Below are 72,089 nucleotides of genomic sequence, written 5' to 3' on the forward strand. Positions count from 1 at the left end.
GAACTAACAAACATGCAATTGAGCAATTGAATTGTGAGCGCGAGCGAAAGGGAGAGAGAGCGGGAGAGGGAGCGGGAGAGAGAGCGGGAGAGCGCGCGTAAGCGAGAGGGAGACGGCAGACGCTCGAGCCAAAGGCAGCTGCGACATTTTGGTTGAGTTTCAATTTGAGTTTCCAGGATAATTACAGCAAGCGACAGTGACATTTCGTGTATGTGTGTGTGTGTGTGTGTGTGTGTACCTAATGCCGAATCCTTTGTGCGCTCGGATTTCAACTGCGCTGTTGCCAAAATTTGCACGGCGCAGCAGAAACTGCAGCAGCTGAATTTATGTTTATTTCACACACTCGCAGAAAACATCAAGCAATATTTTTTTACTTAAATCAAGCACAAATGTTGACTTAAACCAAGTTGCAAAATGTGAAAAAATATATTATTTAAAGCATATTTATTTTTAAGCCCGAAATTATGAAGTGTAACACACAAATACAAAACTTTTTGATAATGTTTTACGCTTCGTTCAAGCACGAAAATTCTTGTTATAAGATTTTATGGCTTTAAATAAGAATTTTCATTTTTTTTTTTTGTGTTGTGGCTTTCAATTCAATTACAAAATAATTTTGAAAAATTCTGAAAAGAAATTTTGTCTTAAAAATTGTAAAAATAACTTATTTCAAGCATTTATGTGCTTAAAACGAAATATTAAATGCACAATTCAAATAGAAAGAGTCTTGAGAATTCTTGTAGAAGACAAACTTTTTGCTTAAATTAAGAATAAACCCCCTTGTTTTTAAGCTAACGGATCAATTTTGAATTGGAATAAGAGTTAGAAATATTCAATAACGAAATGTGTTGGCAATTGGATTAGGAAAAACGTGAAAGTACGAGTTTTTCTTCGAGTGAAAGCAGCTGCACTAGAGGCACAAGAGTAAATGTTCTTCTTCTTGTTGCTGTTGCTGTTGCTGTTGTTGCCTTCTCTGTTGCAGGCAGTCTAAATTTCGTTAACGTGACAAAAATACATTGATTACATTTTTTATGTGGGCGTGGCAACGGGTGGAGAAACACGTGAAGGCGACGGCACGGGCCGCGGCTCGAGCGCAGCTCACGTCTGCACACTTGGCACATTTGTCTACCGCTCTTCCTCTTCCTCTTCCTCTTCCTCTTACTCTTTCTCAGTGTAAACATCTCGGGCAAAATATGCACGTAGATTCTAATGTTTGTGTGTGTGTGTGTGTGTGTGTGTGCATCCTGTGTTCCTCGGCCTCTTGCTATCCTTTTCTAACCATGTTGTTGTTGCGCTTACGTGCAAAGGTCTTTGAACTGACAAATTATATTGCTCGTCGAAACGAAATTCCTTTCACCGTGTGCACTCTGAACTTTCTTTATGTGCCCTGTGTCTTCCTCTGCACACACATATGAATGCATGCATGTGTGTGTGTGTGTGTGTGTGTGTGTGTGCTCTGCACGATTCTCTTCTTTGTAAATAGTTCGACATTCTTGTTGCAAAGTTTATTTTCCTTGCAACGACAACAATTGCCATACCCTGTAGGTAAGCTATGAGGGGTATAACCTTTAAGAACTTAATGTAAATATTATTAGATGAATAGGCCTGTTATACGCTGTAAATGTAAAATGCTTTAGAGGTTAGCATAACTTAAAATTAGATGGAACTAAGAATAAATATGAAAGTTAAGGGGAAGCTTTCATGAGAACTTAAGTTTAAGGCTCCATAACTGAAAGGTTAAAGTAAATATTAATAATAAAACTAGAAAGGAGCAAGGATAATTTGTAAAATTATGTATTTATGAAATATATAATAGAATATATGACAATATATATACCTTTTTAATTTAAGGATTCAAGTAAACAAATTATGACAATAAACATTTAAGCTAGAATAATTATTGGTATTAGTATTAGTATTTGTATGAAAAACTCAAACAATTTTAAAGAAAATATTAAGCAGGACAATATAAGAAAATATGTAATTAACCTTAAGCTTTTTACAGGGTGTGTGCAAGTCGTGTACTCTCTCTCTCTCTCTCCGCCTCTCTTTTACATTCTCGCTTGTTTTCAATTTTAATTTGCTTGCGTACACACACACACACACACACACACATATACACCTGCATATGTCTCGGTGATTACTTCGCCCACCCCCTCCCCCACCGACAGCTTTTTAACTACTTTCACGCACTCGCGCCCGCAGACGCACTCGAGAACGCGCTTTTCAGCTGGAAATTGTTATAAAATTGGCAAAATTGCTTTAAATTCGAGCGTGGGTGGCTTTAATTGTTTGCGGTTGTCAGGTGGGCGGCGGTCATAATAATATTTATTACGAGTGCTCAATTGTTTAATTGACGTCGATTCGCTTCGCCTGAGACCTAAAGTGGGCCACCTGAAGAGCTGCAAAAGTCGTTCGACAATAAACATACATATACATATGCATATACATGTGTGTATGTATGTATGTGTGTGCATGTCTGGCTGCTTGAGCAGCTACCTCAATGTGTACACAACTGGCCATAAACTATTGAGAATCTAATCAGCCATTCAGAGCTGAAAAAAAAAAAACTTGCGCCATACCCGTTAACTTATCAATAATAACAAATGTTTCGTAACGGAAATGCCAGCGTTTTGTAACAGAGTTACGCAAACTGTTCGAACAGCCCTCGCAGCACGCCCAATTAACGTGTGCAAATGACACAATGCAAAAATAAGCGCCAAAAATTTGTGTAATTATGCAAGCAAGAGCAGACGCAGACTAAGAAGAAGAAGAACAAGAACAAGAGACAAAATAATAATAGCAACAAGAACAAGAACAACTCAAGGGATCAAGAAAATCACGACAGCTGAGCATTCAAAATGTATGGAATGCCGCGCATGCCCAACATAAGAAAGGCAGAGAGAGAGAGAGAGAGAGACAGAGAGAGAGAGAGCAAAGATCGCACGCTCACACGCTCGCACTCGCCTTGTTGTTGTGCTCTGTGCACATTTGCTACCGGTTTAGGTGAGCGCGCACACAGCTGTGCCATACGTCACGGCAGAGCGTGTGATAAGAAACACAGCAAGAAAGCAGAAGCAGCGGCAGAACCAGAAACCACCACGAACAACTACAACAAGCAATGGGGCGAACAATGCGCTGCATTATGCGAACTTTGTGTACAATATGAATAAGCAAACAACAACAACAACAACAAGAGCTGAAAGAGCAGCAACAACAATAACGCAGAGACCGAGTCAGAGGCAGCCGCAGCCTGGGCGCAGCAGCAGCTGCGCTTAGGCTGATAGCGCGTGTTCTCTCTCGCTCACGCTCTCACTCTCTCTCTTCTTCTGGTTCTCTCTCAGTGGCTTACGCTCTTTCACACGGCAGCGCTGTCTGTTAGCAACGTTGACGCCTCGGCACAGTCATTCGGCCGCAAACGTTCGAACAACGCAGACGCAAACGCAGCGATCGTCGCGTTTCATTCACAACGACAATTCATTCACCCGGTTTTACGTATTTTCGTGTGTTCGCTGTTTACCGTTACTCCAGTGTAAAACTATTTACAATATACATAAATATATTTAAGCGGGTGTCCCAACCCCCTACACCCCCTCAACTGTTCATTGTGCTTTGTGTGTTTGTGTACCATATACGTATGACACGTGCTTGAAATACATATTTCCCACCGTATCAACGGCAATATAAACTTGGGATTACCTTGACTTTGTTTATCGATAACCGACAACAACATTAACGGTAAGTTTGCCATTAAACGAGTACAGTACGAGCTAATATAGCTAATAAGAGAAAAGAGTGTTGGAAAACGAAATCATAATTTGTAGATTGTATCTAGATTTAATGTTGGTTAATTTTTAAGTCCAAATCGTTTTTGAAGCGCGCAAAAATTACAACAAACTTTTCCCTTGTCCGTCAGCAGAGTGTTTACTGTACACATATTTATGACAATTTTACGCTTATGCCTGACCCCAATAGGCAAGTGCTTGGGCTTACGCGTAAAATTCATATTTGTGTAGCTTATCAATGAAAATAAAAACATTTAATGTACCTTCCATTTGGACGCCCCTCATTAAAACAGTTGCCCCCCGCTCCACTCTTACTCGGCTAATTACAAGCTATGCTGAGGAGCTGAGCACCCGCTGTGCCACGCCCACCACCCACCGCCCCGTTTATGAGTCAGGCATCGTCATGTTGGGGCGCGCTTTGTTTGCCTTTTCAATTTTGTATACTTTTTTTTTATTATAATTTTATGTTCTCTGTGAGGTTTATATCGAGCCGTAGATCCCATGAGTCATACGCAGCTCTGAGAAACAATGCGTCGGGGATAACCTGGCAGATATATATGTGATCCCCCCCACACTGCACTGCATTCTCGCCTCTCCGATCATGAGTAGCAGCCAGAAGCTGCCACAAAATGGGTTTACGAAAAAAGTTGACTAAGCCAAAAACCGAGCTGGAAATGGGCATTACTTATTATGGAGATGTTTTGCGAAATGAGGAAGCCCGAATGGATTTTAGCAGCATGTGCAAACTATATATATAAAACAGCCGCCGATGACAGAAGCTTGGATACTATGTAAAATTTAATCTTCCCCAAAACAGATGTCTGGCCATATCCCAGACTTTAAGCTGACAGAGCTTGAGCCAAACTAAACCTATTTTGTTGAGGAATAACGCTTGAATCTCCAGAATGATTCTACATTTAAGTTTGCAAGGGGAATACTTTGTCGAAATTACTGTGAAATATTTAAACCCATCCCTAGACAATCCCATATATAGTTAAACTATCATAACTCTGTCCAATGGAATAGCTAGTTGATTATGATTTTGCTTTTAGATGAATTTCGGTTCTAAGCAGATAAATTCTACAATTTAAATCTAGTCTACATTCATGTAAACTTCGTTATCCTAAAATGATCTAAGGACAAACCGTAGGATCTAGAAAGTTAGATTCCGTCTATAATAAGTTGAGAGAAAGAGTTAGAAAAAGAATATAAGAAAGAAATAGATATAGAGATAGAAACAGGGATGGGGGTAAGCATGGAAATAGAGGAAGAGAGAGGAAGAGAGAGGAAGAGAGAGAGAGAGACAGAGAGAGAGAGAGAGAGAGAGAGAAAGCTGAACACAATATTTTCGCTTAAAGTTTATGTATCCTAACTATTCAAAGAAGATTTCTGTCCAGATTTTGGAGTCTCCAAACTGATGCCAAATGGAATTTAACTCGGATTTTCTCTTTGTAAATTAATTTTTTTCTAAAATGAATACGAATTGAATTTTTATAGATTTATTGCTCGAATTTTTATTCTATAATTTCTCGAATATTTAGACTTAAATAAACGAATTTTTTATGAAGAGCCCTCGCAAAGCGCTTTAATGAGCATTTGGCAATTGATCAATTTGAAAGTCGTGAATAATTTTTAGTTATCGCAATTGATAAACAATTTGTGGTTATCTGTGCGAAATGAATTGCAATTGCTGATACTTTGATTAAGTTGGTTGTGCAGCAGCTGAGCTGGTGGCATGCGGCATGTGGCATGCCACACGCGATGCCCACTGATTGCTGCTAAAGAGCAGCCAGTTGGAGTAGATGCTGCTGCTGCTGCGGTAACTGACCATGTCAGGGCGTCATTTGACTTGATTACAAGGCGGCGACAGCGAGTGGCATGCCACACAGAACACACACAGAAGACGGCGTGGAAATGGAAAACCAGTCGCAAGTTCAGTCAACTGTGCGGAGCGACATTCACATTTGGCCAAGATCCGATCCGATCCGATCCGATTCGTTTAGATCCGATCGGATCCGATATCAATGACAATGGTGTCGAGAGAGCATTAGCTACCGTTAGTTCGGCGCTCCACAAAGCGAATTCCGATGCGAACTGTCGATTCTCGATTCTTGATTCTCGATTGTGGGTAATTATAGAGAATTAATGTTTGATTCGCGGCGAATTCATTAAATTTCCATTGAAAATGCCAACGCGATGCCCCTAAATGGAGCGAATGCTTGACCAGCCCAAGGGGACGGTTCGTCGGCGAAGAGGGGGGAGATGATGAGAGAGAGATGCGGGGGGCTGATTTCTACTTTTAACAATGCTTTGGCCTTAACATTTGGCCAAGTGTTCATAACTAACTTGAACAATGGCTGACAATTGTAATAGGAGCCTTCTGTTTGGCCGCTTGTCGCTCCAGTGTTGAGTAATGTGCATTGAGTGTGCGCCAGTGCCAGTGTTGGGCGCATGGCTTTGTGCTTTGTGTGTGTGTCATAAATTTGGTAAAATTCTATTTAACGGCCATTTGGCAATTGTTATTGTTGCATTACATTAGTTTATTGTTACAAATGTGTTTGCAATTACAGAAAGCGTAATTCAATTTCCCATTTTACTTATTACTTTTTCGTATACCCTACGTTTGGGTGGGGGCTATTAGGTTATGTGAGGGAATACGCCGTGATGTCATTGCTTTTCTTTCTTGGTGCAAATCAAACTAAATAATTGTTTAAAAATAGCTAATTTCTTTGAAATTTGAACTAGCGACTTTTCGTTTATTTTTCAAATACCCTACATATGCCCTACAAATAGGGTTTTCCTACAAATGTATGCACTATAATTGTCTTTTTTGAGTGAATAAAATCTAAATAGATTTAAATTTAACAATTCTGTAACATTTGAACCAGCGACTTTCCGCTTGCTGGTTCAACTTCCAGATAGAAGAGAGCTTAGTAAATTAGTGCAGAGTATTTAAACTTGCCCAAACATGCTCTTTCACATGAATCACAGCTTGAATTGAATTTCTAGAGCGCAAAAAAAAATATGTTGGGGTCGAGCGGTTCACAGAGTCAAGTGTTTAACTTGAGGGAGTTTTCCTATCGCCCACTCGCTGGAATTGTGACCGCGTGTCCATTTAACATAATTGCGCAATTATTTAAAAACTGATTTATTATTTAATTGTTTGTCACTTGAATGACAACAATTAATTATGCGATTCGCAAAAAGTAGAGGGAAAAAAACGACAGAAAAAATTAAAAAAAAGAGCAGAACAAAAAAAATGCATTTTCTGTGCAGCGCATTATATAAATAATTTGCATTATAATCAGTGCAACAGCTGCAAGGCGGAGCCCTGCCCCATCTCAATCATAATATTAATAATAATAATTATATAAATAATAATAACAATTATGAAAAGCGAAACAGTTTTGGCAGCAACAACAACACGGAACCGACAAATGGCAAATGCTTAACGCAGCGATTAAAATTTATTGCGCTTATTTCGCATTTATTCAATTCGATTTATTTCCTTTCCTCTTGCACTTTTTGCATTATTTTATTTATCATTTGCCACTTGATGTCACAACTATTAAAAGCTGCTGCGGCTTCATAAGCTGACCTGGCGATTAATTAAGTAAATCCGATCCGAGTTGCCGCAAAAATCCAGCCGGAACTGTCTCAATCTTCGGTCTGGCATGCAATCGATAATATATTATGTTTAAAAAATAACAACAACAATTATCAAGGCACTTGAAAGAAAAGCTCGACTAGCAGATACCCTGTTAGCAGCACAGCAAACGCAGCTGACATATTTGTTACTCTCAATCAAATATTTGGAATAGTAGTCAAAATCTGTCTGCTATAGTTCGATGTTTATGATATTTTGAGGTCTTCAAGTAGGCATACATTGTACTCAAAGTCGAATCAAAAAGTCAATCGATATTTATCGATTTCGGCACAGCTGTGCGACTTATCGATAATTCGATCACGTGATCAGCTCTCAAATATCATTATTTAGCGATTTCGATAAAGCTACGTGAGTTTTTGACAATTCGATTTTAAAAACTTGATCAGCTCTCACTGATCGATATGTATCGAATTTATTAAATGCTGCGCCACTTGTCGATATTTCGATTATAAACACTTGATCAGCTCTCACTTATCGATATGTTTCTAATTCAGTAAACCTGTGTGACTTATCGATAATTCGATTATTATACACTAACATTGACATTTATCGATTTCGGTAGAACTTTGCGACTTATCAATAATTCGAATATAAAGACTTAATTAGCTCTCTAATGGTATTTATCGATTAGGGTATATCGATATTTATCGATTTCGGTACAACTGTGCGACTTATTAATATTGGATTACGAAAACTTGAGCAGCAAGGCTTCTCCTACTTCTATTCGATACTTTTACAACACTGTCAAATAAATTGAAGACAAATCTGTTTGTATTGAGCAGAAGTTTTTCTCTCTCATGATTTTCATTAAATGCAATCTGCTTGTTCGTCCATCAGCTTATTTAAAAATAAAAGAAAAGAAACTGGGGAAAATGCTGTTGTCAGTTTTACAAAAATACCCTTTTCGCATTAATTTTTTTCTCGTAATGCCCGCATTCAAAGTTCCATAAATAATTATGGGGCCTTTCATTTGGGTGCGACGAACGCAACGCAACTTTAAATACGAATATTACGAGAATTTATTCAACACATTCGTAATTAATCGGGAATCGCTTTTGTTAGCAGCGTGTTATAAAAATTCAAGCAACATGTGCAGACGACTTTGGTCTGAGGCCTCGATTGTGTTTGGTATTGTGTTTGGCTTATAGGAAAAGTGCCGTTAACTGTCGCCGTTTCAGCTGCTTCTGTTGCGACGCATGTTGCATAAGTTATGAGCCGAATACCCTGTAAGAGTACACATAGTACACATAGAACGCGAGATCTTCAAGAATTCCACCAATTTTTCACGCCTTCGCGCGGAATTGTCACGTTTTTTACTTGTAGAAAAAACCCTAAAGTTCCGATTGCTAGTTAACATCAAACTAGAGGGTATTTGAAAGTCAATAAATCATAAATATGTTTGATTTGCATTTCCAAACATTTGGATAAAGCGCAATTGATTAGGCTCCCGCAGCACATAACGAGAATCTAGCCGGGTATGGAATCCGATACCCTAAAACGATGATAACTCAAAACCTGTTTAAAGTGGGCGAAGGATGGGATTGGACAGAGGGGGGCGGGTTTGGGTCATTTAATAATAGCAAAACAACTTTATTAAGATTTGTAATTTGCATATGAATTTGATTTGTCGACACATTTGCCTAGCGATTCGCTAATTAAACAAAGCGGAGCCAACAAAATAGATGAAATTTTCTTTAATCACACGGAAAAGTAAAATTCCCTCCTCACCCCAAACTTCCCCCTGCCAGTGCTCAATTGACAGCTCAGCGATTCGGAATGTGCATAAATTTGAACGCTTTTAAACACTGGTCACAGCCACCTTCAATTGTTAATACACAAAACGTGTAATGTCAAGGGAGTGCCAGAGGCGGGGGCGTGGCAATTGTTGTTCCCCAACTGAGCTGCTGGGCATTTGTAATGAGCCGTTTTTCTTTCGTGTTTTGTTGTATTTTTAATGAGCCTCTATTAAAATTACTCATCACTGGCCACAAATATCGATTGCTGGTTCCCCATTTGTTGTTCTTCTTCTTAATCAATTGAAAATTGCGGCCGCAGTCGCTGCTAATGAGGCGCATTAAATTGTTGCTGTAAATTAACACCACAAAATGCTGCGGCTTTCATTTGGCGTTGCTTGGCAGGCTTCAGGGCGCACTTTGTGGCAGGCCTAATCTAATTAGTTAATCCGCACTAAGCAAAATGCTTTTAGCTACCGTTTGTTACACTGACACACATACACGCACAAACATATCTAGATATAGGTGTATATATATTTTAATTAGATTTTCGGGCATTTTAAAAAAAATTAACGTGCGCCTCGACAGGGCTGCTGATCGTTATTTGACGCCGACAGCTAGATGGCGCCAGCAGTTGTTTATGTAGCGCAACACTGTTTGCTGGCACATTTTACAGCACTTGACGGCGTAGCCTAGCCTGTTGACTCTGTCGCACGCACAGCTAGCTGCACTGCTCTAACGCACAAGCTAACCACCGCTCGACGCAGCGCAACACTTCATTCTACGAAGTTGACTCACACTGCGCGTATGACTTGGCCAGCTGGGCTGCGGCGCTTCTACAGAAAATAGAAATACAAATAAAAATAAAAAAGAGAAACGGAAAATCGAAGAGATTTCACTTTGTTTTCAATATCAATCGAGTGCCTAGGAAATTGTTGTTGTTGTTGTTGTATATGTGCGTGCGCGAGTGAGTTTCATTTTTTTTAGGGGCTGCGCGAGACGTTCGGGGTCGTCATGCGGCTGCCGCAGTCGCTGCTACGCGAAACATAAAAGAAATTTGCTGTTTGCCGCTGCGCCGACGTCATCAGACACACACACACACACACACACACACACACAGAGAGAGAGACGCACACACTCACACAGACACTGCCAGACAGTCACTCATTGAAATTGTTGTTGGATTTTTGTAAATTATGAAAGCAATTTATCAACTGGAAATCTAACAGCAAACAGCGAAGCTGCAGCAAGAACAACGCCAACTAAAACAAAACGAAACGACGAAGAAGAAGAAGCAATAACAGAAACAGAAAACAGAACAGAACAGAAAACAAAAAGAACGCTCTCCTCACTGATCGTGCAGGCACAAGAGCTAAAAGCAGCGCAGCAGCAGAGCTGCATTTGTGTGCGTAAAATAAAAGAGAGAAGCAAATTCGAAGAATTCGCAGCGCTCAGCAGACGAGCTGGAGCGCTAGACGAGACCACTTCCAACACAAGCGCAGCAACAGCGACTTGTTGCTCACTCACACACACACACACACGCGCACACAGACACGCTTTATACGAAAACGTTGTGTTGTTGTGTGCGTGCGTTTGACCTTTGGCGGCGTTTCCCCCAGAGCATTTTTGTGTGTAAGTACGCTTATAAATTTATTTAAATGGCAAAGAAAAAAAAAACTAAAACATAAAACTAAAAGGCAACGCGTTTAATTGCAAGCTCATAAATTGTGTGTGTGTCTGTGTGTGTAAAACAAAGCAACAACAAATACAGCAAAACAATTGTAATGTAATATTTTCCATGACTGTTAAGCGCAACTGTAAAGCGTCAAAGTCTGTTAACTGTGCGCTCTGTTAACTATTACTTAACCTGTTTTGCAATAATTTACGATTTTATTTAATAGACTTTTTGTGACGTTCCCATTCGGCTTTTTCTGATAAGATAAATGACAGCCGCTGCTTAAGTTAACGCCCACAGTTTGGCATTCGCTAGGCCAATAAAACACAATATAAATATATGTATATATATATATATATATATATATGCATACATATATTCATTCAGCAAAAATGATATATATAATACGGAAAAACTTTCCGTTGTTTTTTTTTTTAATGCCAAATATACAAAATTGTCGAGCGTGTGTGACAAAAGTACAAAAATAAATAAACGTAAAAGTTTATTTTTGTGCATATTTGCTTTCCATTTCTAAATCAAAATATATATTTAAATGTTTTTTTAGCTGCAGACAATTGTTTAAATAGCTTTTTGCTATAATTTCAATTAAATTGTGTATTGCAAACATTTCCATGAAATTCCAATGGCAAATGTCAGTGCGAATTACAGTTTGAATTGCGCTGCGCGGTTAGCTGTAAACCGTAACAGAGCCACACTCGCGCACACAGTTTGACAAGCGCTGCACTCATCATATTTGCTGTGTGCGTGCGATAAAATTGTTTGCAATTGTTTTCGTTGTTGTTGTTGCTGTTGTTGTTGCTTTTGCACATTGTGTAAACAAAGATAAGGAACGTATTAGGTGTTGGGCGTGGCAGGATTTGCGTGGGGGAGGGCAGGGGGGCGAGCCAGCTGCTGCTGAGTAAGTCAAGTGGCTAAACAAAATCCCAAGAAATAAAAGAAGAAGCGAGCAAAACAGAGTAGAAAATCGAATGCAGCTTTGTGCGTTCAACTGCAGCGTATTTTATTTATTAATTTCAATGTAAGCACAGTGCACGCACGCTATGACGAATGCAGCTGCATAGCAAATAAATAAAAAAAAATCAAATTAAAATGCAAAGGGAAATTATCGAAATGAAAAAATGAAAAAATAAATAAATAAATTTTAAATATAATATTATTTTTCGATAAGATATATTTTGGCAAAAAAAAAAAAAATGTAATTTATATAAAAAATCAATTCTATAAATTAAATTTAATTGGGGGAGATAAAAATAAAAATTCATATAATATTTAAAGTAAATTTAATTTCTAAAAGTTGAATAATATATATCGCAATAAAATATACTAAAACAAATTTAATTTTCATAAAATATGCTAAAAAAGATGGTTAATAAAACAATAAAAAATGAATGCAATTTATATGAAATATAAAAAATCGTAAATAAATTAAATTTGCCTCAAAAAATAATAAATTGTTTTTCAATCAAATATAATTCGTAAAAAATAATGCAATTTATGTTAAAAGAAAAACAACAAAAATAATTCAAAAAATTAAAAATTTTTTTGGTTTGCAGAAAGTTAGAAAAGAGCGTAAATTATTTAATTTAAATTGTCGCGCATTTTTATAGTTCGACCCGGAGTTGCTTGTAACGAGTGCGCACTGTACTTGGGTTTTTATTGTGCAATTGCAAACGTGACACATATATTTTTTTAGCCCACATCCGAGCTTAATCATCCACAGACACACACACGCGACAGTTGAGCTGCACAGTTGCGAGCGCATTGCCTTTTACAGTTTGAAAGCCATTGCCATTGGTCACATTTGTAGCTTGCCGCCACTCTAATCAATATAATTTACCACAGCAAAATGGAGACACACATCCAGCTGGAGCTGCAGCCCCTCGACAAGGAGCACAGCAGCAGCAAAGATCAAGCGGATCACACGGAGGAGCAACTGGAGCAGCTGCAGCCGCTCCTCCTGACCCCCAACAACAACAACAACAACAACAGCAGCAGCAGCAGCAGCCCGGCTCAGCGTTTGCCGTCAAGCAGCTCGGGCAATTCAATTCATGAGCAGGTGCAACAGCAGGTGCAACAGCAGGTGCTGCCCGCATTGCCGCCCAGCACGCCGACCATGCCCCACCAGACGCCGCTGGCCGGCACCTCGCGGCAATTGTTCAAAGAGGCGGCAGCGGCGCACGGGGGTCTGGACTCGCTGGCCTTGGTGCAGCAGGAGCAGAACTATATTGCAGCCACACAGCTGCCCAAGGTGTATAGCGATGGCTCGATGGCTCCGGACGCGAGTGTTTCCAGGAATCCGTCGACAACCGGCGGCCGGCACGAGAAGAAGATCGGGCATCGGCGGGTCGCCGAGGGCGGCGAGGTCACCTACAAGAAGATCCAGTCGAAACAGATAATGGGCTCCATTCAGCTGGGCATACAGCATACGGTCGGCAGCCTGGCCAATAAGCCGAAGCGAGATCTGTTGATGAACGATTTCTGGGAAATGGAAACGATTGCCTTTCCGCCGGATGGCTCCTCCCTGACGCCGGCGCATCACTACAGCGACTTCCGGTTCAAGGTTTATGCGCCGATAGCTTTTCGTTATTTCCGCGATTTGTTTCACATCGAACCGGATGACTTTCTCATGTCGATGTGCGCGTCCCCGATGCGCGAGCTGTCCAATCCGGGCGCCTCGGGCTCCATATTCTATCTGACCGACGACGACGAGTTCATCATTAAGACGGTGCAGAAAAAGGAGTGCGAATTCCTGCAGAAACTGCTGCCCGGCTACTATATGAATCTCTCCCAGAATCCGCGCACGCTGCTGCCCAAGTTCTTTGGCCTTTACTGCTTCCACTACAACTCGAAGAATGTGCGGCTGGTCGCGATGAACAATCTGCTGCCGTCGGACATTAAGATGCACGCCAAATATGATCTGAAGGGTTCGACGTTTAGGCGCAAGGCCTCCAAGGCGGAGCGCCAGAAGGCGAGTCCCACCTTCAAGGATCTCGACTTTGCGGAGCATCATCCGAATGGCATTTTCCTGGAGGCGGACACCTATACGGCGCTGATGAACACCATCAAGCGGGACTGCATGGTGCTCGAGAGTTTCCAGATCATGGACTATTCCCTGCTGGTGGGCATACACAATCTGGACATTGCCGCCAAGGAGAAGCGCGAGGAGCGCATCCGCAATGCGCGCGCCAAGCTGCAGCGACGCGAGGGCGGCGGCGGAGCCGGCAATGTTGCCCCTCTCGCCACGGACGACGATGCGCCCGAAGCGGATCAGGTGAATCAGCTGCAGCCGGTCTCCTCTTACGCTTCCATACCGGGCACTTCGGCGGCGGGACTGAATCGCACGCGCAGCATGAATCGCCAGCGTCTGGTGGCACATTCCACGGCCATGGAATCGATTACCGCCGATCTGGATGCAACGCTCGAGGAGGGCGTGGACGAGCCCAAGGGCGGCATACCCGCGCGCTCGGAGAACGACGAACGGCTGATGCTCTACATTGGCATCATCGACATCCTGCAGTCGTATCGGCTGGAGAAGAAACTGGAGCACACATTCAAGAGCATATTGTATAATGGCGATACGGTGTCCGTGTGCCGGCCCTCGTTCTATGCGAAGCGCTTCCAGGACGCAATGGCCAAGCAGGTGTTCAAAAAGACGCCCACATTTCCGCTCAAACATTCCCCATCCAAGCGCAAGACATCCGCCACCCAGCTGCGCACCCCGCTCACCCGCACGCCCATGTCTCCAGCCACGCCCGCCAACAGCGGAAGTGGAGCCGCACGTCCCGTTGCATTGAACATGCTGTCGGGCATGTCGACGCCACCGCCCGCCTTCGATGACATCTCCGAGGAGGATATCACCGCCGGCGCCTCGACCACAACGCTGCAGCAGCGACAGAGTCACGGGCACATGTTGCCGCAGCCGCGCCTTCAGTCGCCCTACTCCTACGACAGTTCGATGCGCAGCAGCAGCGCTCTGACCAGCGACTACAGCGACGACGAGGAGTCCAATGCGGGTCAGGCTCGCCTCCAGTTGCAGCCGGATCAGCGCAACGGACTTGCGCTGGGCAGCGCGAGCGACAATCGCGCGGCCTCGCTGCAGCGCGCTCTGCACCTGACCAAGACCACGGTGCAGGTGACCACGGTCGGTTACGTCGAGCAGAAGAAGGAGCAGACGGAGCTGCAGGTGCTAGAGCTGGAGCTGGAGCCGGAGCCGGAGACGCTGGCAAATGGCAAGCCGGGCACCGTGTTGCATGCCACAAACAAAACAAAACAAATCCAGGCGCACAGCTACACGTCCACGCTGATGCTCAAAGCGGCGCCCGAATAGCAGCTGCTGCTCCCATATACACAAATCTATATATACTCCATATCCACACATTGGTGCTGGCTTTCATTTGAACCCCTCCCCTCGACCCCCTCGACCAACCTGTGTGCTCCGTGTGGCAGGCGCGACGCTCGTTTATCTTGATTAAACAAATACCAAAAACGAATATGTGTATTCGATATTAAAATTTATGTGGCGCGTTTGTTAATTGACTGCCCCCACACACACGCACACACAGACACACACACACACGCACACACACATAGACACAGACACATATACACACACACACACACACACACACACACACAGGTGTTGCAACAGGATTCGCTCTCAGCGCATCGAAACGAGAAAAGATTTTCGCCCATTTTCTTTTTCGTTTATTAAAATTTACAATTATTTTTTTTTTCCTTTTATTTGTGTTCTCTACATATATATACATATATATTATTTTTCCAATTTCCCTCGTATTTCTTGATGATATTATTGCGTTTGTATTATGGGGAAAAATTGTTTGGAAATTCGTAGAAAATGCTTTTTGTTTAGCCGCAAATTTGACATTGTTTAACTCTGTATTTGTATTATGAAATGCGTTTAACTGTATTCTAGGATGCTTAACTGTACATATCTATATGTTTATCAATAATAAATAAATAAAACTATTAACAAAATCGAATTGGAGCACGTAATACTTGATCAGAATAAGTCGCAAAGTGCTCTCTTGAAAAAAGCTCAAAGTGGATTACTTTAAGAATTTTCGCTACAATTTAATTTTTTACCTGTTTTTTTTGTAGAACTTTTTTCATTGCCAGGCTCTATGACGAAGCTAGTCGGGCAAAAATATCTCAATCAGACTTTTAATTATTTTTCTTTTCTTTTTTCTGGCCTCATAAAAGTCGGATATTATGTGCGTAATCCCCGGTCGTAGCCGGACAATAACACGTTATATTCTTCACGTGCATTTATTATATTTTCACGTGTGTTAAAACCTTTTATTTTTTATACCCTGTACCCATTGAAAATGTGTGAAACGGGCATATTGATTGTATATATATTCTCGATCAGCCTAGTTGAGCTAGACATGCTAGACATCTTAACGTTCGTCTGAACTCAAGGATCTCAGCAACTATAAAAGACTTGAGACTTGATTTCTTGAGAGTATGTCTTTCTAATGCCTGCGCAGTTCGAGTTTCTTTTCGATAATCGATAACTTGACCAAGTTTCTAAACAATCGATATCGAAATCCTTTTTTCAGGCAATCTTGACATGTATCTCCCAGAATAGTTTATTCAGATCAGCTAGATGAGTGTGCAGGGTATCTCCTAGTAGGGCATATTCTAGTGCAGCAGTCTTTGTTTTTGCTGGCTTTGTGTCCGGAAAGTGCTTTAAGAGCGCTGACAAATATTAATCGCCCCCCAGATATATTCTTCCTGCTCACTCATTTGTATTAAGCTGTCTCCCGCTCTCTCCCTACCGCTCTCTCCCTCCCTCTTCCACTCACCTCTCTCGCACTCTCTCTCTCTCTCTGCTGCTGCTGCGTGTGCGTCTATAAATCACTTAATGATTTTCCATATTGGTATTAAGTACCGTTAATTTTTATCGCCCTGCTGCAAGCATTGTGGCAATCGCGCCATATTTATTGCGCAAGCCGAACCTGAGCGCAATTCAGCAAAGTACCCCTCCGCTCCACTCCCCCCTTGAACTCCATATGTCCAGCTCGACGAGCAACGCTTAACTTGTAAAGCTCTTCATTAATTAGCCGACGAAATCGTTTTTTATCGAAAAAAAAAAACAGTCATACCCTGAAAATCCAAATAAATATGCTTTTGTTTTTAAATAATTTCAATAAATGTTTAAAGCTCAAACAATGAAATTAATCGGCTTGCAAAACCTTTGTTAAATGTTAAACAAATATCAATGCTATTTATTCTGTGCATAACTAATGCAAACTATGATTTAATACCATTTCATAGATTAAATAAAAACAATTGAGAGTGCTTTAGACGGAAGTGCCCGACTAGGGGATACCCTGCACGCTCTTCTAACCAGACAAGCAGACAGGGCTAGATCGTCTGGACTATTGATACTGAACAGGAATATATAAATATATATACTTTAAGGGCTCGGAGTTGCTCTCTGCTGCCTGTTACATACATTTGCACCAAATTAATATACCCTCTTTACACATTTTCAATGGGTATACGGCCAGAGCAGATACTCAGCCAAGGTTGCACTGTAAGAAAGTACAATGAAAAGGCATAAAAAAGTGTAAGAACATGTCTGAGCGTCGGACTGGCAAGCGAGCGGTCGCCAGTTCAAATTCTGTAATAATTTGATTGATTTTATTTGTTATCAAACATAAAAGAAAAGCAACAGTACGAAATGTTTTTTGTTTCTTTAATTTGTTGTTGAACACAAAAAGAAAGCAACAAATTGGTATGTTTGGAGAAGTCGCCAGCTCAAATTCAGCAACACTTTTAATAATTAAATATGTTCATTTGGATTGTTGTTAATTACAAAAACCTATTTTTACTTTCTAAATATGTTTATCTAGACTGTTATTAATTACAAAATAAAATGCAACAAGAATTCATATTGGGAGAGGTCGCCAGTTCAAATTCAACAATATTTTATAAAATTGTTTTTTTTTTTCTTACATTTTTCAAAATGCAACTTGTTTGATAAAAGATCTTTAGATATATTTATTTATAATTTACGGCTGATATTTTTCTTTGTTCTGATTTGAAATAATTGTTACTTTTACTGTAAATAATGCATATTCAAAATATTATTTGAATTCGAACGAGCTGCTCGAGCAAAACATTTGCTTTTATTAATTCATTTTGCTTTTCTCCATATTTTGTGATTGTTTTTATTGTTTCGAGTCCATCCATTTGGGCTTTTTATTTATGTATATTTACACAGCCAGCACTACGAAATACGGAATACGAAATTTGCATTAAATTTGCGCTCAAAGTTTTTATTTTGGCCAAATATTAAATGTATTTTGCTGAAATATACTCTGTAAATATTTACGCAAGTGCCAAAAGAAAAAAAAAAAGAAGAAAATGAGCGAAAATGTTTGCATACTTTTTGCCACAGTCAGAAAATGTAATTTGATGGCAATTGCTGCGTTTTAGCCGCCAGACAAAAATGTTTGTTACATTGTAATTATGCTAAAAACCGTAAAAACAATAACAAAAAAGCAGTTAACCAGGCTAAAACATGCATAAATATGCTTGAACAAGCGAAAGCCGCAAACTATTCGAATACACTACAGAGAGAGAAACAGAGAGAGAGAGAGAGGGAGATATATTTGCTGTCAACGCGGCGAAGCCGCAAAATTATTTGCGAGTCGCATAAACCCCGAAAAATGTAGAAAAGCACTTGCTATGCACAAATGTGTGGGCCATAATTACTTTATTTCATTTGCATAATATAGCGTAAATGCTTTTGGCTAACATTTGCATTTACAGCTCGGGCACAAACAGCTGCTGGCCGGGCCAAGTCCGGGCCGGCTACTGGTTCGGTCTGGCAAAGAGTCATTTGGGCTGTAAAATCTGCATAAATACCTGGCCACAATTTGGCATCACATCAATTACTTTGAAATTATAACACAATTATATATGTACTACATTTGTACAGACTGGAGGCGGCAGCGGGGCCGAGTTGGGAATCTGTTGGTCCTGTGGTCCTTTGGCCTAATTATGTCTGCCATATGTCAAATGCCATTTTGATAACAGCAACTGTGCATTAAGCCTGTTTCTGAAACACCCCCCCTCTCCTTCCTACCTCGGAAAACTCTAAACTAAAACCTTAAACAAATATTCTGTTAGAGCTGGCTTAATATTACTCTAAGCACGAGCACGAAACGAAGTGTGACTAAATGCTGTTTTCTTAATAAGATACTTGTTTTTACTACAAAATACCAGAATAACTAGCTGCGTGTGTGATATATATTAAGCACGAGCACGACACAAACACGAACACGAGCGCGATTCTTGGAGCCGATTTTGAGTGCGCAGCTTAATATCTTTAATTTATCAACAAATTTTGTGTATCAACACATATTTTGTCTCATTGATTGTAATATGTAATTTATAATTTGCTTCAATATTTCAAATCAGCTTTTCGTTTAAATGTTTTTCCTACACGAACATGCACGCAATTCGTGCTCATCTCTGGCTCTTTTTTTTGTCTGTCCCACAGCTTGTTCTTGAATTGTGTTAAGTGACATCTCGTTCAGGTCAGTTAGTTGAGCAAACGCACAAACAAACAACGAAGCTGCCCGAACTCCAGTGGCGCCCAAAGGCCCCAGAGCCCCAAAGTCAGACGTAGTATATTGATTAAAATAATGATTTGTGTCGCTGGGCGGAAATTTAATTTTTTCTGTAACGGATATTAATATATATATATGTATTGTATGTGTGTGCATTTCTCTCTATCTCTGTGTGTGTGTGTCTGGTCCAGACCTTATTTACCTTGTGCGTGTTTGGTTTAAAACTTTTTCGGGCCATTGGCAAAGTTGTTGACATTTGGCCAATGCGGCAATGCCAATGCCAAGCGGGCTTTCGCCTCGGGGGGCGTGTTGAAAGTAAATGAAGCGGGCGTCAATTGCATTAAATTTAATGAATTTAAAGCGGTTCAACAAAATGCGGCAATTTATTATTAAATGATTGACACACAACTGATTTGCATGATAATCAACTTTTCTCTCTTCGCTCTTCCTCTCCCTCTCCCTCCCCCTCTCCCTATCTCTTTTGTCGTTATCTGTGCGGCAGGCATGTCCTTTCAGCGCAGCTACAGCAAGGTCTGGTGGGGCTCCGATAGCCAACAGCAGACGGGCAGCAACAGCAACAGCATCAGCTTCACCAGCGGCGGCCTCTACTCGCATTACAATTACAAAGTCGTCAACCAGCAGCTGGCACAGCAACAGCCACATCCACATCCACAGTCACAGCAGCAGCCCGCATCGCTGGACAGCGCTCTGCAGCGGCATCTGGGCCAACAGGCTGGCAATTTGTCCAGCATACAGGAGGTGGACGATGAGCAGAACAGCTCCAAGATGTCCTGGCACAAGCACGACAGTCCCGGCAGTCTGCGCAGTCAGGTGCGTTATCAAAATATGTGTATATATATATATATTTCAGCAGATTTAGCGCGCGTGTTCCCAATTTCATAAACGAAGTTATTTTCTAGCTAGGGAATCCGCGTTCCATTTCCTTATATTCCGTTTTTAAAAAACATTTTTGGTTCTTTTGTTCATGTGGTTTCCTCCATTCCATTCCAATGTTTCTGTTTCCTTTCTACGATTTACTGCTTAATATTCAACGAGATTCGTGTTATATTTCCATCCATTTCCATTCGTTCAAGCCACATTTTAGCATTTTTTTTTGTCACTTTATCTTAGCTGATGTTTCATTCCAACGTTGCAGCTAAATTATCCTCATTATCTGTTTCTTCTATATCACGTTTCTTACTTTTCTTGTTTCATTCCAACGTTCCTTTCCTTTGCCTTGCCCGTTCCATTCCAACTCGTTCCATATGCGTTTCACAACACTTCCGCCAAATGGAAACACGCCCAATTAACGTTATCTTTGCGCTAATATCTAAATTTTTGCCTACTTTTGTTTGATGCACCCGCAGGACTCGGGCTTCTCGGACAATGAGGAGCATCACAATAGCCAGACGGCAACTGCTGCGGTTGCCACGGATGGCGGTACGCCCAGTGCCTCGCCCACATCGTTGCGTTCGGTGGCCACGCCGCCCACTGTCATACGCCGCGTGGGCAACTCGTCCTTCTACTCGCCGCTGGTCAGCGTGACGCGTCGCATTTCCTTTAGCGGCCTGCAGACGAGCCAACAGACAGCTGCGGATGGCGATCTGGAGGAGCTAGAGCTGGAGGTGAGTCATAGTCGCCTGTTTGTGCAACTGGATAGCATGCAGCTCGACGAAGATAAGCAGTTGACTATCAATCCGGCCACGCCGCCGCGGCCTGCAGTGCGAAGACGCAAGCGTCTGGCGCGCAAAGCCGCCAAGCTGGCGGCCGAGGAGGAACACTCGGCCAGCGATGGGGAGACGCCCATAACGCCGCCGCCGCCGTACAACAACGAGACCGTGTACTTGGGTGAGGCGCCGCCGCCCTACAACAACGAAACGGTCACCTTTGGCATGGAACAGCAGGAGGAGAAGGAGGAGGAGGAGGAGCCGCTCTCGCCGCTGCGCAGTCGCTTCACGGCCAGCACCAGCACGCCCAAGGCGCGCGGCAAACCCAAGCCCAAGCCCAAGTCGAAGCCGGCAGCTCAGCTGCAGGCGGCGCACAGCTGGCGCTCGGAGCAGCGCTGGAACTGTGAGCCGGAAGTCATGTGCATGCTGCAGCACAAGTCGATTGCCCAGGAGGCGTACAAGAACTACACGATCACGACCAGCGCAGTGGCCAAGCTGATGCGCCAGCTGCAGCAGCAGGCGCTCCAATTGCAGTCGCACTTCGAGCGCTGCGAGCGCGTGCTGAGCGGCACGCAGACCACGACGCTGCCGGAGGCGCTGGCGGGCGCCACACAGCTGCTGCTGCATCTGGAGGAGTTCACCAGCGTGCTGGAGCGTCGCAGCATCTTCTTCAATGATGCGCGCGTGGAGCGCCGGCGCTATGAGCAGCATCTGGAGCAGATACGCACGGTGGGCAGGGACACGCGCTATTCGCTGGAAAGGCAGCACTATATCAATCTGGAGTCGCTGCTGGACGATGTGCAGCTGCTCAGGCGGCATACGCTGATCACGTTGCGGCTGATCTTTGAGCGGCTCGCTCGCATTCTGGTACTGGCCATCGAGCAGAGCCGCTGCGATCTGCTGCTGCGCGCCAATATCAATATGCTGGCCACGCTGATGAACATCGATTACGATGGCTTCGGCTCGCTGGCGGATGCTTTTGTCCAGAACGAGGCTGTGCGTGCCTTGCTGCTGATCGTGCTCGATCACAAGCTGAGCTCGGTGCGCGCTTTGGCCCTGCGCGCTCTGGCCACGCTCTGCTGTGCCCCGCAAGCCATCGCCCAGCTGGGCACCTGCGGCGGCATCGAGATTGTACGCGACATATTGCAGCCGGGCGGCGGCGGCAGCCAGGAGCGCGGCGCCATCGAACGACGTGAGGCCGTTTCGCTGCTTGCCCAAATCACGGCCAGCTGGCATGGACCCGAACATCGTGTGGCCGGGCTAAGAGACTGCGCCGAGACTCTGGTTGCCGGGCTGGCGGCTCTGCTGCAGCCGGACTGCTGCGAGCAGACGCTGCTGCTGTGCGCCGCAGCACTCAACAATCTAAGCCGCATGGAGGTCACCTCGCACTACTCCATCATGTCGAACGAGGCCATCTTCAAGCTGATTTCAACGCTCGAACATCAGGGCAGCGGCATCAGCGTATTTCTTTATGTAAGTAGCTATTTGCCTAAAGGGCGACAGGGCTGGCAGGCAAATATGCTGAGTGTGGAACTAGTGTGTGAACTAGCTAGGAGAGGTATCCATTATGCCTGTTCCTAACTGAACTAATATGTGAACTACTGGTTCTTTCTGAGAATTTTCCAAGAAACTTGCACTGTTAATCAAGTCCTGGTGGAGCCTTCAACCCAAAACTCAGTGTGGTTAAATATACTTAGGGTTCAAACTGGAACTGGTAGCCCGTGGAACTAGTGTGTGAACTGGTATGTGAACATCTCATGCGTTCACGTCCATTCCTTATATTGAGCTTGCATATTATTAAAGTCCATTTCGTTTTTCAACATAGTTAATTCATGCTGGCGAACTGGAACTTTTTCAAACTGTGATTCCGCACTTGGTTCCATTTCAGTTCCTTTTCCGAATCTGTTACATTCCTGCTTTAGTTTAGTTCGAATTCTGATTGAACTGGTTCCATTTCGTATTGTCGATGTCATTTGGATTCATTTCCTTTGATAATGTTATCCCTATGATAATCACTTTGTATTCTCAGATAGCGTTAATATCAAATTTGGGAATAAATTGCAGCAATATTTGGAACTAGCTGTTTACACTAGTTTCATTCAGCGATTGTTCAGCCCTGGTCGTGAGCAATTTTATTGAAAGCATTGCTTGTAGCTCGTAAAATTTATTTGTACATTTGCAAAGCAATTTTTTCACAATCTTGGCCACGATTTTTCATTTTACTTTGGCTCAGCAAATACACCCAACACACACACTAGCACACACACACTGGCAGATTGACTGTCCGCTGCTTGTGAGCAATTTCCCTCTTTTTATTTTGCTTTATTTTTGTTGCTCATCAACATTTTTTGTGTCCCTTTATCGTTGTGCACACACACAGGAACAAATCGTTGGGATGCTGCACAACATGTCGCTGAACAAGAAGTGCCACAGCCACTTGGCCAATGGCATCATCATAAATTTCATCACGTCCGTTTACCAAACGGAATTCTACAAGACCTACGACTCACGTGCCGAATGCGATGCCCAGCGGCGCAGCATTAAGGCGATACTCTATACGCTGACACGACTCGTCCAGGACTCGCATCAGCTGGGCGCCGAGCTGCTGGAGCAGTGGCATCTACCGGATTTGCTGCGACAATCCCTCGCAGCGGCAGCGCCCGCAAATGCCGGACGCTCGTCCAGCTCTGGCCAGTTGGATCTGAGCGCTGGCTACAGCGGCGACATTTCGCATCTGGCGCGACAATTGCTCCAAGCACATCAGCGGGAGCAGCTGCTGTTGGGTGTCGATGTGGGCGTGGGCGTGGCCGATGGGTCAGCATTTAGCAGCAGCCACCAGACGCCCGAGGCTCAAGCAAGCAGCAGTAGAAGGACAACAAGGACCTTGCCGTCGACGACGTTGAAATTGAATTTAACACGTCAGGAGAGTTTTGTCTAGTTTTTGGTATTTTTTTTATTTATTTTTTTGCAAAACCACCTGAGTGGCTGCGTCTGGGGCACGTTCCGTTCGGTCCGAACGTGCATCAAGTGTTATTGCTTGTCTGGGCACTGCGTGACCCATTTTTCCCATAGATACACAAACACACACACACACATCCTGCTACGATACTTATCCTTAGCCCAGCTTGTAAATGTAAAACGAAGTAATTTTTATATTTTCGACCAAGCAAAAGGCATAAGAAATACAAATTGTTGTTCTATTATTATTTTGTTATTTTTTTTTTTTTTTTTTGTGGTACTTTGTACATTTTTGTTTTGACAACAAAAGTGCTTGAAAAGTGCATTGCTCTCTCCCTCTCTCCCTGCCTCTCTGACTCACTTGTAAATTTTTGTAGCATTTTGCAAGCTCATTGTAAATATTTTCATACGGCAGTAAAAACCAAAATTTATATTTTTAGTCAATTATGTGCCAAAAATAAGTAGCCAAAATTCCAGCAGTTAATTTTGGGCGATTCCATTGTACAGTTAGATATATATATATATATATATATGCTATATATGTTTAAATATAAATTTAGTTTTAAGAAGATTATCAAAAGACGAAATAACTAAATGATGTACTTGGCGTCGCTTTTCTTTCCACATGCCGCCAATATTTCCCTTTTCATTTCTTTGCTAACGATAAAAATTTCCATGAATAAAATTAATTACGTATACGAAATGTAAATGTCGCTTTTTATTTAAATATTCCCGAGTTTTTAATGCTTTGCTGCGCGTGTGTTAATAAAATATTTGTACTAATAAATTAGCTTGCAGTTGAAATCAATTTTTGCCAGCGAGGGTAGCTTGAGAAGTTGCAAATATGAATATTTGCCAAGTATAAAATTGGCCCAGATACTAAAAGCTGTGACTCGAGCTGACCTCTGTGCCAACATTAGGCACACATGCATAGAATCAATATTGATTTTGGGCCAAAAACTCTGAAAATTTACATTGGAAATGTCGTCCAGAATTGATTTCGTTGCTTTCTGGTCAGCACTCAGGTCCATTAGCGAAGTCATCTGCAAGCGGACGGCGGGGATTGCAATGATCACATCTTGGACATGGCAAATCCTCTGATGCAATGCAAATCACAGCTTACAAAGAGAAAGATGAAGAAATTGACAAGAAGCAGCTGCTTAAAAGCCATATACATGTGTCTACAAAGATACACACACACACAGACACACACACAGACACAGGCACACACACATGCACGAATGTATAGAAACTATTCAAGTGAAAGCTAAAGCTGAAATGTATGCTACAACAAATACTGCCCACACTCACTCGCAGCTTCCCACATAAATTCCGGCTAGCTAAGATGTCAAAAAGCGCGCCTAGCCCTTACCCAGGGACCGGGCCGGGGGGTGGCATTGGGGCTTTTGGGCAGAGCTTGGGGAAAGCAGCATAAACAAGTTCTTTAGAGTAGATTGAAGTTATTTAATGTCGGCATATTTTGCATGGCTGCGTCCAGAATGGGCGTGTGTGTGTGTGTGTGTGTGTGTGTATGTGTCAGAATCTTTTAGAAATATGCCACACACACGGGCACACACACACACACATGTACACACATGCAGGATTCTTGAGTTTTGTGAGGTTTGTTTGCATCATTTCGAATGCCAGACTCGAAGAGAAAGCGGGCAAGTGTTGCGGCATTTGATGGCAAAGCCCGTGAATGTGTGTGTGTGTGTGTGTGTGTGTGTGTGTAAGTGTGCGCCTGTGCGTGTGTGCTGTAGTGTGGCCATATTATGACAAGTATGGCTGACATTTGCTGTAAGCGGCAGCAGCAGCAGCAACAGCAGGAACAGCATTTAAAGCGACGACCCATTGACCTCGGCTCAGCGCTAAGCACGTTTATCGTGCGCGGCTTATCTATATATCTCTGCATAGGTATAACAACAGCAACAACAACAACAACAACAGCAACCACAACAGCATGAAGCATAATGTTAGCTGCGTGCTGCTCTCATGATTTTTACAGCATTTGCTGGCGCTGCGACAGGAAATGCCTTTAGTGATTTCCGCATGTGGCCGCTGCTGTAAGCCACGCCCCCCGCCCGCCCTGTCCATCACCTAAACGCAGAGCATATGCTGGCTGACACATATTGTGCGTGTGTGCGTGTGTGTGTGTGTGCGTGTTTATGAAATGTGTGTTTTCCGCTTTTTATGCTCGCTCACAAAGCAAAAGGGAGTATATTGGTTTTGTGACATGTTCGTCTGCCCTTCGAATGAACGCATTTGGAGACTGGAAATTTGTTACATATACTCAAGAAGAAGTCAGGATGGGAATGTTATATCCTGTTTAAATACAAGTGCTTGTCCTTACTGAAAAAATCGGAAGACTTAGAAAACAGGAAATCTTACTAAAGCTTCCATTTGGGTCTTAATAAAATAGGATTTCTTAAAAATTCAACCTCAAGTGCTTTGCAAACGTGGTGTTATGAGCCTGTCTGGCTAAGTTTTCCTGGCGTTGAACTAGCCGGCGAGAAGTCGCTGGTTCAACTTCAGCGGAAATTCGATGTTTTTAATATATATTTAAGGGTATCAAGCAGTTGTTTACTCCCGACAGCAATTCACTTCCTTTTACGCTTTATATATATTTTTTTGTACTTTACATGCCGCACTTTAAACTGGCAAAGCTTGAGCCAAAGCCGCATCAAAAATTCATGGCTAAAATGTAAACAAGCTAACGATTTGCGTGTAGCCAAAGCATGAAATGACTGGCACTTGTCCGTGTTGGAGGAAGGCAAAGGGACTGGTGGGGAGGGGCAGAGGGGGGGATCTGAACTGTGTCCTAATTAAGGTACCAGCTACTAGTCGCTGTGGGAGGGTAGGCAAACAGGCAAAGGCGCAGTCAATGCCGCAACTTAGCGATAACTGCTGAACAACAGAAAACCAGTTGCCAACTTTAGGACTGTCAACAGCTAAAATGCCGTTAAAAGTTGCAAGTTGCAAAGCTGAACTCAAGTTGCAGCTGGCAGGTGCAACAATGACAGCAGCAACAACAACTGCGAGCAGAATTAGGTATGCCACGAACTGACTTTACACTAGCAACAGCAGCAGAAGCAGCAGCAACAGCCCTTAACATGTTGCATGCCACAATGGAAATGATGTAGGGATTACAGAAATCTCAGAACTATAAACCACATATAAGCACATTAGCTTCATTTTATTAGACTTACACAGAAAAAAATGCGGCTGCTTGGTTAAGGAGGCTATTAAAATAGAAGTGGTAGCTGAACAGAACAGAACAAAATAAGTGTGACCACATTTCAACATGGCGCTTAACTCGGGAGTTCTTATCTGGGGTCTTTCGTTTGAGGTCAGATGGGTGGGCGAAAGAAGTACGAGGGGCACAAGAAATAATTGTGAAATGGTCGCGTGGCTCAGACTTGCATAATCGATCAAATTATCGTTGTCAAAAATCGTTAAGCTTCTATTGATAGAAATCTATAATAAATTTCATGTTGCTATCGAAAAGCGCAGATAATAGTTTCTTGCGCACATCAATAAAGTTTTTAAAAGTATTTTTGACAATTAAAGAAATATATATTTAGCACTGTTCTCGAAATCGTGGAGTTTTGCTGTATTGCAATCAACAATTATCGATAACATTATCGTGGCAAGAACTTCCTATCGACGTAGTCAAGGAAAAAGTTAGGCACAACATTTTATATCAATAATTATTACTTATTTTCCGATAACACTAAAGAAGTAGCTAATCGAAAATAGTGCAGAAAATAATATTATAAATAATTGAAAAAATAATTAAAAAAGAAAAAATTGAAAGGAAAATGTTTTACCTTTATCTTGACTTTATGCTTATCAATAAAAATATTATTATGGTCAAAATCGAAAGATTTGCAATTTTTTAATTGGGCAATAAAGAATCCGTGTTTAACTCTGGCATTAAACGAAATAGTTAACAAAAGAAAACAGTTTTGTGTCATGCTGAAAATTAAAAAATTATATTTAAGCTGCTTGAAAATGTATTTAAGAGTCCACTTGAATCTGCTATTAGCCTTACTTACAGCCCAAAAGCTTCAGCTACAGGTAAGTGCCGAAAATGATGAGAAAGTCATTAGGCTCCGCGCAGGACTACATTCTAATAGGGGGTATAACTTTTAAGGGCCGCTCAGCTTGCAACAACTTGAGCATAGGCACTTGCTGTGTGCGCAGCACTTCATGAGAGCAGGTGAGCGGGGGAGGGGGGGAGGGGGAAGGCAGCTGCACTGAAACGCAGTTTGGCGCTGGTTTAACGGACAGACAGGCGGGCAGACAGGCGGTCTTATCAGCTGCCACAGGGGTAACATTTTATTTTATACACTTGCCGCAGTTGCTGCCACAACAATTAGGTTGAGAAGGGGCGGGGTGTTGCCTGAATAAGCGCTGGCTTTTGAGAAGCTTTCGCTTATGGCTCTGTAAGTCAGACATTGAGCTACATTTTGATGCGGGGGCCGTAAACGAGTTGTCATTATTAATGCCAGAGCAGCGACTCAGACAACCATGCCCCCCCCCCCCTCTGCACCACCACCACGCCCATCAGCTGGCCAATAAAGCAGCGGCATTATGAACTGCCACAAAGTAGCGCAGAAGGCCACAGTGCGAATGTTTTCGCAGTGCGTAGCGAGTGGGATTGCGTATACGCAATGTGGTCGCACACAAATTACAGATCGTGTGTGTGTGTGTGTGTGTGTGTATCCCCTGGGCATGCCACATAATGCCAAAGCTGCCGTTGGTCTCAGCCAAATGCGAATCCTTTTGGTATTATTATGCGATTATTAGCCAATATTTTATTTGCGCTCGTTTTTCTTCTTCTTGCCGTGGGTTTCGGCAAACCCAGGCCCTCCGCCATCACTTTTGGCCGAAGCTCATAAATTTTTATTTGCTGTAGCAAAGGGTTGTAAGCAGCCGCCATTATGCTTGCTTTTAGCTTTTATTTTGGCCATGTAGCAGACGTGCACAACATGCTCCACACGGGGCCAACTCACACAGACTGACAGCGCAGCGGGGGAGGGGTGAGAGTGAAATGAAGGGAGGGCGGGGCGGGGGAATTTATGGGCGCAAATTGATTGCAAGTGCATAAAATGTACGCCAGTTGAAAGTCCGAATTTTGGCTGAAGCAGAAAGTTCTGCGCCGTGCAAGCATAAACATAAAAAATAAAAAGTAAAATAAAAAACTGCCAAAATGCTTTTAACAGCAGCTGCGATTGGGCCCCACATAGGGTATACCACATGCATCATGACGTATGTAACAATTCTTCTGGCTTACAAATCTTCAACTTCACCCGGTTAAATTCGCCCTACAGCTGAGTTTGAACTAGCGACTTCGCGCTAGCTGGTAAACCAGCAAACGATAAACTTTACCTTAAATATATATACTACATATATGTTTGTGAGCTGGATTAATAGGTCAAGAATTAAAGCCAGGATTCTCTATTTATCTGGATGTATTATATATAAACAATGAAAATCATTTGGCAAGCCCCATTTCAATTGCCAGCTACAGGGTATTTTCTATTATTATGAATGCAGGTGGATAGATTTACTGTTGGTTATGCTTATTTACCATTGATTGGCGTGCCAATAGAGGCAAAGCTACAGACAATCAACAAAAGCAACTGCTGGGAAAATCTGTGTAAATTCAAAGCCGAGAACAAGGCCGAACCAGAGGCGGGGGGCAAAGGCAGAGTTTTGGCCACAGTTTAGATATTGGCAGGCTAACTTTAACTTGGCCACAAAACAATCAAAATTGTTGACCGCAATGCGCAGCGATTGGTGCCCAACGGTTTTTCGGTTTGCGGTTAACTGAAGGGAGAAGAGGTGGCAGAGTGTGGGGGAGAGAGTGTTGCGGCGGTTGGTGGCAAGCGATTTGCCGCTTGTTAGTTTGGCTAACACACACACACACACACACAGACAATTGCGGCTGACTAGTTGAGATATGAAACAAGACAACTGCTGCATTTCTACAGCTTTCAAAATAATAGAACAGAGCTTGTGGATGTAAAATATTGCCTGTAAAATGCATCATGAGAATTTGCAACACACAGAGCCAAACAGGGGGACGGTAGGGGTTGGCAACACTGCAGTCAGTTTTATGTTTTATGTTTTTCCCAGTTTTCAGCTTTTCAGTTGCGCTCTGTATCAGTTGTCATTGGGAAATGTGGTTACGAAAACGGAAAACTTGTTGTGGCTGATGTTGCTTTCTGCTGTTGCTGTGCCCCAGCTGGTTGCCAGTTGCCAGTTGCCAGTTGTTGTTGCTGCACCAATTGACACATTGAACGATGAGCTGTTGTTAATGCGGCTGCCAGAACTCACAGCAAACTCACATAATTGCTAAGAAGTACATTAGAATATTGCCAGCTACGATTACTCTACACATATGCCAGGCACATATTCCGGCATTCGCATTCGGCTTCATTTGTGCCGCAAGCTTAAAAGTATGCAACATGCAACACACAGGTTGCAGCTTATGAACAGCTCGGGCTGCCACTTCTTGCACCTAACTAGAAAACCCCAAAACTATTATTGCAAAACTTGGCTCTGCTAAAATATTGCAAAGTTTTTGCTTTCATTTTCTTTTTGGTTGGCAAACAAAAATATCTTCAGGTGCTGTAGATTTAATAAACTAAGGCAGATACATATGAGAGTATATAAATGCAAATTAATCTGTTCTAAGCCAAACTTCACTGAAATAAAATAAATAAATGGGAAACCATCTAAGCGCAACACAGGAGACGAACAGAGAAGGAGAGATAAATGTGCAGACACATATGGCTTAGGACCCAGAGGTAGATGTAAAAATAGCAAGAGATTACCTCTTGCTAGAGGGGGATATACTACTAGAGAGATGAACTTGAGAGATAGTTAGAATTAGTAACTAAAAGATATAAAGAGATAGAGCGATTGATAGAGAGGGAGAGAGAAAGATAGCGAAAGAAATAGCGAGGTAAAGAGAGATACAGCTAGAACAGGATGGAGATAGTTATAGAGGAAATAAACAGAATAAATAAATGAGAGAGAAAGGGAGCTAGAGAGAGAGAGAGGTATCCAGACAGAGAGACAAATGGGAGAGAAGAAGAGAGAGAAGCAGATAGAGATGAAGCTTTAGACATAAAGAGAGAGAGGTGGATAGACATAATAAGAGTCAGCGAGAAACAGTTTGAGAGAGAGAGCAAAACAGAAGGAAAGAAGAGAGGGAGAGAGCTAAATAGGAGGAAGGTAGAAAGAGAGAGCCTGGCTTTATTCACGCAGTATGCCAGAGACAGATTCTCAAATAAAATAAAAGAGTATATCAAATATGTGAGAGATAGAAAATGTGCAAGAGCTTAGAGCGAAATTTGAAAGAAATCTATTTTGAGAACGCAATGGGGGGGTGGGGGAAGAAAAAATGAACCATTTGCATGCGCATTAAATTGTATTTTATCTCAATTAGCTGGGCAATGGAAATGGCCAAAGTCATTAGACTGAGATTCAGCTGCAGACACAGCTGGGAGAAGCAGAGAAGAGTCGCATGCGGCATGCGGCATGTGGCATGTGGCACGTGTCCATTTCAGCGCTGTCTGCGAGTGGCTGCACTTGAGCTCTGTGAGCATAGCAAACAATTGTTGCTCTTGGCCCGGCTTTTGCGTAAGTATTTGCACATCAAATGATTTCAATCTTTGTTCTTTTTTTTTCTTCTTCGATTCGCATTTGGTTGGCAAATGCTTTTTGTGGGCAACGGCGAGTGCAGCACAAATGTTTGTACAGGCTTTTAGCACATCGATGGCCATCGATTGCAAGCGCATTAGAAAAGTGCCCCAAAAATTAATAACCTAATTAGCAGCTGGCCGGAGATTGGAGCTCCGACGCGTGGACAGTTTCATTTGTCAAATGCTAACAATTCAACTTGAGTTGATGGCAATTTGAGTGAGCAACAAAAAAGTGTGGCATGTAATGAAAACTAACAAACATTTGGATGCCCACACAGGCCAGAACACGGCACGTAGTCGGCTTTCCAGCTTTTGACAGCTGATGCTGATGATGGACGTGACAGCCGCACAATGGACGAACCGACCCTAAATGCCGACGACCCACCAAAAAAGTAGGCAACAAAAATGAATGCCGTATTTTGAAATAAATGAATTCGTTTCGTTGCGCCCCTAAAATATAAAAAAAAAATAAAATAAATAAAAATAAATAAATAAAGAAACACAGAAACATACTAAAAGTTCAAATTGTTCTTAGTTTGTTGATCAAACAAACAAAAAAAAAAAAACAAAAAATAAAATATATATATATGCACACATCAAGTATGAATAAAGCGAGAACCTTTCATACTGCATACCCTGTAGCTGAAGCGAAGCAGAGAGTGTTTGCCGCGACTTAAATGAGAAACAAGCATAAAACATGATTGGGAGCAAAAAATAATTAAAAGTATTCAAAAAGCTTGCAATAGATATTATTATAATAATATCAAGTGACTTTTTTCTATGTGTATAAAAAAGAAAACAGAAAAAATCAAATTATTGCTGGATTTGAGCCGGCAACATCCCACTTGTCGGTTCAAATCTCATTAAGTTTATAGAGTTTATATTAAATGAAACATAATCAAAAAAAACTTACCTCTTTTAACTCTTTTGTTATTTGTATTTTTTTGTTTTTCCTAAAACGAAGTTAAAAGAAAATTATATTATTAGAACAGAAATTAAGCATTGTAAAAGTACAAAAAATGTATTGCTGATAGAAATTTGAGTTTATAATAAAAATACAAATATATGAATATATGTCACATTGGAATAAAATAGAAAAAAAAAAAAATGTGGAAAACGAGCACATCGCATTGTCGCATCTTTCCAGGGTATGCAAGTTGTGCAGATTCCGAAAATTGTCTTTAATTTTATTTTTGTTTATTTCTAGTTCTCTTTTTTTTTTTTTTAGTTGAAAGATTACTGGCCCAAGGGTGTTAGGCTGGATACGTGCATACAGAAAGCAAACTCGACTCTGGGTATATGCATATTTGGTTGTGCGTGTGTGTGTGTGTGTGTGTGAGTGTGTGTGAGTGTGTGTGTGTGTGTGTGTGTGTGTGTGTTGAACATTTGTTCGCTGACCGGGCACAGGTGGTCAGTGGCAGCGGCAAGCAAATGATGCCAGCCATTACAATGCATGAGTCAAAAGTTGAATTTTAATCAAAAAAAAATAACAAAACAAGAAAATAACAGCGCAAAATCCGAGTCGCAAAGAAAACTGAACCCTGCAGCAGCTGTGTGTGTGTGTGTGTGTGTGTGTGCAGAGGCTGGCATGATTAATGAGACAGTGTTGAACATTTGCTTGACATGACCTGCCCTGACACACACACACACACACACACACACACACTTACACACACAGCCGCAGCTGTCGCCTGGCTCCAAAAAGTATGCAATGTTTTTGCTTGGCTTATATAAATTTCTTCCTTTTTTTATTACCATTTCCGCCGTACATTGTGCAATTTGTTCGGTCGGCCTTGAGCGCGGACCGAACGTTTTGTCAATTGTTCAATAATTGAAATTTATGAAATATGCGCTTAGCTCTGACCTTGCTGACCAGTGTGCCCTGCCTCTAGATAGCGTGTGCGAGCGAGACAGAGCGAGTGAAATTCAATGCGCAAACAAATATTTTGCTAACCCCAATGTTTGAAAAGGCAAACGAGCAAACAAACAAGCAGGCAAATTGAAAAACAAGGCCTCATCTCAAATTTCCACACACACACACACACACACACACACACACACAGTCACACACACATGCTTTATTAAAGTTTAATGTGTGTGTAATTTAAGTTTAACTTAGTTGAAAATAACAGCGAGCGCCTCGACTGGTCAAAGTTTCTCTTTACATATCAATTTTATAACCATAGCTTAAAAATAATAAAAAAAATGTAAAGGAACTGTGTAGTTAAGCCTGTTCGACTGGCGGATACCCTGTAAACGGTTAACAGACTTCCAGAGCTCCGATTTGAATGTGCAATTACTTTTTATGTCTTGTATATTAATTTGTATATGAAATTCTTGCTCAAAATGCATGTACAAATTGTACACATAAATAAATCCTATATATGCTTGAATCGAGACCCTTTATTCCTACATATCCAATACACAGACAGATAGTTGGATTGCTTAAAAGTCGGAAAGAACTTCAATCTGTCTGCTACCTAAATGCATTTGCACAGCTTACAGGGTATATAAAAAAGTTGGAAAGGCAAGAACTGAAAATATCATAAAATAGAGCATAAAACTGGCACGGCATAGTTTAAGTTGTGGCAAAAGGGGGCTGTGAGTAGTGAAATCGAAGCTCGATAATTTATTTTGCTGCCATTCCAAGCGATTTCTCTCATGCGGCGTAGTACATTTATTACTTATGCTAAGGAGCAGCCAGGAGCACAGACGCATATATACATATACACAGACACCCGCATCCGCACAAGGCTGTCTATCTGGCGTGTGTGTGTGCGTGTGTGTGCAATTGTGTATATGTGTGTGTGTGTGAGTGTGTAAATTCCCGTGCATGCGGCTGGCAGCTGCGGGTGTTTTGGGAACTGAAAGTTGCATGCCCCGGATTATATATGAGTTCGATTATTTCAAGTTACGTTGCTTAAATGGCAGCCAGCGCCCAACTTGGCAGTAGACCAGCCACATGCGAGTGGGAGAGGGAGAGTCGGTGTAGAGCAGAGGCGCAGCATCAGGCGAAATCGACCTTGTTGGCATTTTATATTGAAAAATCGTTATATATATATATATATATGTATCTGCGCTAACTTGTTGGGGAGTGCGCACTCGAGTGCAAAGCATTGTTAAAAATTAATATTCGCATCTTTTTGGCGTTTTGTTTTTTTAATTTTTTTTTTAAATATATATATATATGTAAATAAATGCAGACTTTTTCTATAATTATTAAAGCACAAAGACTGCGTTTTTATTACACTTTCATATTAATTTCAGTGGGAAATAAATTAATATGATTTTTATTAATATAATTGATAGGAAAAAATTAAAGCACAGCTCTATTTAAGCGCAGCTCAAATAACAAATATATTACGAAAATATTTAAATAAACTTTATATTTCACTGTAAAACCAGTTTCTGCATAAAACGAATGCGTATCTGGTGCGAGAGAGCACGGAAAAAATCCGTAGCCTGGGGAACAGAATAAACAGAACTCCTGAGAAATTCAGCAAAAAATGCCACAATTGAGAGTTTCTGAAAACTTTCGAGCAGCTGGAATGCTGCTTTTGAAAAACAAAAAACACTCGTCACAAAATGGGGAGAGAAGTTCAATGGATGACGACAAAAAAGTGTCCAATATAAGGCCAAGTCGCTTTTTCAGCTGCACATGAGCTCTAAAAGCTTTCGAGGCTGATTTATTCAGTTTTAAGTCTTTTTCTTCTTTAGTCAAATGTCTAATATAGCCTCGTAGAGGGTATTTTAGTCTTTGCTTCCCCATTCTGTGCTTATTTTATTTTAAACTTTATACTTCCACACACGTTTGGAGCACGCCTATCAACTCATTAGCTAGACTCCCTCTTCAATCTGCAAGTTTTCAACAGTTATTATTGCCAGCTCATGTTTTGCTCGAAAGTTGAAAGTTCGTCTAATGTTTTCATGTTTTTCTTCTTTTTTTTTTTTGGGCATCATGCGTAACTTCGTACACGTCAATATGGAAAGCTCATTAATATGTTAAACTTTTATGAGTGTCTGCGGCTCTTGCTCTTTCTCTGTAATACACTGCACAACACTGCACCCATGGAAAGTGGGTGGCATGCATTTTTGTGGCTGAAAGAAGGCATTTGCGAACGAAAAGTATATATACCCTTGATGCGTATGCTGAACCGACTCAATCTAGCTAAGTCTGTTTCCCTCTCTGCCCGTGAGAGTTAGAGATTTGAAATTTCAGGCTTGACTCTTCCTTCGTTTGTTTCATATTATCGATTCCTTGAAATCGATATGAATTTATATCGATATTGATTTCTCACAAGAGCCACAAGAAGCAAATTTCCTTTGTTTAGTATACATAGTTCCAAAATATTTCACTTTATGCACACCTTCCTTTATGGGAGATTATTAGAGCTAAAGTGTTGAGCTTTGGTATCTACATCTGATTGGCTGGCATACTTATGCCCTGAACGATTCATTACGATTGATCAACTAACAAAAAAGTTAATCAAGCGAACCGACATAGCATTAGGAGTCGGAATAAAAGCAGGGCATCTCCTAGTCGTACACTAGTTCGACAAAAGCACTAATACTTGCTGCTCCTGTCCTTTTGTTCGTGGCTTGCCCTGTTCGTGTCTGTTGTTTTCGCTTTGCTAGCAATTTCGCTTTTAGCCAGGTACAATTTTAATAGCATACTTTTTAGCGTTGAACGAATTAAGGGATGGAAGGGGCGAGGGGGCTCAGGTGTTGGTGCTGGGGGCGTCTGGGCAAGTGGGCGTATAACGGCGTTGCATCAATTTTCAAGTTTGCTCGCAGTTTAATGGACACGCTGCAGCCATTTGGGCGCTTTGAGCCAAACAAGCGTATAAATTTCATGGTCTTAGCAAAAGTTATGCCCAGGCTAGAGACGAATGTGCGCGTGGCGAGGAGGGGTTGGGTGCTTCATTTAGGGCTAGGTGTGGCATTGCATACTTTTTGGTCATTAAGCATTTAGTGTAATGTAAATTTAATGTGCGCTAAAAGCTTAATAACAGCATCAAAAGGTATTATGATCGATTGCGTCAAATATGGCACGACACGATGCGACGCAATCGCCGCCGGGCAATGCCTGGCATTTTTATGATGGTTATTAAAAATTGTCAAGCAATTTCACCAGGGCAAGGTGCCGAGAAATGAGATGGGGCAGGGATTGTCTCTGAGTGAAGAGCACTGAATAATAATTGAATTTCTATGCAAACTGTGCGATAATTTAAGAGGCAGTTAAAGCAAAACATGTCTGGCATAAAGCCAGAGGCAGAGACAGAGACAGAGACAGGGCCATAAACTAATTGCCAAAAGCTGTGAAACTCTTGTAACACACACACACACACATACGCAGTGAAATGTTTGCACTGCAATTGCAAATATTTAGCCCAGCCTTTGATAAATACCAAAAACTCTAAACTGGCTCGCAATGCGTGTCTTTTGGCCATTGCCTCAAAGTTGTAGTATATTGCTTGGCAACATTATTGCAAACTTTACACACACGCAAGCACGCACTGGCACACTCGTGCGTATACGTGATTTATACGCTTTTTGGCCTGGCAAACGAACACACACGCACAGACGCTGCACAATTGACTGTCTGATTGATTTACTCACAAAGCATTTGATTGATTTGCCAACTAGCAGTCACAGTAAGCATTCGCACAAACAGACGGACGGGCGCAACTCGTGCGCGCAATTTTCACATCAGCTCAAACGGAATGAAATTTGTGCCCATTGCTAAATGTTGCAGCAGGTCATACGCATTGCGCATACGCCGCGTGAGCCAAATTGGCAACCGACAAATATTCAAGCACTTGCGTACCCTTATTAGCGCTTGCTAATTTTAATTAGCTTGCAACAACTGCTGTAGAGAGAGAGAGAGAGAGACAGAGAGAGAGAGGAGCGGAGGAAGGGAGGGAGGGCGGCAACAGCATGACGACTGGCAGCTAATTAAATTTGGAGCTGGTGTCGCAGTCGCCGCAACTGCTGCCACCTGTGAGTAGCTGTACTCGTCGTATATGCTAATTGATGTGTCTGTTTAACTGCCGCCCTTGCAGCTAGCTGCATGGTTAACTATCTGGCCCTGCAGGCGGTCCGGGCCCTGCATTATGAGACGCACGCAAAGTGCCCTAATTTAGTTTATCCATTAAGACCTGCCATGGAGCGCATCTCTTCACTGACAGCTAACCAAATGGGACTCCTCCTGCCGCACACCCCAGTCAAAAACAACAAAAGCCAAAGCAATTTGCCAGAGCTAAATGCGAAATACAAATTCTCAGAGCTTGTACAAATGATATCTTCAACCAGGTGCACGGCACAACCAAATCAAATGCAACAAGATAATAATAATAATGTAATGCATTTGTGTGTTGGAGATTCTGCAAAATGGGGTCAGAGATTTGTATGAATCTAGGGAAAGCAACAATGCTTACATTTGTTTCCTTAAAATGAAATATTGTAGCCTACAAAGATAGACATAATAATAAATCAAGCAAGAAAATCAAGTAATTTGTAAATTGCTACGTAATTTGAACCAGCGACTTTCCAATGCAAGTTCTTCGCTCAAAATTCTAAGTCTAGGCAGCGTTTTAGCCCATTTCAATCATTGATTATATTTGTTTTCCTCAAATTAAATATACTTCCATGCAAGATATTTACAATAAACAGTTACTTAAGCAAGAGTTGAGCCAGCGACTTTCCGCGCTGTCAAAAAACCAAGTCACCATTAATGCTAGGCTAGATGGTTATATTTGTTTCCTTAAACTTTAATACAGGAAATTAAAAAAATAATCAAACCGAATAAATTGTGGCTTGCTGCGAGATTTGAACCAGCGACTTTACTATTTAAAATTAAGTATAGGCAACGTTCCAGTTAATTGATAGAATTTATAGTTAAATCTTAAATCATAAATAAGAGCCCTTTTTCAAATATTATTTTCTTATTATTTAAACTTTAAAACTTTTTGAAATAGCCAAAGCCCTCTTTAAATTGAAATCCACTTAAGTTCCTTTCTTTGGCGTCGCTTTAAGTTAGTCCAATTAAGGCGTATCCTTTGCTATGGCATAAAACTAGGCTAAGAAGAAGCAGAAATAGTCGTAGAAGCAGGAGCAATTGGATGCTGCACAGATTTGGCGCATACAGAAAAGTCAGAATAAATGATTTTGTTATAATTAATTACGCAGCGCACCAACGGGACCTGCCCCCTGTCGCACTCGGCAGCTGCACAAAAACTCGCCTAAGCAGCTTAACTAAGCGGCAGCAGTGGCAGCAGTTGAGAAAGAGACTGTGAGGAAGAGGACGGGAGAGAGGGAGAGGGAGAGAGAGAGAGACCGGGAGAGTGATATAAAAATGCCGCACAAATGTTTTGTGCTGTCGTGCAGAAAATGTCCAAAATGACAAAAGGCAAATGCTGTGAACATTGTAAAACCGAAACTAAAGCAACAGCAACTACTACAACAAACAATTGGCCAACAAATTAATGATGTACCCCCCATTCACCACCCTACACACACACCCACGCAAAAATAAACAACAACAAGCTCAAAGAACAATGAACCGAACGCTGATGCTCTTAGCTTTTAGCTCTGCTTCCAGCTTGATTAATTGTTTCTGCCACACACACACACTCACACAACAGGCTAGGTGGAATGTATTTGTGTGTGTGTGTGTGTGTAGGGGGCGTGGCATATGCAGATATGCCGGCAGGCCACACTGTTTTCTGCATGACCCCACTCACTCACATTCTCGGGTACTCACACTTATTCACATACTCACACTCCAGAGACTTTGGCTCGAATCTATAGCCAAAGCGCTTTTTTTCTCTGCTGCCCACGTTGAAAATTGCGCTAAATGCACTTGCATATCAAAAAGACGTAACGCCTACTCTGGACACGCCCTCAAGTCAATTTCAATACACTGTTCGTAATGTGAAAAGTGGGCATATGGAGTGGGCAGCTGGAGACTGGAAAAATAGCTTTAACAGTTTGAGAGCTATAGCAAAAAGTTGGAAGATAGATTATTGATGAATTGTTAGATAATTGGATGCATAGATAATTGATAGATATATATAAAAGGAAGCAACAAATATTCTTTTTTTCAACAACCTCATAGAGTCTGTACAGTTTGAACGAGACTGCTTTGGCCTTTACAGTTTTAGAGTGACTTATTTATTTATTCTTTAGGCCTTTTACAACTGTTTTCAGCTCTTGATACATTTAAAATAGGGGGCAACAAATGATTTGCCGCAAATGCTTATTTCTACAAACTAGAAAATACAGTAAGCACAGTTTGAAAGTGACTGGCTTGTCTTTTTACTGTTTTAGAGTCACTTACATTATTATTTTGTAGACCTCCTAAACTGTTGTCGCTCCTTGATACATTCAAAAAGGGGGCAACATATATTCTCCGACAAATCTTTCTTTCTACAGATTCCAAACTAGATTCCGCATAGTTTTAAAGCCACTGCCTTGGCTTTTTCAGTTCTAGAGTCAGTAACTCTTTTAGTAGACCTCTACCAACTGTTTTCAGCTGTTTGGGAACAGCTTATTGGGCAGTCGTTTCAACTCGTTTTCTGATTTTTTTGCACGCTCGACTCGCTGACAATAAAATTGAAGACGTACTGCAAAAGACGTTAGATATGTACAAATAAAATGCAAAAAGTTATGGCACAAACGAAAGGGAAAAATTCCCCGCTCTTGTAGAAAAGAAAAAACGGTAAAAATATTGCCAAGCATTTTCCAATAAATTTGCATAAGTTGCATTGCCGCAAACATCGTCGTCGTCGCCTGCATTTTGCATTTCCAATTTTATGCCTGCCTTTTTTCCTTTACCCAGTTTTTCTTTCCTTTCTTTCGTTCGAACTGTGCTGCATTCTTGGGGCCGCACCAGGTGAGATGCCTCACGGCGTCAACGTGTCGAACTTTGTCCTGGCATCAGGCTTTGTCGATCGTGTTTTGCCTGTGTGTAAGTTATTGTTGTTCTTGTTGTTGGCTGCCTTCTACTTGGCTGGCCAAAAAGCAGTTTCGCCTTGAAAGCATCCGCGCGCACATTGAGTGTCCTATTTTGAGGCATTATCATTGCCCCATTGGCAGTTTGCAGTCAGTCAGAGTCTGTGGGCTCTAAGAGGAAGCAATTTGAACTGGTGCAGCTTTTACTTTCGCCTCCAAACGACATTTTTTGTTAATACAGAATCAAGAATCAATTTCACAGACATATTTATAACTTACAGTTTGCGTATTTAAGCACTTGTAAAAAGTTATGCGGGGGCGAGATATAAAATAAAATCAAATAGAAAGTGAAACTTACTGCTGAGTTTAAACCAGCGAGCTCGCACTTCATTGCCTCACGCTCAGGCATGAAAAATGAAATAAAAATATATAAACGATTCTGTTAGGTTTGAGCCAGCGACTTTCCACTTGCTAGTCTGAGGCTCAGATGGATTAAGTTCCTAAGGCCAGCAGTTCGTATAAATTGTCTGTAGTATCTTTCTAAAATATTTTCCTTTTTGCAACGTGAATTTCTTAACAACATTTCTCTTCAACTAAGTCTAAAAATAATAATAAAATAAAGATAAATATATGAAAGTACCCAAACGCAATGAAAAATGCACAGCTCAACGCTTTTAGCCGGCGACAGGTAAAAATGAAAAACCGTCGAAAGAAAATTCTCAAGGTGTTCGAGGGGAATAAATAAAACAGACAACAGGCAGCAGGCAGCAGGCAGCAGGCCGCAGGGCACCAGCCACATAAACTTTGGCCACAATTGTTCGACGGCAGCAGCTGATGCGGAAGTGCACAAAGGCATAAACCAAAATGGCCAACTCAGCGCACACACACACGCACACCCACACACGCACAGCCACACACACACACACTTGCGAGACGACGATCAGGGTCAGCGCATTGAGGCTGGGCGAATTATAAATTTTCAATGAATTGACACTTAAGGTCATATTGGACTAAGCTTTTAATTTTGCCCACGTCGCCAGCCAGCAAGTGGGCGGCAATGAAACGCAAGGGGGTGTGGCATGGGCCAAAATTGCGTATGAGCGTTAAGTTAGACAGCTTTGGCCTTGCAGCCAGTAACAAAATCTAATGGCGCACATTTCTTCTTTATCTTTTTTTCGTGGCAGTTATTGGAAAATGTCGTGAGTATGGCTCGAACGTGCCCCGCGGCGACCGCCTGCCATATATATGGTGGGCAGCCAGCAGTAGGTGGTTTTCTTTGGGTTCTGTGCTTTAGCGTGAAAAGTGGCTGCACAAATTGATGGCTAAGGCAAAAGTTTTGCCACACAACTTTCGAGTTGCGAGTTGCATGCCACACGACAGCGAGTGCAACATGCATGCCTGGCGCTGTCTTTCAAGGACATCACGCAGAACTTGGCCAGCGACAACGACACCCTTGGTATTTCCTAATTACCCCAAAAGCAGGTAATAAATGTGCATTGAAATTAGTTGATATGCCACATATAAAAAACGAACTAAGAGCTACTGCCACACGCACTGCGCCGGCGCCGCAAAGGCATTTAAGAGCAGCTGGCTTTTCATTTTCGTGGGATATTTTCTCTTCGGTGTCGGGCTTCTAACTTCTGGTTAATTTATGTGCTTAATTTGCAAGCGGGCAGTCGCTGTCGCTGTCGCAGTCGCAGCATTCGGATTCGCATAATTCGCGTCGACATTTGCTCAACTGTTGCTTGAACAGAGCCAGCGGCAACAACGACCAGAACAATGTCAAAATTAATGTGCGCACATCTATTTGCCGGATTGAATTATTACAAAACCATAAATTGTTAATTGCCACACACATACACACACACACACACATGATTAGCTGCGAGTGTGTGTGTGTGTGGCAAATCTGTCTAACGACAGCCAAGACAAATGACATAGGGCTCCATTTGTTATTAGGTTTTGCCAGTATGTTGAAATCATTGAGAAAATGCCTCGCGTTACATAAGAGTTCACTCACACATACACACACACGCACACATACAACTGCACATGGGCATGTCCTTGTCACTGTCGTCCTTTTACCTGTGGCTGACATTGCGAAAACCGTCTGCCCAACATTTTAAATGATTGCCCCAAAGGCAATTCGACTCCAGCGAGACTTGAACTCTGATTAAGCACATAAATTCTATTAATATTTAAGAACTGCAACCTTCAGTTGTTATTTAAGCCTAAATACTTATACTATCATATATAATTAATGATTTGGCTTGTATTTAAATCGTAGCTGAGCTAGTGACAGCTAGTTTGTCAATGAATGTGCTTGCAGTTGCGCTGTCAGTCAAGATCTTGTTTTTGAGATTCAAGGAAAACCAATGCATGTCCTGGTCCGTGGGGTTGGTTTCAGAGCTTGTTTTGCCTCTTTGAATCAAGATTTAGATTTAGTTTAATTTTTCAAATATATTATGCATTATCAAAAGACCTTATTACAAATCTGACTATATCGAATAGTTCGCTTGGGGAACCGAGGTCTGATTCAGTTCCCATCTTGTTTACGACTTCGCTCTGTTTTTATCGAATAGCCCAATAGCTAATCAAAATTGTTTTCAAACAGCAAATGTGGATAAGTTGTAAACCATATGAGATATAATTCGATATACTTCGCTTTAGCTTAAGATGCGGCATGTTTTAGGTATTTAAAATTTAATATTTATATTCGATATACCCCATTTAACAGAATACGAAAAAACGTAATAATCAATTTCAATAACTTTCGATTAAAGCAAATAAAACTAACTGTACTCTTGCATTTTAACTAAGTGGCAACGCCACAACGCCACACAATTCAATTCAAGGGTCGGGCACCCAAAAGTATGCTATAAACATTTAAACAACTGCAGCAGCCACAACACAAAGCACTCGACTATGAGCTACCCTCTAGCATGTAAATAAATACCAAATGTATTTTGAATTGAAATACTCGAATAGCAAAAAGTTGATTTATATTCAATATGGTTGCTGTTTATTTAGCAGTTCGAACGATACAGGTGGCACACACGTTTCTCCATTAGCTGTCGCTTTTGAGTGCTCATTTTCAGCAAACGAGCAGAAGTCAGGAGCATAATTGGCCCGGTCAATTAACAAAATCTGCATAAAAAACTCAAGAAAAAAACTCGTTAAAATTTGCGTTGTTCCCTTATAAATAAACCATTAAGCCATAAGCCTGGCCAACATGTTGCTGCTGCTGCTGCTGTTGGCAGTCATGCTTCAAGTTACAATATGTTGCTGCTGAATAAATTCCAAAACTTGGCTGGCTTCGAATCGCTTTGTTGTTGTTGCCGTTTTTTTTTCTCGCTAAGGGCCAAAGCAATTTCTATTTTCATTTAATAGCAAAAGTTATTTTTTTCGCTTTTGGTTTTTTTTTGTGTATACCCTGTAAATTGATTGTTGTTAAAGACGAGGTATATTGCAGCTGTGTTGATTTGTAGAACACACAGAAGGAGGCAGAGGTCTTTCGAGCTAGAGAATCTTTTATCTATCTATCAACCTATCTATATATCTATTTTTCTCTCTCTATCTATATATTTTTCTCTATATCTATCTACCAATCTATCTTTATATCCATCTACTCATAATCAATCTATCAATATATCTGTCTGTCTATCATCTATCTATCTATCTATATATCTATCTACCCATCTACCCATCTATCTATTTATCTGTCTATCAATCTATCTTTCTATCTATCTACCTATTATTCTATACATCTACCCATCTATATATCTAACTATATATCTATCTATTTATCTACCTATCTGTCTGTCTAACTATCTATCTATCTATATTTCTATCTATCCATCTATCCACTCGTGAAGAAATATTCGTACTTTGTGGAATACATATCTATTTCAATACCATTTATATGCATTGCAAAGTTTGTAACGGTCGGACAACAGATGCCGAACCTATTGAAAAAGGAAATTTTCATGTCTGGTAAAAGAAATATCTCCAATCGAGCTGCTTACAGGGCAACTCTTAGACGAGCACTCTGCATGGCCGCACTTTAACTTGTTTTCTTTTCTATTTTATAGAAAATTTGCGCCAAATATTTTGTTACGCAGTGAAAAGTTTTTTACTTTTGCGATAAAAAGCAAAACGTTGGCTCAAAACGCAAAAGGTGTGCGCGAAAGTAGCGTAAAATGGTTGCCATAAAACAGAGAGTCACACGCACACACGCACACACACACACACACACACACACACACACACACACACACACACACAGCCGCAGCTCTTTAGCTTTGCATTTGAATTTGAATTGCTTTTTGTTTTCAGAGAGGTTAAATTTCGAGTTCGCTTGCGGATTTCGTCAATTTAATAACCTGCAAAAATTGCGCTGAAATATTTGAAATATTTATGAAATTAAATTTGCCATGACAGACAATAATTTCGCGTTGTGTGGTGGGGTTGGGGGTGTAGAGGGGCGAGAAGGGCTGCGTCTTGAATTTGCAATTTCAATTTGAAAACAATAAACTAAGTACATCGATTAAATCCTGCGCACGTAAGGCAGCCACGGCTTAGTTTGTCGTCGTCCTTGCCCAAAGCGATTGTCCTTACGAAACTTTCGAGTCGGCCCGGTTACAGTTACACTTGATTTATGCAAGGCATGACCAGCCCCCCGCCCTGTTGCCAAACGTTCCCCCTCACCATGAAGCTGGCTTCATTATGCCAACGCAATCGTTTCAGCGAGCGTTGGAAAAACAAGAGAGCTGAAGACGGGCGTGCAGCACTAAGGGATACCCTGTTTAACGATAAGGCATAGTTGACTAAAACTTTTGAGCTATGCTCAAAAAACACTGTCTCAAAATCGATATGGTGAGAAAATATATCGAAAGAAAATAATAAACTTTCTGCTTCTTTATGGTATAGGAGCATATGTGTGCCCAATTTGAAGTCTGTTTCAATTTCAACACTGACAACACATTGACGCTGACAACAAACCAATATGCTCGTCCTCGCAATAAGGGAACGAGTATAAAAAGTGGCCAGCCTAATGCGCTGCGAAGGATAATATTGAGCAGCGTTGACTGCCCCTTACACCCTCACACCCATGCCTCAGCCGAGCGCGTCGCACAACAAGAAATTACGGCCCTTATATGGTATTTTTTTTTTATGTTTTTTTTGCCTTACCCCAAAATATAAATTTAACGCATAATCAGGCTTTAATGTAGCCCTAGCTGTGGCTGCTCTTGTTTTTTTTTTTGTATCTCGCTGAAATCCACATAACAGCTGTCAATTAAAAAGGATAATTTGCCTGATATTCATCACAGTGCAAATGGAAATGCGAGTGAAAACAAAAGGCTGACCAGGAGAGCGAGAGAGAGAGAGAGAGCGAGAGAGGGAGGGGTGCGGCGCCGGCTGGACTTCAAGTTGAAGCAGCTTAGCTCGCAGTGAATTATGGCCAACAAATTAGTGTGGATTAACACGGCTGTGTGTGAAGCGTCTAAGGCCAAGGCGAAGGCCAAAACAAGCCGAACTGCGGTTATCCCGCCTCCATTTTGCTTTGAGTCTGTCTTCCTCTCTATTTCTCTCTCTCTCTCTCTCCCTCTCTCTGCATGTGTGTGTCTGGCTTTGTTCGCATTAAAACCTTTTAAAGCCAAAGCCAGTTGGCCCGTTTGTCAGCGCATTGTGCGCACGAGCGAGATTTTGATACATTTTGATAGATGGCCCAAACAAAATGCCCAATTATTTTTTATTCTTCTTTTTCTCTCTTCTTTTTTTTTATTTTTATATTGGTCGCGCTCTCTCTTTCTTTCAGTTGAAGGCCATATCAAATAAATGGCCTGAAACGCCATAACCAGCTCAGCTCTGAGCTGGCCAGCGATTAGAGTTGGCTCGCGAGTGGAGTTCCTTATCGCTGCCAACTCGCCTGTCGCTGTCAAAGTCAATGGCTTTGCTGTTTACCCACACAATGACAGGCGCACACCCACACATACTCGCTGCCCACTCTAATCCAGTAGAGCAATTTGCTGAGCAGCACAATGATTATTGACAGCTCACAATGCGGCACAGAAAGAATGGAATGGAAATGGTTGCGAAATAGGCAGGAAGGGGAATTATTTACTATTGAACCTGAAAGAGCACTGAGCTATAATTTATTTCATTTGTAACTTAAAGATATAATATATGATAAGCAGGCATTATTCGACTTACACACTTTTTCACCCATTTTCCGCCCGTGTGAAATGAAGAATTGCCTGTAATATCTTAAACTCCACAACTAAGCTTATATTTTACAAAAAATGTTTTGAAATTGAGAAACAAATTTATGTTCACTAAATATTTTGCCAATTCAAAAGTCGTTGAAAACCTGAACCCCATAGTTAAACTGGCTCTTGAAAACCTCTCAGCCGCAATTTCCACCTACATTGGTGAATTTTAGGAAAAGTGTGATACACATCTTCATATTAATTACCCCAAAGAGCGCTGAAAATGAGTTTGAAGCCAATTGGCTGGTAAACAAAAAGTTCATAATATTCCCTATTTATATTCCTATATTCTCTATGAGCGCCCTTTAGCCTTTCCTTAAGGTAACTCATTTTGAGTTTTGTCTTGATTTCTGATAAAAAAAGACAATTTATGAGACATTTTTAAAGTATACCAATTTCTTTCTTTAACCAGAAAGGAAGAAACTTAATTGATCTACAAACCTAAACAAATAATTAAAATGCTGTCAAAGTCTCCAAAGTTTGTTTTTGTTATTCTAAATATATCAATTGATGCCCATATGCAGCATAAGTTGTTCTTTCGAAGACAACAAAGCAAGTCCTCGAAAAAAGGCTTCACTGTCTGACAAAAAAAAAGAGGCGCGAGCGCTACGCAGTGGCAGACAACAACATTTTTGGCTTCCAACATGGACGAGCTGAAGCGAATGCGGCATTGCTGGCTGCCACGTGCTGTCTACTGCAGGCATAGGTTATACTAGTGTGTGTGTGTGTGTGTGTGTTTGTGTGTGTGTCTAGCCACGCACACACACGTAGAGTGAAAGAATAAAAGAAAGTGTGCGTGAGAGTGTGAGCTTGAGTCTGAGTGGAGGGGCAGCCAGTCAAAGTCAATGTCAAGCGGCACTATTAAAGCACAATCACATTTTAGCATTTATTGTGGCAATTTCGCAAAACGATTTCCATCTAATGGCTTCTTTGATATGCGCCGGCTTTTGACCCGGCTAACAGCTACAGCTGGAGCTCGAACTCGTGTGTGTGCGCCAAATGGCCATTGTTATGTGTATCAGTTACTAAATTCAAATATTGAATACTGCCGAACAGGCCACATTCTAGTTTCTGAATCCATTTCCTTATACCCTGTACCCTATTGAAAACGGCTGAGAAGGGTATCATGGTTTTTTTGGAATCTGAGTCTGTGACAGACAGAAGGAAGCTTCTTAGAGTTCTCTTCCATGTCATCTAAGTGGGATCTGAGAAACTGCGAAAGGCTCTTATTTTAGTAATATCGATAAATATCGATTTTCAAATATAGTTTAATTTGGGAAGAAGAAGTATAGGCGCATGGAAGAAAATGAAAATGGGTAGCTACTCGTCGATAACTGCCGACTGGAGCACACTTATTAGATTTTTAGACTTTGCCTTGTGGGTCACAAACACATTTTCAATGTAAGGCAGTTGTGTGTGTGTGTGTGTGTGTGTGTGGCATGCTCTGCTTATAGTCTAATAACCATACTAATAATCATAATGAGCCACGTCAACGTCAACGGCAACGATGGCTTTGTATGAGCCACTTACGTTTGACTTTTGTGCAGCGTTTGCTAATTGATTAAAGCTCAACTGCAGGCAGAGTCCGTGGTTCGCACAACAATGGGGCGTATGAGTGTTATGCAAATGCTTGAATGTTGCGTGTCTCAGGCTAATGCATGCGGCTGAATGTTGCGCGGTCCGCACATCAATTATGTGTGTGTTTGATTCCATTTATTGTTAACCAAACTTAATTGAAATTCAGCGGGAGACCGTGGTGGGAGGGAGGGAGGGGTAGTGGGCCAGGGACGGAGCCGGCTGCCTAAAATAAGAACTTATATGGATTCTGTTTGGCCTGTTCGCCATTTATCACGCATTTATAATGAAAATGTAAATACCAGCAAAAACAATGAGACTAGCGCCTAATGCGCACAATTTGCGGCCCTCCACATTCATTGGACATCCGATTGCGAATGCGAATATAAATGCGGATGTAAATGCGAATGCGAATGCGGTTGCCTGCGGCAAGCGGGCGCATGTCAAACTCTGCCGCCAGTTCATTATGCGCCAAACAACTGAGGCGTCACAGTGCAGTCAACATGTAAAATGCATGCCATGCCAGCTACCTCCCACCTCCCTTACCATATCACTCGCTAAAAATTAGAGAAATGGCATTTGACATCAGCGCGATAATGAACTGTAGCCTACGCATTAAGCAAATAAAGCGCTGAGACTGCAATGTAATTACATAGACCGAATCGGGAATACTGTCCATTAATAGAGACAAACTGTTTTCAATATGCTAGCCAAGCAGAGGCTCAACATGTCCAGTACATAGGGAGGGGGGGTTGGGGTATTTGGGGAGCAGCTTAACGTCAAGAGAAGATTTTGTCCTCAAGAGCGTTCGAGCCCTTAAGGGATTCGCACCTTTTCATAAATTCATGTACTTTCCAATAAGTTTAAGTTGCAAGGCAAATATCCTATTTTTTTCAATAAATAAACCAGCTCAATTGAATTCCGAGATATAAATGAACTAGTTCATTAAGAACTATTGAAATATTTTGAAACATTTATCATAACAAGCTAGTTCAATGAACTGGCAGACATAAACAGCTTCCAGCTCATATAATATGCATGGCAGATGCATAAGATATCTCACTTTTTTTCTGGAACTAGTTCATTCAAATGAACATGAACGAACTGCCTGCAGGTTATACGCTAGCACATATGCCTCACAGGCCGCAACCGAATGCTTAACATCAGGCTTTACACGTAATTAATGAGCGGCAACAATTGCTGTTTGGCTGGCGGCGCAAAACTTTTGCCACGCACTGTAATGCCCGAAAAACATTGAATTAAATGGTCGCACATATGGAATTACGCAAAAATTTGCATATTTGTAAGCTGTCCGTTAACTTTTTTGTTGTTGGGATGGGTTTGGTGAGGTGGCAACTGCTGCATGTTGCATGCATGCTTTTGCTTGACTAAGCGACTGTAAAAATTGAACCGAGCTAACGCCTCTAATGACACAGCCGCGCCCCACTCATGCAACTTCTAGACAATCTGCAGCAAACGTCTTTATTATAGCTCTCGTATGTGTGCGTGTGTGTGTGCTTACAGTTTTACAAGCTTGTCGCCAACAGCTTCTTACAAACGCGCTCGCACAATTGTTGTTGCCTCAGCGTGTTTACACAGCTTTACAATGTTGGGAAAAGGCTACGAGAGGGGTGTAAGGCGGCGGGTGAGCTGGGGTGTGGCATGTGTAGTTACAAGCTAACAATGTAATTATAGCAAAAGGCAGACAAAGCGCTTAAGTGATTGCGCACGGAATCAACTGCAAATGATGTTGTCAATTAGGCGCACGTTCAAAATCGAACGAAATTCCCAAAAGATGAACTGGGAAATACTATTTAGAAGGTTCAAAATGTAAAGAGAAAAACACGGAAATAATTGCTAAGATTACACTTGCGTAGCTAGAGTAGTAAGAGTGAAGTCGCTGGTTCAAGTCCTGCAAAAATTTGCTATACTTTATAATTGGTAAATGGAAGTTCGAGCTAGATAAACTTCGGTTCACTTCTTTTAATTATATATTAACATTGAAAGAGGCGCTGCACTAACGAAACTGAAGTCGCTGGTTCAAATCTAGCAAAAGGTTGCTATTATTTATGTTTATTTATTGCGAGTTCAATTGACATTGCATCTAGCTCCTAGTTCGGTTAAATTCTTTCAGCTATATCTGAGAATATGAAAACCTACTTTCTCTTCACCTCCTTAACTTTACCTTAGCTTTAATATGATACATCCTGTCATATATGTTACCTTTAAACTGACATAGAAGCATATAAACATGCTTTAAATGCCTCTCAACAACGGCGACATTGATAGCTTATTTCGCTCCGTGCACATTTAGATGTATCTGTGTGTGTGTGTGTGTGTGTGTGTGTAAGCACTCGCATTTCAGGGATTTTCATTTAGGATAGGGTGTGAATGATGAGGGAGGGGGAGGGAGTGTACTTTTCCCGGCCAAACCGCCACTCGTTGGTGAGACTCATTTGCGGTTTTGCAGCTCAGTGGGAAATCGCCTTCATGCGATTCGTTTATTGCCATCAATTATTTATACATACAATTATTCTTTCTCCGTGTGTTCGTTACGTTCCGTATTTCTTTTTTCTGCTCCTTTTGCTCCTGCTGCTCCTGGCGCCAATGATCCTTAATCGGGTTCGAGTGGAGTGCAATTGCTTGTTGTGTTGCCAGGTGAACGAGGCGAAGCCAAACAAATGCTTCTGGCCAGGCCAATTATGTGCGCCTGGCTGTGAGCCAAATTGTAGCCGCTTTGTGGCAAACCAATCGAGCTATCGAGCTATTCAGCCACTTGGCTGGTGGGGAAGGGGCTGAGCCCTCTGCGGTAAGGCGGCGCGACTGCACTTTACAACTCTACAATAAATCAAAACTTGATAAATTGAGGCCAAAGTGGACCACGGAGTCGGCTGTCGGTCGTCAGTCGCATATTAATTATTGAATTGTTGACTGTTGCTTGTTAGTTTGTTTAATGGCATTGTAATAGTCGCAATTTGAGTGTGCTACACGCGTGCTGTTATACTGTTATAACTGTTATACCATTTGCACTAATTAAACACACACAAGCATCTCGCATTACGCATACGCACGGCGTGGCCCTGTGCTGGATATTCATGAAATATTCCTGCGAAAATCCATTCAACCAGCATATTGCTCTTATTTACAGAGCGTGCTAAACTTTTCCATTGAATCGCTTTGTTTGTTCAGCATTAAATTTTAATCAGCCGAAAGTTCAAATCAGCCACAACACAAGTGCGTCTCAACGCATCCTTTTATTTTGCCAACACGAGTTTTTCACTCACTAATAAATTGCACCTTTTCTTGGAACAATTAAAATGTGTTGAGAGGGTATTAAATATTTGACTGCTTCACGGAAATATGTTTTGCTGGTCTGTTGTAAGAATTTAATGCCCAGTTAAAGGCAATTTTTGTATTTGATGAGCACAAAGTGTCGATTATTTTTTCTCAGTGTACTTAATGCGTTAATACTTTGTGTTCTGACATCTTATTGCGCGCTCATGAATATGTCCGTGCATTTATTTCCTGTATGCTAGCAGCAAACAGTGTTGCATAACGCGCTGACATAGTGTTAATAATGAAGTTTTCCCAACACTTAAAACAGTCTGTTTGTGGTGAATTGTACTCTTAAGTCAGTTGGAATAAATATTTACAGTAGTTCGATCATTACGTAACCTATTAACCATAAGCGACATGTTAGGGAATATCCTATTATGTTGGGGAATACCCTGCCTATTTCTATATCTCTTTAATAGCTTTGTTTGTTGTCTGGCATTAAATTTGAATCGCTTGAAACATCAAATCAGCCCCTTATGGCGTCCTTTTAATACACAAGCGCTGTGATTTCTTGACGCCCCAAAATTTCCACTTACCTAAACGCAAATTTTCACCTTTTCAAGGTTCTTTGACAAAAATATTTTGCATGCATACGTTTTCCACGCGCTTTCCCTTTGCGCTTTGCGCTTGCTCGTTGTTTTGTCTTTGTTTTTTTTTTCTTTTTTTCCGTATACCCTCTACACAAACAAGAAAGCAGCGGATACTGATGTATTACAGAAGTCAAAGAGTCGGCCGAGTAAGAGTTTGGGTGAAAGATTGAGTTGAAAGTCAAAGTAGAGAGTATGTGCTAGTCGAGTCAGTTGCCAGCTGCGTTTTTGTGTGAACCAAAGCATTTTATATAAATGAAAATTAACTTGTTTATAGGTGGTTTAGGGCTCGCAGGGTGGCCGGGCTTTCGTTTAACTTGGCCAACGAGCCAAATCAATGGCAACATACTTGAGGTAAACAAAAATTTCAGCGACTGTTTTGCTGCGGCACAAGGACATCTGTCGCTGAAAATTGGGAAATGCCCCGCAAGGACAACACATCATATGAAGGAAAACTGAGCGCAAATCTAAGAATCTACGACTTTTTGTTTAGCATATAATTTGCTTTTCATTTCATTTTGCTTTTGGCATCTAATGATATGGAAATAATTATTGATTTCAATTTATACATATTTGAGCTGCCAGGACATACACACGCACACACATATATATATATGCGCGAATGTATCCGTGTGTATATATTTACATCTAGCGCATTGTGTTATCCATTGAAGCTTAATAGATGTTGGCGCCTTCGTGCGTACATTTCAGTTATCCTTAAACTTTTTTACCCTCTCCCCACGACCCAAACCCACCCTTCCAGCTGCCAAGCGCTCGTGCGTGTGTGTGTGTGTGTGGTGTAATTTTCCATATATGAGATTGTATAAAAAAATAAACGGGAAAACAAGGCAAAAGCTGTTCGGAATATATGGCAAGCCATTTGCAAATAAATTGAATGCTCAATTTCAATAATTTTGCATACTTTCTGGCGCACAAGCGCTGCAGACAAAGTTGTTTCTAATCCATTTGTACCACACAGACTAGCAACAAAAACAACAACAACAACAAGGACAAAAAATACCAAAAAATAACCACAAACTTTAGATGGTGCGCGGCTACATTTGCTTATTATATACCCTAGAGCAAAGGTCTTAAGGTAACAGAAAAAGTTCATTTAAATTAAATTACTTTTATTGTAAGAAAAAAAAAAGTTAATTGACAAATAGTTTGAGTCTAGAGTCAGAGTAAGTATAAGAGTTTTGACATAGTTTGTTTGAAAAAAGTCAACAAAAAAGCGCGATTTAGCTGTGTTTGAGCGTTAAACCAACAACCGGCTGGTTGCCGGTTCAAATTCAGCACAATTATTGATTTTGATAACTGATTTTTATAGTTTTCGAATTCAAAAATAAATAAATTGATGTACTTACCTTGTTATATTTACTTTTCTACAGCATCTTTTGTCAAACAACAAACATTTTTATCACAGAACGGGAAACACGTTTTCACACATTTATGGCTCGCACAAAAAAAAATTTGAAAAAAAAAATTTCTTAAAAAAAATTGAACATTTTATGCCAAAACAGGCAACACAATTAAACACAGAAAAAAATATACAAAAAATATTTAATTATTAATTTTAAACAGCTTCTTGAAAACAAAATAGCACAGTTAAACACGAAAAAAAAATAGAAAAAAAAATTAAAGAGCACACTTTGATACACTTCCTTTTTGCATCCTTCTGAAAAGCAGATACAAAGAATTAGAAAAGTTTATTAATCAATGGAAGAACATAAAAAGAAATATATAAAATTATTAATTAAAATATAAATAATTATAAAAAGACACGCCTTGGCTCGAATGCTTTAAAGGTAAACAGATACGACGCCAGGGTTGAAACACTTTCATTATGCTTTATCGGAAGATCGAGTATATATATAATTGAAGAGACTATAAATCACTATCTAAATATATATATATTAGAGAATATGTCTATAATATAAAATAAAATATATATTATAAATATAAATACAACAGATTTATGCTTCATACATAAATACGTGAGTATATTATAGTCTGGCAATATTTGTTTAGCTGCCGGATTGTTATAGACTTAGTTGAGTGTGAAAATGCGTAGCCAAAAGCAAATCTGCGTGCTTGTGTGTGTGTGGGAATGAGTGTGTGAATGAGTGTGTGTGTGTGTGTGTAAAAAGTCGACCAGCTGTTAAATGCGCACATTCATGATTAAAAAAGTTTGACGCTCAAGGCGCTTCAAACAATTAAAGTTTTTTATGCGCAGGCAACCCACGCACACACAGGCACACACACACACACATACACAGAGATACACCCACAGCAAAAACAAACACCTATGTGTTGTTCCCAGAAATGAAGAGTGTGTGCGTATACGCTGTGCTTTTATTATCTGCCAAGGTCGGCGTCTAGACATATGCTAAATGCCTGGCATTTGCCAATGATCCCGGCATCCAGGGAATCGCAATTTATGATTCGACTTATGGAAGACCTTTCGCAAATTTGCACGCACTTCAATTGCAATGCAAATCCAACAAACAAACAGCCAGATAAACTGACAGACAGACAGACAACCGGACAGGCAAACAAACAAATTGACAAGCTGACAGAGCAAAGCAAAGTTGAGCCCAGCCGAACGCAGCAGAATGAAACGAAATGAAATGAAATGAATTGAATTGAAATGAAATGAATGAGTGAATAAGTGTGTGGAATGGGCGAATGAATGACTGAGTGCAGGCTGTGAATGTTGTATGTTGTGCACATGAAATTGTAAAATTTATTTGTTATTTTATTTGCATAAATTTCCCCAGGGAAATTGCACACATATCCTTTTTGCACAATGCAACGGCCACCGAGACAGTTGCGGCAACTGGGCCAGGCCTGTGGCCATGGCCAAAAGCAAGCATCACACCACACACACAATCACACACACACACACACACGCACACTCAGACAGCTGCTTATGGTGTGTCTGTTGTTGCATGAACACCAAGAAGCAGCCACCCACAAAATGCCAGTTGCCAGCTTGAAGACGAGGCCTTCAGCTAACGGCCAAACGAGCACTTTTTTTATACCCTGGCAAAAGCATTAAATAAATGAGTTTTAGGCCATAAAAATAAATACAATTTTTACCTATTTGCTGTGGCCTGCCTACCTATTAAGTTTATACGAATTTGTTTAAGCATCCAAAATATGAGTTTTGTGACATTTATCTGAGAATTTTTCTAGTCATTTATTTTTGGTAAATTTTTGCTTTATAGAGCTGCTAGAAACACTTTCTAAATCACGACTCACATGTTGCTGGAACTGATTTTAAGTCTATATATACTAAAAGCAAGTAAAAGTGCCAGATTGGGGAGTGCCCGACTAGAAGATATCCTCTCAAATTTATGCAGCAGTTGTGCCTCTCCTTCTCATCCAAGAAATGCTACCCTGAATATCTTCGGTGCTTATAGTCCGATCTTTATGCATACGTGACTAACAACCTAAAGATTGACTTAGAGTATGTAAAATATCTGCGCCACATCCATAATCCGGCCTTATTCATATTAAAATCTCTTCTCTTCTCGTTTCCACAAGGGTATTCATTATTCGTTACTTATTTTACAATCCCCCAACTGTCCCTCTGTTGTTTGCGAATGAAAGTTTTTAGTTGCTTTTACGAAAAGTATGCAGAATTTTAAGAAAATAATTGCCGAATAGTGGAGCAGCAAAGGCAGGACTTGCTGCAAGGACATATGAGATGCTTGTTATTTGCTGTGGCCAAAGCTTGCCCAAGGGAATTTGCACAAATTTTTGCCTGGCTTTGATGCAATTAATTCGAGTTAAGAATGCAAACTGCCGTCTGCCGCCAGCTGCTGCTACTACAGAGCGGGTGGGGCATAAGTGGGCCGGGGGCGGGTGTTGCCACTAGCAAGGTCTGCGAGCAGAGAAAATCGCAAGCAGCTTTAGCAGACTTGGAGGCGCCACTTGAGTGCCGCTGCCGCTGCCGCTGCGTCGTGGCAAACGTTTGCCTTGGCTGCTTCCGTTTTTTTTTTTCGTGCGCTGCTGTGTGGCATGGAGTGGCAACAAGTGCCACTTGCACTTTGACTGATGTGCAGCGCACGCTCCGCCATCCCCCGACCCATTGCTCACAATCACCCAAAACCACGCCCAGCTGCAGCAGCAGCAGCAAAGTATCTCAGCCAGCTAAAAAGTGCGCAAAATGAAGTGGCAGCTGCTGTCTGAAAGGTGCTTCAGCTTGAAGCACACGCTCCAAGATGTAGAAGAAGAAGACGAAGAAGAAGAAGCAGCAGCAGAAGCTGCAACACGCAACGCGCAACGCGCTCATATTTAGCGGCTTTTAGACGGGCTTTTCCAGTGAATGCCAAACGTGGCTTTCGCACTGTTTTGCCAACTCAATGGCCCTCGTCTCGGCTGCCGCCAGTTAGCCTGTTTAGCTAGAAATTCAATTCACCTGCACTTTTTGTCATGTCAACGAAAGAGTTGTTCACTTTCTACGGCGTATTATAATTTTGTCGCGGAATGTGAAGCACCCCGAAGGAGATACCATTAAGAGTTTGTCTTGACTGAGACATCAGACTGATTAGAAGCTAACAATCGCAAGGTCGCTGGTTCAAATCTATTGGAAATTTGTAAAACACTTGAAAGGAGATGACATAAATGCATATTTATATTAAAGAGTTCGTCTTGACTGACATTTGACTAACATTTGAGTGATCACTGGTTCAAACCCAACAACATTTGGAAACAGGAGCTGTTAATTTATGTATGTTAATGAGTTAGTCTTAATTGGTAATCAGTCTTAAGGAAATAGAGATCTCTGCGAGTCGGACTAATAATCAGAAGGTCGCTGGTTCAAACCCATTAGCACTTTTATATCTTCTTATTAAATATTTGTCTGTCGCTCGTCTCTCTACTGCGTGCATTACATATCAAGAAGAGTATTTAATTTTCGTAGCAATCAGTTGATTCTTGTTTTCAGTTTTCAAATATTCTTTTTTCGACTACCTGGCAACCCTGGCGTTGATTAATTGCATGCAGCAGATGCGTTCAGGGTCGCATGGGGGTCACGGCTAGCGCCTAGCGTTGACCAACTGAGGAACGTTGTCTGCAAAATGTTTCGGCACGTACATAAAACCCAATTTTATTTTCATTTCATTTTTGGCATTTTTCTAGCGCTGTCCGCAGATTTATATGTTTGTTGGACATTTTGAAATAAAATAAACGCGGCCATCGGCAATCAAATTGTCTAAAATAAATCTAAATTCGCGTTGCATATTGAGTGCACATACATATTTTATATGCGATGCCAAAAACGTTTTAAACAACACATAAAACAAGCAATTAACTGCGCAGCTCTCCATCGAAATCCAAATGCCCTTGGCAGCAGGATATTGTGAGCTTGAATTCGGGCAAAAGGTTTGGCAATAAAAAGATAATTTTTTCTATATTTCGGAGGGTTGAGATGAATAAATAAAATTTAGATGTCATTGTTAAAGTTGTAATCAGAACGTTGTCAAGCCGGATTACAAAGTCGAACCTAACCTTAAGCCCGGAATTCACATAAAAAGAATCCGGAACCGGAATAGAATATAGAAGCGATATTTGTTTTCGCGCTGCACAAACTGCCTGCGGAAGTGTATATACCTCTCCCTGCTGTTAGCGTGTAACAATTATAAAAACATTTTCAAATGAATTGTTGGCCAGAACGCGGGCACTTGTTGTCGCCGCGTTTCGTTTGCGGCCATCAAAATGGGCATTGGCAATGTGCTTGTGGCACCTGTGTCTAAAGTGGGAGCCCTCCTAAAGGAGGGGGCTGTGCTGAATACCAGTTTTTTTGATTTATTGTCAATTTGACTTAAATTATGCATGTGCCAGATAAGTCGGTAGGCTGGGCGGGCCCGGCTTCAGAGAGGTAAGAGGCAGCCGATGCTGCATCTTGGCATATATTTTTAGGCATTTGTCATATTTTATCACTGCCTAAATGCGTGCCATAAATTATTTTTTTTTTTTTTCTGCGCCTGCGTCCCCCTCACCTTTCGAACTGATTTAATAGACTGGCAGGCACAGGGGCTGGCACGTGAGGCAGTTGCGAGGCGGCTACTGTGTGCTACCTGTAGGTAGCTGGCGCATAAATTGAGGCCAAAACCACGACGCAGCGCTGCCAACTCGATAATAATTTGTCAAATGGTATAGCCGCCCTATAGACAATACCACGTCCCTCCCCCCCCGCGAACCCGACCAACCCTTGGGGGCAACCGCATGCGACGATTTGCAGTGTATGCAATTTATGTAGGCGCTTATGGCTCTCTGAACATTTTGTCTCATTTTGTTGGCTTTGGCTTACGCGGCGTTTTACAATACAGACATCATGCCACAGGGTGCCGCATGCAACGACCAGCTAAACGACTGTGTGGCAGCCGTGCGCTCAATTAAACAGCAATTGCATTGGCTGGCAACTGTTTTGCGGACGCCCTTAATGGGCCCAGCTTATGCGACCGTTAATTGGTTGCGCCTTAAAATGTTGCTGCAACAGTTAATGCAACAATTTATGCTGCCACTGGCCACACACCTATCAAGAGCCGGAGTGGAACAAATAGAGAGAAAAAACAAGCCAAAAACAGAAATAAACTAATTAGCCTGCATACATTTTGCATTTTAAAAACCCGCCAATCAGCTTTGCTGAGCACTTGTCTGATTTCCCATTTTCCATTTCCCATTGCCCATTTTCAATTATCAAATTGTTCTTTTGGGCCACACACACACACACACACATTATATGGCTTTGGCCGCGGGTTCAGCTTCATTTGCTCCACGAGCTGGCCGTGCAGCTGGATGTGAAGGGTCGCCGGACTGGGGCGTACTTCGAGTATGCAATGAAATAATTAAAACTTTTTTATGCCCAATGCAAAAGTCAAGGCCATCAAAACGAGGCCAAAATAATCGAAATCGCTAGAGCATTTCAGGTTGAACTTTGAATGCCCTAAGTCGATGCTAAAAGGAATATAAATTGAATGCTGGGCACACTTCAATTGATCTGACAAATCATTTTGGTATATTGCATAAGTTTGAAATATCAAAAGAATTTTACTTATCATACAGTTAAAAATCTCGATGATCGTCAATCATCAGCAATCAGTCAGCTAAGGTCAAAGCAAAGGTTTCAGTTTTCATCAGTCAATCAGTCAGAACAAATCTTAATCAATCATTACGATTTTCATTGATATCAATCAGTCTGTCAGTCTGAACAAACCGCTTCAAATACATAACTAAGCAGCTATGGATCTCTCTTCCGGTATATTTTAAAAAGAATAAGAGATTTTTTATATTCAATCATCGATAATCAACACAAGAACAAATACGTATCAATTCTCAATTTGTGCATATTAAATATCAATTACGAATCAATCATTATCAATCAATCAATTAATCAACAATCATTTTTGTGGTATATTTATAGTATTTTTCTTGTTTTTTTTTCTAATATCTTTACCCCCTCTAGATAGAACCCCTATATATAGATCTAATCACCTTTGGGTTATGTCTCAGCTCGTTCTGTTTCCTTTCGTAAACTTCGTGTGTAGTCTGTTGCATTACGCTGTGTATGTGTGTGTGTGTGTGTGTGTGGCAGAGTTGCTAATAAAAAATCAATTTGTTGCAGGGCACAACGTGCGGCATTGTAAAAGCGTCGCCGCAAACACTTGAACACTCTATTTTGTTGTTGTGGTTTTGCTTCTTCTTCTCTTTATATATATATACATATATTTTTTTTTTTTTTGGCTGGCCACATCGATGTGTTGGAATTTCTTGAACGCTTGGAAGGGGGTTTCAGTTGCTCGTGAAACGAATTCCTTGGCCGGGGGTTCGCTCTTCAAGCACTTTGCAATGTGCTGAAAATCAAGCGGTCGAGTCGTAAACATTTTTTAATTCATTTTCCAGCACACACACATACACACACAGCCGCAGCTGTTGGGACACACATAGAGCGGCCATTAAACAGCTGCAGCTGTACTTTGGCCGCCGCCATTTTCTTTGGCTGCTTTAGTAGCTACCCTAGCATTCCCTGCCCAGCCCTGTCCGCCTTGGGCTCTACTGCTGCGGCTGTGGCTGCGGCTGAGTGTTTGCGTTTTTCAAATTGTGTGAATTTATTTTGTTTTGTTTTTATTTTTATGGCGCCTGAAATTATGCTTATTTTGCCATTTCTGTTTGGCTCTTAAAGAAATTAAAAAAAATAAAAATAAAGAAAGGCAATGGCAGCCACGCCCACACTGGCCACCAAAGGCTCTTGGCGCCGTAGACATTGTTCTTGTGTAGATGTTGATGTTGCCGGACCGTGGAAAAACAGCCCATGGGCGTGTGTTCTAAATGCAAACAACACACACACACACACAACAACAAATAAAAGAGAAAAACGAAAAGAAAAACGTTCTCTTGTTTTCCTTAAACGCTTTCGCGCCTTTCTCTGCATTGTGTGTGGGCATGGTCAATGTTAAAATTTAAATATGTTAAAGCGAAAGGGAAAGGAAAGTACTTTTCGTATAAACTGCACAGTCATGACGCCTTTCTTTTGCTTCTTATTCTTTTTCTGGTATTGAACGTATTTAATTTGCAATTTAAATAGAATTTTGCACTTGGGCTAAAGGACTTTTATTTATTTATTGTCAAGATTCACTGTCATTTCAATATGGCTTTGATGGTTGCGGCATTTTGATTATTTCAGCGTCAACTGGCATGTACTTCACACACACACACACACACACACACTCGCACATACAGGATATCTGTGTCAGTGTTTCGACAATTTGACAGCCGCTCAGCTGCTGGCAAACATTTTGATATTGACAGAAACACGAGCCCAAACAAAACACACACGACTGCATTTATAAAGACGAAGCCAGCGAAGAAGGCAACATTCTCTGGCGCTCTGCACTGCGATGGCATCTTGTGTAGCATGCCTTGTGGCAGATATCAAAAACTCATTACAATCACTTTTGACATGAATGTGGGCAGGCGCAAATGGAATGCGAGGTCAAGTAAATGACCAGCAGCAGCTGAAATATTGAAATGGCAGCCAGCCGAAAAATAGAATGAAATAATTATTTATAGAACAGCAGTCGCTAAAAGGCACAGCTCGACGTGCAGGTTGCCCTCTAAATGAAATACTAAAGAAATTGTCGGTATTCAGAAGTAGAATTTCGCACTTTCCCCTCACTGAAAATTCCCCTCAATGTGATTGAGCTACTACCCTGATTTACTGTCTCTTGTTCGGTAGAGATCAGATCAGCTATAAATTGAAACGATTTTCCATAGCACTTGTGGGGTGTGTTTACATTGAAAGCCACCTTTTCTTCTTGCTGACAATGAGATCTTCTTTAATTCAGTCACTCAGGACAAACAGTCTTATAGTTAGAGATATGGGGATTGAGAAACATGCTTTGATTGAGCAAGACTTCATATAAAGCTACTTTCGCCTGTCTCTGATAATCAGATCTGGCTTTGCACAGTGCTGGGCACTCAGGCAGAACCTGTTCTGACATTTCATTATTTGTATCAGAAAATCAATATGGATTGAAGAATAACATCAGTGGGCTCTGCCGTGTCTAGGATCTAACAGTGTAGGCCATTCAGGTAGAATCTGTTGTGATATTTCATAATTTCTTTTAAGGAAACTATATTTGATGAAAGCATGTAGGAGATGCGTCGCATACTTCTTGGCAAGTTGATGATACCCTTTTCTAGCGAATTTCCAATTCAAATAAATGCTTTATCTACCAGACTTTTGCTTTGCATATTGTATATATATACGTTTTTTTTTTTAATATTTTGTTCTGTTTTTTTTTTTTTTTTTTGTGCCCTGTTAATTACTGTTTGCTTCGCTGCGACTTTTTCTAATTAAAACTTGAAGCACAGATATTTGTGGGGCTTCAATATTGGGAAATATCTGTTTGGCTTATTAAAAATCGAATTTGTTCTTCATTCTTTTTGCATTTAATGAGGCGGCACTTTAAAGTCGACGCCTCGATGGTTTCATAAGCGTAGTTTTTACCATTAAATTTTTGTTTTGTTTTGTTTTATTTGCACGCGCACATTTTCACAATGGCTTTTAGCGTTTATATCACAAAAAGGCGAACAACAATTGCGTATTGGCAAAAAGACAGAAAACAAAAAAAATATATATATGTAAATAAAATAGCGTGAACTTCAACTTTTTAAATAATACAACCGCCCTTCTCCCCATTACCCACGACATTCATTATGAAGAACAATTTGATGAGCGTAAAATTTTAATATCTATTTGAATGCTGCGTAAATTTGCGCAAATTGTGTGGAAATTAAATACGCGGCATAATTATTTCAAGCATTTGGTAAAAAAAAAATAAACAAGAATTTAATAATGAAAATCTGCACAAGCCGACGTTTCTATACCCTAGCAGGCGGATGTTCTGGTGCTTTGCTGATTTATGAGGTGAGAAATTTGTTTTAATCGACGGAAAAAGTCCATTTTGACTGATTGGCCGTGGACTTGACTCATCTGTGAACAGCAAAGGGTACTACTCGTAAAAACCTAGTTTGATTAACCTTTTCTGCTTAATTAAAAAGTCTATCTAAACAAGAGCCAAGTCTTCCAATGATCACAGTGAAACAATCCTAGTTACCGCCAGACTAGTTGGCATAGACAGATGTATATCAAAGTAGTTGTTGATCAAGAATATATATATATATATGTCTGTTCCACACACTTCATGACTTCATCTCAACACTCTCCGCAAGGTAAATAAATTAATCAACTTATTTGTAAGCCATATGCTTATGTATACATATATTATAGCTATTTTGGTTGCATGTTCAGCAATTGGTTTGGCAACAAATTTAAATTATGAAATCATGTCTGTAGTCCATCAATAACAAGTCAATTTCATGGCATTCATTTCACACTTTAATTACACTAATTAACAACGACTTTTTTCCCATTTTTCTTATTTTTCTTATTTTGCGTGCTGTAATTACACGAAAACCACTTGAAAGTTGGAAACGCTTTTAACGAGCAAAGGTTTTCCCTTCCCTTTCATTCGTGCTTTTTTTTCAATTTCAAATATTTGAAGCCATAAAAAAAAACTGGCTAAGTAACTCAACTCAACTGATAGGCCAACTTCATATTGTATTTCCGGTGCCTTCGAGTACTTCCGCCTGCTGCTGGTTGTCGGCCGCTCAAGAACTCATATTTCTGGCCAACAATGGGAATGCAAAAATTTTTTGGTGCCCTCTAAAAAGGGGGCCGAAAAACATGAAGGAAAATGGCCTTATAAAAATGGCCAACCGCCAGCAGTTGGCCACAGCAGGAAGGTAGGTTAAGGGGGCAATATCTTCAGTTCTCGCCGACTGCGCCGGCATCCGGCATATTTACATTTGAGAATCTGTGGCACAGTCAGTGCGGCATGCTTAGAGCGTACGCTGTTGCGGGCTGGCAGGTGGGCGGGGTGTGGCAAAAATATTTATATAGTTTATGGCCTGGGCCCTGCATTAAGCTCTGTGGCATATTTATGGGCGTGCATCAGGTTTTATGCGGCAGCCGCTGTCTATTTAATCGCGTATTTATGTTCAAGTGTTTTATTTGCTCACAGCTCAAAACTGGGCTATTTCATAAATTATATGCTAATCTATGGATAATTGCCTCTGGCCAATAGCCAGTAATTATGGCCCTTTGTTTAAACAATAATCAAGCGCACGACAGTTGATCTTGGCTTCGATATATCTGCGGAATGTGCTGCTCTTTGGCTACCAAAGCCAACAGCGCTCGGGGCCATGCCACACTGAGCACAGATAATTGTAGTGTTGCACGGCCTATACGCTGTAGCTGCCACATGCCACTCCAAAGACAGTCGAAGCGTTGCCACACACACACACACATACACACACTCATAACTGCGCAAAGTGGCAGCATAAAGTAAACAAATTACGCTGTTGACCTTCACTCGACGCTGGCAGCAAAAGTTTTGCCTTTGAATGGATGCGCCTCAATTGAGGCACCGAGCACAGAACAGAGTGTACAGGATGATAGAGGCACAGGCTCTGTGGCACAGACAATTTCCTTAGCATATTTATAGGCATTATTTTTCAATGATTTCAGCCAGAGACTTTGGCTCGTTAGCGGCCAGAGTTGTACTTGTTATGGAGCTGTTGTTGTTGTTGTGCGCGCAGATTTATGCTTTTCGAAAAGTTTTTTAACAATATCTAGAATTTACGATTGTCCAAACACACACACACACACACACACAGACGGGTAGGTTAACTAACTGCTGCTGCACTGAGCGAAAAACGCTGTGCCGAAAATCTAGAAAAAATTCATGGTTTTTTCTTATTCTAATTTCAAGCAAAATTATCTAATCTTTATGATCCTTGCGATAAGAAGGTCAGAATATCTTTAGATATGCCTAAGATTTTTATTCTCGCAGACATTTGCCGTTTGCTTTGATTTTGATGAAAATATCATGGAAACTGAATAATTCTTTCAATGCAAGAACTTTTTTTGGAACTGAAAGCTCCTCGGAAATAATGTTCCGATGTTGATAAGATTTTGCATATATATAGGTAGGGAACATAGTGAAAAGTGTAAGCACCGGGCTTAGCAAGGATATTTCAATAAACAAAAAATTTGCCTCAACAATAACCTATTTCTCGACCGATCGTTCCTATAGCAGCTATGTGATAACCCGGACCGGACCGGACCCGGACGGACCCGGACGGTTCTGATTTATGTACTGCCTGCAACAGAAAGCTTTATAAGCTGAGAGACATTCACATATATCGGACGGGCAGACTGAATTGGCCATATGAACTCGGCTGTTGATGCTAATCAGGATTATATATATTCCTTTTGGGGTCTGAAATAGGAAACTCCTTCTGCGAAATTTCTTTTGTTTGATTTGATGCTGCTTTTCAAGTTTCTCTCAGTGCATTGTTTTGGATCCATGTTGTTTTGATTTAGTAAGCCCAGTTGGACATTTAATTAGTGTCGCCAGAAAGTCGACAAAACTCGATAAATAAGCCGGCTATTACGGAGCGGACAGGCAGCCCCTTAGCAGCCAGTTTGGCCCATGGCCCTTGGCCCTATTAAAAGCACTTGGCCTTCATTTTGGCCGAGCTGGGCCCTGATGTGCCTGCAAATGGACTCATTCAAAATGCTTGCACTGCATTCAGATGAATTGCTGCTTGCATTCACACACTCGCCGAATGTGGAATTCGAAAGTCAACGAACTTGTTAGGCTCTCAGCTTCTATGGCCATAGGCATTTCTTTTACATTTACATTTACATTTTAAAGATATTTATCAGCGGCGCGTTTATTGAACAAATTTAAATATTTATTTGATGCGCGGCGGCTAACTGTCACCAGAGCAGCGAGTCGACAAATTGACAAACGGACAAATTGATGTTAAACATGTTAAAAGCTCGTCAAATACATGGACATATATATGTATATATGTGCGTATGTATATAAAGCGCGTTTCATTTCGGCATGTACAAAACTTTATTTCCAGCGTCCTGGGCAATTATCGGCAACTGACAAGTCTGCTTTTGACAATTGTGTTAATGAGCCTCAGCCAAATGTCAATATCAGTTGAAAAATCTGAAACAAGCTCCCGCAGCGACGTTGAAAATAATTTTTAAAAATATCATTATACCCCAAAGATATAAATACGGACAGCTTTTGTTGACAGATTGGCAATCATTTTGTGCAGTTGCTCAACTTAAAGTTGCGCTGTCTAGGGTATCTTTAATGAATTATAGGCTTCAGATACAGATAGGAGCAATGCTCCACTTTTATATATTCCATTTCATAAAGCCTTCAATAGTATCCAAATTAATTTGCTATGGCATTTGATTTATATAACTTCTGCACAAGCATATCAGTTATACATTTATTTGAAAAGAATTCTGGATTTAAATCTTCTTGAGTTTAAAAACGAAATAAAATATAATATCTTTCATATATTCCGTTTTATCTTGTCTCAAATCCTATCCATGATTTAACCTGCCTTAGCATTCGATTCATCAAGCTTCTACAAACGGATATTAAATTCTATTTATGTTGTGTGTCAGTTTAACTTTATTTTTGTTCGATAATAAATAAATTTTTGAAACTTATTCAAGTTGAATAAATCCTCTTTAGATGCAGACAATGCCCAGTGGAGTTATTTTCTTGCAGATGTGCGACTGGGGTGTTGTGGGTGGCCTAGTTGGGCGTCTGGTGGGCCTGGGCGTAGGACGTCCGGGCTTGGGATAGCCGGGTTTCGGGTAGCCGGGATAGGGGTAGCCAGGATAGGGATAGCCAGGATAGGGATAGCCAGGATACGGATAACCAGGATACGGATAACCAGGATATGGACCGGGATTACCTGGGTGGCCAGGATGTGGACCTGGATGACCAGGATGACCTGGGTGGTCAGGATGTTGTGGATGACCAGGATGCGGATGCGGTGGTGGTGGTGGTGGCGGCGGTGGTGGCACTGGTTCTTGGGGTTCTTCGGGATCTTCCGGTCTTGGCGGTGGTCTTGGATGGTGCGGATAGCTGGGATAGCCATGGGGCCAGTCCGGGTAATGTGGATAGCTGGGGTAGCTGGGGTGGCTGGGGTAGCTGGGATAACTGGGACTGCTGGGATAACTTGGATAGAAGGGATATATCAAAATCCGCTTTTGACTCTGACGTGTCGCATCAATGGAGTTAAGTTCCTGTTCGGCTTCACTGCTCGAATCGTTCAGATAATCATCTTCTGTATACGTATCCTGATCCTCAATGCTGTCCTGCTGAACATCCTTGGCCACAGCCAAGACGCAGCAAAGTGCTAGCAACAGGCAGAGAGCCAATTTCGAGCTCATTTCTGAAGCGTTTGTGTCGAACTGATTAATTGCTGGCTTGTCATTTGTATTTATACACTTTTTGTCTAGATGCACACAAAAGGCGTTCGGATTTATTGTGGGATAACTTAATTCGCATATCACAGATCTAACAGAAATCTGCTCACAGCCTCTGCAAAAGGCGCGCGGGCAACGCCCAAAGTGAAAACTTTCTTTGGCCAATTTCAAATGCGAATCTTCGCGACATTTGCATGCAAATCAGCCGAGCTATTAAATTAAAATCAGTCCAGAACATATCAGAACTCGCCCTCTTTTTACGAATGTTCAACCAAATCAGTCCTAACGGGTTTTTTCCCCAAGCCACATATATGTCATATATTTTAAGTTCAACCTTAAATGTCAAATATAAAATTAAACAACAAAAGAAAGCGTTCAATAAATACTTTCTTGGATTTGATATCGTAGATCAAGTGCGCTTTAAGTTCGAATAATAATTATATATTAGGTGATATTATGGAAAAAGGCTAATACAAGAATTGATCTTGATTGAGTGACAGGCTGAGAACAGTTGAAAGGAAATCTTTCGTCTCGAAAACAAAGGGCATCCTCGAAGATAAGAAAAATGTTGGCCAATGAGCAATACTTTAAATATTTAATGAATAATGTTCCCAGACTTAGATATCAAATAATGCCTATGATCTAGAGGCTACATCATGAACAAAAAGCCAAAACTCGTGTAAATCGTTACAGGAAAAACTGTTTTATATATAGATAGTATGGAATTTATCAATCGATCAACCATGCAAACAAAAAATATTTGCTTCAATTCAAATAAGAAAATTTGTTTTTATTAAATTACAAAGGAACTTTTTTCTTTTGTTTAGTTGAGACAAGACAAAATATTATTGTAGAGCATTAAATATGAGCAACATGAGTAGGAACCAGTTTCGAGCATTATCGGGGAACGTGTAGGTTGTTGTTAATTTCAGTTCACTTACTCTTCATTTGCCTCATACTACGTCGGGTAATGTGTTCCAAAGGAATCTTTAGACAATGCATAGAAATTAAAATCTAATGAACTGAGCCGTAAACTCAGGTTTGTAGCCAAAATATAGCTGTAACCCAGCTAAAACTTAAATAAACAACACAAATAATTTTTTATAGACATTTTTTATTTATTCATTCGTTTAATTTATTTATAAATTTGTTCCTAATTATCGTCTAAATATGTGCAGACTTTGCCAAAGGGAATGATCACCTTGCATACCTTTGTTCTTTGCGAATCAGGTCTAGGTGCTGGTGTAGGTCTTGGTCTGGGCCGAGGACGAGGATGGTGCTCTGGGTAACCTGGATGCGGATAGCTAGGATACGGATAGCCAGGGTAGGGGTAACCAGGGAAGGGGATGCCTGGGTAAGGAAAGCCGGGATAGGGGAATCCAGGATATGGGTAACCAGGATAGGTGGGATATGGATAAGGATATGGATGATGATGTCCATGTCCAGGATATCCATGACCGGGATATTCATAACCGGGATGCCCATGTCCGTGATGTCCATGTCCGGGATGTCCATGTCCAGGGTGTTCATGTCCGGGGTGTTCGTGTCCGGGATATCCATGACCGGGATGTCCATGTCCGGGATGTCCATGTCCGGGATGTCCATGTCCGGGATGTCCATGACCAGGATGTTCATGTCCGTGTCCGGGATTTTCATGTCCTGGATGACCATGTCCATGATGTCCATGTCCAGGATGTTCATTTCCGTTGTGTCCATTTCCGTGATGACCATTTTCGGAATTTCCGGTATCGGCTGGTGGATCCGCCCGCGTTACCACAGAAGTCTTCACGCCCGTCGTCGGATAGTATGAGTTGGGCATATTCCAGTAAAAGGGATACGAGTTAGGCACTCCCTCACGCTTCGAACCAACAGTGTCCATGGCATCCTCATCCGGGCTGCCGACGCTGCCTTCCACCTTGATGGTGCTGGGATCGCTGAAATAGTTTTCGGCAACATACACATCCTGATCCTCGATGCTAGCGCCCTCTAATTTGTAGACCGGCGTCTCAGCGTCATCCGTGGCCGCAGCTCGGCCGCAGCAGAGGCCCAGCAGAAGGCAGACAACAAATTTCAAGCTCATGTTGAGAGCAGACAGTTGGAACTGATTGACAGAACATTGTACTTTAGTTTATATACTTTTAGCTAGATGAATTTGCGACAGATGAATCTGTTACAGTTATGCACAACGTTGTTTGTACTAAACACAAAGGCGACGCTCAATGTGGAGCATTAACATGAAAATCAGTTAAGCTTCTTAAATGAGGCAGCTGAGAACTTGGCTGCATCGCAGCTCTGCTCTGATTGCCCTGAAGATTGACTTCATTTGCAAATGATTCATATTTAAATAATAAATAACACATCTAGAAGTTTAAGCTATAAATTTATTACTAGATAATTTGATAACAAAAACTGATACAGTTTAGTCTTTCGAGTAGAATTTATTATGCTCCATTAGAATTTAAATTAATTGGCTCTATGTCAACTTCTTAACTGTTTAGCATGAAGCTGTGAACCAATCGGTGAAAGAGCAAAACTTCGGCTATCAAATGCAAATTTGCAATGAATCATTAAAACAGATTCGATTTCTAAAATCTTAAATATTTGCTTGTATATTAAAATGAATTATTACTGAGCGGTTTATTAATTGGTTTCATTTCGAAACTTTCCAACTAACTTTTACTATTACTATTTTTCAATCTAGACTTTGAGCTAATAGCTCGATTATTTATCTAGGTTTTTCAACCAGGTCGTCAGTAAATTATTAAAAGCCTTTGTTTCATAGTTATATACATATATTTATCATAGTTTATTGGTCGAAACATTTCTAATCAACATGAATGTGTATTGCTGGTGTGCAAAGAAGACCGATGCCTGCGATTTTCACGCAGATTCTTTTGGACTCTGGCCTTCTTGTGGGATAAGGATGGCTGGGATACGGATAGCCTGGATAAGGATAGCCCGGATGTGGATAAGGTCCAGGATGCGGATGATGTGTAGGATGGGGACTGTGTGTAGGATGGGGCTGATGTGTGGGATGAGGCTGATGTGTAGGATGAGGACGATGTGTCGGATGCGGTCCTGGATGCGGACGCGGTGGCCTTGGTTCAGGTGCCGGCGGACAAGGATAACCCAGATAATAGTAGATACGATTCTGATAGGTTATATTGCAATAGTTGGGATAAGCGCCCGATTGCCATTGAATTGCCTCAACTGCATATTCGTTCACGCCGACTATATCTTCCTCATATGGTTCCGATGCATAGTCTTCATCGTAGTCCTCCTCCATGGGCTGCGCAACCGTAGAAGCACAGCAGAGCGCCAAAGCCATTAGGCACAAGGCCACTTTCGAGCTCATTTCGTAAACGCTTCTTTCTTAATGTCCGAATGCTCTCTCGCAAATACGTTTTTATAGACAAAAGGTATGTATATATTAAATGGCCACAGTATCGTCCATTCGATTCGTGCATTCAGCATGTGCCCACACTTAACCCAATTTCGCCAGCTAAGGGCCTAATATGAAATATCGCGAAACTGAAGACCATAATCAAACGAACTATTCTTATGCAAATCAGCTCAGCTAATTTAGTCAGCTTAGAACACCCAACAAATTCCACAGTGATGGAAATCAAAGCATGTCAAATCAAAGTTTTGTCGGCGCTATAAATATTTATTCGAATATGCAAATCGTGATCAGAAACTAATTAATGAATGACATTGCCAACATGTGTTTTGTTGATATTTGAGTTCTACAGCTGTTTAACGTTTCTTTTTATTAAAAATTAATGGCTCAGAAATGTTCACAGTTTAAGAGTTAATAGTTGTTTAATACCCGCGGTAGGGGCAATAAATTTAGTTATGTGAAGAATGGGCGCAGCTGCTTGCAAGTGCTTAGCCGAAGGATAATTTATCTCCTTTTTAAAAGAAAGAAAAAGCCGTTTCTTTAGTTAGATATGGGCATAAATTGGAAATTTTCAGGAGTACGGCATCGAAAGATATAAATATTCTTTCTTTTTAAAGAAATTAATTAGATTTATTTTCTAATTACTTTTTAGTGCTAAACTATTTAAAATTGCCTAGAATTGTTTAATATTTTTTAAGTATCTAGCACATAGATAAAGAGCAACAATTTATAAGAGCACAAGAGTTTAGAGAATTTGTTGCTCGCAGAGCTCATAAAAACTTGAAAGGTTTTGGAGAATTGCTTTCGCAGTATTTCAGACACAGCGCTCGCAAGCTGCGGCTCAAATGGCAAACTTTGAAGTAACTTGGAAGTATCCAATATTCGATTATCGACGCTTATCGCGCAGTTACTTAATACAACCTCTCCAAAATCAGACAGAAGTTGAGTTGACCTCAGACTGCTTGAAGAAATAATCTTCAACGCTTGCCAAAACAAATTGCAGTCAATGTTTTGTCGTGGAAGAGCTCTGAATGAGCAACAGCTGCAGGACTTACAATTAAATCCTTTGCTGCCAGGGAATATATCTCTGCCAGTTAATCAGTTTTACAATGGCCCAAATGCAAAGCTGCTTTGAAATGGTTGTCACGAGCTGTGCATAAACGATGTGACCCGGCTAATTAGTTAAAATGATTCAAACTTTCATTCACACTTTTGATGACGCAAACAGCCGGAGATTATGCAAATATTTTGTTATGTTTTCG

General features: G+C 41.1%; 5 protein-coding genes across 5 annotated transcripts; 2 read left to right on the forward strand and 3 right to left on the reverse strand.

Annotated features, from left to right (window-relative positions):
• The first annotated feature begins 3,397 nt into the window (after nt 1-3,397).
• On the forward strand, nt 3,398-24,808 carry insc (inscuteable). Its single transcript, XM_002059390.4, has 4 exons — nt 3,398-3,738; nt 19,987-20,315; nt 20,852-22,624; nt 23,532-24,808. The coding sequence occupies exons 2-4, from the start codon at nt 19,989-19,991 to the stop codon at nt 24,087-24,089; spliced, it is 2,658 nt and encodes an 885-aa protein (XP_002059426.1). The 5' UTR covers nt 3,398-3,738; nt 19,987-19,988; the 3' UTR covers nt 24,090-24,808.
• On the forward strand, nt 9,954-15,881 carry sktl (skittles). The gene is made up of 2 exons (XM_002059389.4): nt 9,954-10,817; nt 12,724-15,881. The coding sequence occupies exon 2, from the start codon at nt 12,728-12,730 to the stop codon at nt 15,206-15,208; it is 2,481 nt and encodes an 826-aa protein (XP_002059425.3). The 5' UTR covers nt 9,954-10,817; nt 12,724-12,727; the 3' UTR covers nt 15,209-15,881.
• Nucleotides 24,809-66,590: 41,782 nt separating the features above from the next.
• On the reverse strand, nt 66,591-67,419 carry LOC6635902 (ejaculatory bulb-specific protein 1). Its single transcript, XM_070210219.1, has one exon. The coding sequence runs from the start codon at nt 67,389-67,391 to the stop codon at nt 66,681-66,683; it is 711 nt and encodes a 236-aa protein (XP_070066320.1). The 5' UTR covers nt 67,392-67,419; the 3' UTR covers nt 66,591-66,680.
• Nucleotides 67,420-68,522: 1,103 nt separating this feature from the next.
• On the reverse strand, nt 68,523-69,539 carry LOC6635903 (histidine-rich glycoprotein). The gene has a single exon (XM_015168733.3). The coding sequence runs from the start codon at nt 69,505-69,507 to the stop codon at nt 68,581-68,583; it is 927 nt and encodes a 308-aa protein (XP_015024219.1). The 5' UTR covers nt 69,508-69,539; the 3' UTR covers nt 68,523-68,580.
• A 712-nt stretch (nt 69,540-70,251) lies between these two features.
• On the reverse strand, nt 70,252-70,782 carry LOC116650860 (actin-binding protein WASF2-like). The gene has a single exon (XM_032435744.1). The coding sequence runs from the start codon at nt 70,780-70,782 to the stop codon at nt 70,252-70,254; it is 531 nt and encodes a 176-aa protein (XP_032291635.1).
• Between the last annotated feature and the right edge of the window lie 1,307 nt (nt 70,783-72,089).

This window comes from Drosophila virilis, chromosome 5, assembly GCF_030788295.1.
Source record: "Drosophila virilis strain 15010-1051.87 chromosome 5, Dvir_AGI_RSII-ME, whole genome shotgun sequence".
Lineage (NCBI taxonomy): Eukaryota > Metazoa > Arthropoda > Insecta > Diptera > Drosophilidae > Drosophila > Drosophila virilis.

What these genes read in the sequence shown, in the direction of transcription:
- sktl (XM_002059389.4), top strand. Translation starts at nt 12,728, where the DNA reads ATGGAGACACACATCCAGCTGGAGCTGCAGCCCCTCGACAAGGAGCAC.
- insc (XM_002059390.4), top strand. Translation starts at nt 19,989, where the DNA reads ATGTCCTTTCAGCGCAGCTACAGCAAGGTCTGGTGGGGCTCCGATAGC. An exon ending in CCGGCAGTCTGCGCAGTCAG is followed by an intron (nt 20,316 to 20,851) that starts GTGCGTTATCAA and finishes ATGCACCCGCAG; the next exon opens with GACTCGGGCTTCTCGGACAA. An exon ending in GCATCAGCGTATTTCTTTAT is followed by an intron (nt 22,625 to 23,531) that starts GTAAGTAGCTAT and finishes GCACACACACAG; the next exon opens with GAACAAATCGTTGGGATGCT.
- LOC6635902 (XM_070210219.1), bottom strand. Translation starts at nt 67,391, where the DNA reads ATGAGCTCGAAATTGGCTCTCTGCCTGTTGCTAGCACTTTGCTGCGTC.
- LOC6635903 (XM_015168733.3), bottom strand. Translation starts at nt 69,507, where the DNA reads ATGAGCTTGAAATTTGTTGTCTGCCTTCTGCTGGGCCTCTGCTGCGGC.
- LOC116650860 (XM_032435744.1), bottom strand. Translation starts at nt 70,782, where the DNA reads ATGAGCTCGAAAGTGGCCTTGTGCCTAATGGCTTTGGCGCTCTGCTGT.